Source organism: Camelus ferus, chromosome 5 (genome assembly GCF_009834535.1).
Source record: "Camelus ferus isolate YT-003-E chromosome 5, BCGSAC_Cfer_1.0, whole genome shotgun sequence".
NCBI lineage: Eukaryota > Metazoa > Chordata > Mammalia > Artiodactyla > Camelidae > Camelus > Camelus ferus.
In genome coordinates, this window is record NC_045700.1 from 34,252,594 (window position 1) to 34,324,682 (window position 72,089).

The window sequence follows — 72,089 nt, forward strand, 5'->3', positions numbered from 1 at the left end:
AGGAGGGTTCTGTTTTCTCCACACCCTCTCCAGCATTTATTATTTATAGACTATTTACTGATGACCATCTGACTGATGTGAGATGATACTTCATTGCCATTTTGATTTGCATTAAGTGATAGCGGAACTTTAAATGCATATTACTAAGTAAAATAAGCCAACCTGAAAGGCTACAAAATGTATTATTCCAGCTATATGGACATTCTGGAAAAGGCAAAACTTTGGAGACAGTAAAAAGATAAGTAGTTGCCAGGGGTTGAATGAGGAAAAGGATGAACAGACAGCACAGAGGATTTTTATGGCAATGAAAGTACTCTGTATAATACCACAATGGTGGATGCATGTCATTATACATCTGTCCAAACTCATGGAATACACAACATCAAGAGTGAACTGTAATGGAAACTATGGACTGTAAGTGGTTATGTGCGTCAATGTAGGCTCATCATTGGAACAAATGTACCACTCTGGTGGAGGATGTTGATAATGGGGAGGCTATGCATGGATGGGGGAAGAGACTACACAGGAATTCTTCATAGCTTCCTCTCAATTTTGCTGTGAACCTAAAACTACTAAAAATAAATTTTATTAAAAATGATTTACAAATGTACATGAAATATTTTCCAAAGTACATATATTGGATGCAGAAAAGAAAGGTGAGGCAATAAGAATACAACAGTGAAGACATTAAGCATGATAATACTGCTATTGGGGAAGGCCAAGCTATTGAGGCATGATAGTGTGTAGGCAGAAGCCTACTTACCATATAGCAAATCATTGGGCCTAGTGGCCAATCCTTTTGGTTGTTCTTGTTACTGCTGCAGGCACTACTTTATAGTGTTGCATTTGAAACAACTACTTTGACAAAACTCATTTATGAAAAATGTCAACATAAAGAAAAATAGCAACTGCCATTAATTGCTACCTTAGCATTTAATAAGCATCTACTAGGTGCCAGACACAGAACTAGCATTTTTATCATCCTCATATCCAATTCTCATAACAACTCTAACAACTAGGCATTAAAATCCACAGCTTGCACATGAGGAAACAGAAGTTCACTGAGGATACCGGAGTGCCTAAGTTACATCCCAAGAAATGGTAGGGCTGAAACTCTGCCCTTTATTATGTCAGGCTGTTCTCCTGTAAAGAATTTCTTTTTGTACACGTGGTTCTCTATTCAATGACTTTGTTTTTTTACTAAAAAAAATGAATAATGGGTGAGTACTCACATTTTAATGTAATTAAATTTTTAATACCAAAAACACAAACAGAGCAGTAAAGGCCAAAGAAAATAGTGCAAATGATGCCCAGATTATAGCCATATAAACCAGCAAACCAGGAGCGCATCAAACAAGCCTAGAGGATCCCAATAATTTAAGATTTTGGTTTTATGGCCTTGAATTACTGAAACTATTATTATTATTATTTTAAATTCCAATTTTAATCCCAATTGTGTTTTTTGAGCACTTAAATAGACTTTAACTCTAAGAGCAGTTTCATTTCCACAAAAAAGCTGAGTGGAAGGTAAAAACAGTTCCCACAGCCCACAGTTGCACCAGAGTGGTACATGGTGTACTATTTTAATAAATTATAAGATACCTTCTTCCTCTCCATGGAATTTGTTGAGTATGGGTTCATCATGTTCTTATTCCCTAAAAAGTAGTTAAAACATAAAGAGTCTCATATATTCAACATGTAAGATGAATCCAAATAGCCCATTCCCAGCCATTTCAAAAAATAAAAATCGTACCTGACACTTGCTGAGTGTGTTTTATTGTCTGTGCTCCTCTGTGCACTTGACTTGTTAATTCATTTAATCTTCACAACAACACTGTGAGAGAGGTACTCTTATTACCCTCCATACTACAGATAAGGAAACAAAAATCCAGAGCGGTTAAAATACTCGTCCAAGATCACAGAGCTAAAAAGGGAATAACCAGGATTCAAACTCAGACAGTCTGACTCCAAAGCCTTCACCCCGTATACCTCAGTGGGGATCTATTGTCATTTGGGGTGGCATAATCCTTGATTGGATGGGAGTGTCCCACCCAGTGCAGGACACTGAGCCCTCCTTCCCTTCTCCCATTACATGCCAGTAGCAGCTCCCAAGCACTGTGACGATCAAAAGTGTCCCCCAACCCCCAGCTCCTCCAAGCATCCACTTGGGAGAGGAATCGTCTAGGTTAAAAATACTATAATCCTTATTCTGCAGGCAATACTACAGCTCACTGAGGGTCTGTGCACACATACACACACACACTCACACTCTCCAGTATACATATACATGTTCACATACATATACACAACTAAGATTTTCCCTCTAGGGAAAAAAATGTTAACTGAGTTAAACACTTTCTTACTCATTTTACTGTCTCAACAAACACTACCTGCCCTCCATCCCTTACATCTAGCGCAGGATGAAGAAAAGACAAGGAAAAGAGACTGAAAACACAAAAATTAAAGTTGAGGAACAGAAGTGGAGAAAATCAGAAATCAAATAGAAGACAGAAGAAAAATCGTTCTCTCTAGTACCTACTGAGATAGGAGTTAGCTGCTCCTAAGTCATTGACTAAAATAAAAGCAGTCAGAAAACCAAACCCATTATCTGACTTGACTTCCCTCAAAATGTATTTCTGTATTTAGAGAACCACTGAATTTCAGAATGGAGATGGCCCAGCAGATAACTACAGTGCACACCCCCACCAAATGGAAGAATGCCCCCTACCACTCCTGTGACAGATGGCCACGCAGCCTCTGCCACATGTCATCTCCAAGAGTAGGCAGATCATTATCTACTTTTAGAAGGAATACATGTCTCTTTTGTGTAGTACTAATTGTTAGAAAGTTGTTCTCATTTAGAACAGAAATCTGCTACGCCTCGGCCTCATTTCTACCCTCTGGAACCATATGGAATGAGTTAAATCCTTCTTCCACAAGATCTCTCTCCAAAATTTTGAAGCAGTTATGTTGCCCCAAGTCTCCTCTTACCCAAAATAAACATATGCAAGACATATGATACGCCCCCCTCTAATCAGTATACCTGGTAGCATGACCAGTGTCCTCAGAAGCCCTGTTTCACTTCCTTCTCAATAGTAATCCTTTTCTTGGAGAGCTCAAAATCGGCACATCTGGTGTGTATTTGTTTGGGTGTGCTCTGTGAACTCTGTACATACATATGTGTATAAATATGAATATGTACACACAAGCATCAACCACACATGGAGTCTGTGTGTTTGCATATAAATATATAGACACATATGTATGCACACGTGTAAAACATAACATTGCTCATCTTTTCTCTCAAGTGTTTCTTCTTTGCAGGGTTCCAGTCCAGTCCCAATTCGTGGGGAGAGTTCATTTATTTCCAGGCTTATTTTATCCCTCTGGAAATAAAGTGGGGGACTTTAGGGGTATATTTATGTTCCTTAGTTCAACCACAAGTGGAGGCTTGCAAACTCCTGTCTCCTATGTGCCCAGCCTTGAGTAGTTAGTTAATCCTCAGCTTCCAAAGGTCAGGAAAACACTTAGAATTCCACATCAGAGAAGCTGAGAAACTCTGAAAATATGTGATCATGTAAACAAAAGATCCTGTGATAATTGCGGGCCTGACATTCATCTAAACCTATTTGTCTTTTCCTCTTTTAGTTTCATTTCCAGTTAAGTATTTCTTCCACTGTTTCTTGGTTAGTTTATCACTTATCCATTTCCTATCCTATTTTCAGAGAGTAGAAAAAAATTCTTCTTTGATATGGAGGAAAATGTCCAAAGGGCCCTGAGTTCAAATCTCTTTCATTTCTCACATTGTGATTTGAGCTTCACAGTTCAGTACTTTAGCAAACCTCAAATGCAAGGGTTGTTTCCAGGTTATAACGTAATTGGATCCAAAGTCATTGTCATCCTTTCATCCCACAGAAAGTTATTTTGATCGTGCTTGCTCCTGGGGGCAGGAACCGAGTTGGAGGTGGTGGGAGGGAGATATGAAGCAATTTCTAGCTCTTTTTGAAAGGATTTCATTTCATCCCACTTCTTCACAGCACATGAAAAGTGCCCTCAAGTGCCTTTCATAGTGCCTACTGCTTACCCTTCAACGCTTCTTTTTCTACTCCTTCTCGCCTCTTCCTTCTCTTCTCTTTGTTAAAATGGAGGTCGTGGGGAGAACAGAAGAGTTCCAGTGTGGGACAGATAAGAAGAGGACGAAGAGTCAGGACACGTTCCAAGGGCATCATTGGTGTAGCACCTGGAATTGGCAGAGATAGTCCCAGCTAAGCATGTAGGGTTCCTGGAGGGGCAGGGCAGGGGGATGGACACAAAATTCTTGTTTCACTTCACCTGAAAAATTTGCTGTGACCACCCACCTAAAGAGACTCACCCAGGTCTTTATTCTCTTAATTCAAGACTTGCATATGAGTCACTGAAACATTTAAGTGGGTGATAGAGTGCAGGTAAAGATGAATCCAGTTTCTACCAAAAGAGATGGAGGAGGGATTTTTATATCATTAGTAATAGATTTTCAAAGGATAAAGCCCCTAACTTGCCTGTGGTCATTAAAGAATCTCTCCTTCCAATAAACGAGCAAACAAACAACAAAACCCTAGTACCTACTCTAGTGCTTCCTACTCTAACCTATAGAAACTCTGTTAATGCCTTGAGATCCAACCATTTCACTTCCTATAGGAAGTATCCCATGATGTCCTCCTCCCCACCAAGCTGGTCAGAAATCATCATGCCATTTCTGCTTCCTATCACCCTTTGTCACTCTGCCTCCTGGATGCTTTGGGACTGTCCACATGCCCATTCTGTCCTACTGTCACTCAGTGTGTTTCCCCCCACATTAGAGGCAGTGCTTTAAATGCCAGCAGGACTCTCAAAGCTCTCTGACAGTCCTTGCTCCCGTTCTGAGTTAGCATCCCTTCTTTCTCTTCATAACAACTGATTTTAACCTTGACTGAGTGCCTTGACGCCCTACCCACCACTCTCAACTCTTTACTGTCTGCCTTGTACTTATGTAAAATAATCCGAAACCATTGGGCACAAACTCCCTGAACCTTCCTTCCTTCCCCCTCCACTCATCCTTATCTGCCCTGGAACAGGGATAATTTCACAATGAAACGTGCCCCTAGTTGTTTCTAAAATGAATTAAATAATCCACCTGTGTTCTTAAACCTATTTCCTGTCTCCTCTGGAATCTGAAAAGGCTTTATCCCCTCTTTATCTTTAATCTTACCACCTCTATGCCTTAGTCTTCAAAAACATTCAGGTCTATTCCATCCGCAAATACAAGGCAGTCTCATCAAGCTACTGATTTAGCACTTTTATCTCCCTGTTTGTAAGAAAATCATACAATAAAAGCATTTATTTATAAGAGAGATATAATTTATAAAAACTATTCACCTATTTACAAGAAAATTTTATTACAAAAGTATGTGTTTATGAGAGACATTATAGTGTAGTGTTTGCATTTTTCTCAATGAGGTGATGTCACTCTCAAGGGGACAAGAATTGGTTCTTGAGGGGCAAAAAATTCTAAACCATCACAATGGTTTCTGGCCTTCCAAATCTCAACTCTACTTGACAAAGTAGTATTCCTTAGCATTTAAATTCTCTCTCTTTAGGGAGAGTTGTGATTTAATGTTTCTCTCAGGGAGTGGGATGTGATAATGAGAAAGAGATTGGGAAATACTGGTGTAGAGGATCCAGAACTCCTGTGTTCACATCCTGAACCCACCACTCCTTGACTGGTTGTGTGACCCTCAGCAGGTTACTTAACCTCATTGCACCTCAGTTTTCTTACCTATAAATTGGATTTGATTTTAAGAAAAGTCGATTTTAAGAAAAGACTACCTGAGGTAATACAAGTAATGCCATGACTGTTAGCCCACTCTTTCAGCCCACTGAATCACACATATACAGTACATTAGCTAAGAAATCTGACCCCTGCCTACCCCCTCAAATTCGTCTCTTCCCACTCTCCTGCTCACTCATTCTACTCCAGCTACACTCACATTCTTACCAATTCCCCAAATGTCAGGCTTGCTTCCAATTTCGGTCTTGACTTTTTCTGCTTTTTCCATCTGGAATCTCTTCCCCCAGATCTTCTCCTGGCTTACTCACTTACTTTATTCAGGTTTCTGCTCAGATGTTCCCTGATTTATATTCCCATTTTTCTCTCCCCATTTCCCTTAATTCTCTCACTAACATTCATCACTACCTGAAATTATATGTTTTCGTCTGTTTATTTCGTTATGTGTGAACTACAAAATGATGGAAGCTTTTTCTGGTTTAGTCACTCTTGTATTCTTGGTGCCATTGAACACTGTGAAAAGTAATACTGACCGAGGACTAGGCTCTAAGGATACAGTGGTGAATAAAAAAAACACAGTCTTTGTCTTCATGGAACGTAAAATCTAGTGAGGGTCAGACATTAAGTAAGAAAACATACAAATTAATGTATGAGATAACCAAAATTGTTAAAAGGAAAGCTATATTCTTTCTATTCAGTTTCTTACTCTTTTTACCCTCACAACTCTTTAAATGATTTACTTAATGTCATATACAAAAATTAACACAAAATCAATCAGTTATCTAAATAAAAGAGCTAAAATCATAAAAGTCTTAGAAAACATAGGAATAAATCTTAGCGACCCAGGTTTTACCAAAGAGTGCTTAAATATGACACTGAAAGCATAGGCAACAAAAGAAAAGAATAGACAAATTGTACTTTTTCAAATTTAAAAACTTATGCATCAAAGAACATTATCAAAAAGTAAAAAGAAAAGACAATCTGCAAGATGGAAGAAAATATGTACAAAATCATATATCTAATAAAAGTCTAATGTCCAGAAAAGTCTAATGTTGCAGAAAAGTGTGTTACAGTTCAGTATAGCTCAGTGTTACAACTCGGTGTTACAGCTCAGTTGTGACAGCAACCTGGATCCGGGCAAGAGACCAAGCAGCGCTCGGAGAGTTGGGAGAACTCAGGTTGATTATGCCAGTGGGCCCAAAGTAGTTAACATTCCAAGCTCTGGACCCTGTCTGTAGGTTTACACAAGCTTTTATAGGCTGCCAGTTTACACTTTGCAACATCATATGCAAATAAGGTATAACAAAAGTTGACTAATCAGGAACAAGCTTTGTAGAAATGGACCAATCAGGAGAGATAGGAATAACCAATCAGGAGTGATAGAAATGGACCAATCAGGAGTGATATAAATAACCAATCAGGCGGGAGCTCCATGCAAATGAAGCACCACAAATGGACCAATCAGGAGTTAGCTCAGGGAACCAATAGAATTTTTAGGGATAAGTTCCACTTTCCTAGAAGTAAGCCGTTTCAGAGGCAAAAAGTGAGATAAAGCCACTGGGCCAGGCAACCGGATGGTGCTGGCAGGAGAGTAGTGGCCCTGCCTGGGGGTCCTGCAGGTCTTTTTCATGGAGCTTCCCACCTCATTACAACTCAACAACAGAAAGACAACCTAATTTTTTAAATGGGCAAAGGACTTGATAGACATTTCTTCAAAGAAGATATACAAATGGCTAACAAACATGGGGAAAGATGCTCAACATTATTAATCATTACAGAAATACAAGTCAAAACCACAATGAGACACCACTTCACACCCACAAGAATGGTTAAAATAATAATTTTTAAATGTAAGGTAAGAAGTATTGGCAAATATGTAGAGAAATTGACACCCTCATACATTGGCAGTAGGAACATTAAACTATGTGAAAGAAGCCAGACCCAAAAGGTCACATTTGATATGAAATATCCAGAATAGGTAATTTTGTTCACAGGATAGTGTTTTCTTCTTGAATAATTTGTCTTTTTCTAAAATCAACCCAAAGTAGCATCATTTATCTATACAAAAGGTCATCTGTTGGATAATGTATATGTTGACTGCTATTAAGGTAAAATTTCTTAATTTATTTGTTTTCTACCCATACTTTGTCATTGCTCTGAACATCTTGGGAGCCAAACTAAGAGAGAGAAAAAAGAGGATAAATGTATAGCTGTTGGAGACCACCAGTAGAAATCATTACTGAGTTTCTGAAGACCCATAGTATTGAGTCTGTAGAGTTGCTTATAATCAGGTTCTATCATCCTTACAGATTCTCAGACTAACCAGGGAAAAGACATGGAAGAGGCTGGGAAGAGACCTTTAACAGGAGCTGTTTCATGTGTGACATACCTATGGTCATGTCTATTAGTGGCCAAATCAATACTTGAGACCAGATCTGGCAATCACTCTATTTTTTCCAGAGACTTAGTCAACGTTTCTTTCCTCCCTTGTATACTCTTCATGTCTCATTCTGAATTCTATATGAGGAAGAACTAAAGACTAAACTGGAGTGAATAAGTAGGTTTACTTAGAGTACATAAGCCAAGACTCTCCTTTAATTTTTTAAAACTTTTTTCTCTCCTTTTGCAAGTAACTTCTGTTTTGATTAGTGTGGGGAGACAAGAGAGAGAGAGAGGAAAATCATTGTTCTTAGATCAAATATAGAAGACTCAGGATGTTTTTCAAGCAATGTTTTAAAGCTGTCAAACATAGTAAAGATGTAACAAGTGTTGACTTTTCAAACAGGAGTTTGAGTAAATGCAGCTGCCATTTGGGGTGGGAATGTGGTTGGATAAGACTCAAATCTTGTATAAAAAATCATAGTAAAGTATTTTCAAAGCATTCTAAATTCACACTTAAAACAATATAGAACAATATTATAATACAAACCACTTATCCATGACACTGAAAAAAAAAATCTTACTTTATTTTGGAAGGTGGGTCCTAAATAGCTGTGATATGTTGAAAGTGTTCTACCCATTGTAGTTTTAATCTCACTGTGGGCAGAAACAATGTAACCTACCTCATACTTTGGGCATGTAGGGAGTTCTTACTGAACAATTGTTTATTGATTGAATCCATAATAAAAGGAAATAAGAGCAGCAAGGAAAAAATAAAGTGCTCAGATGTACTTCTTGTCCTATTGCCAAAACCATGCTAGTCATCAGTCTTCTCTTCAATTGTTGGGAAGAACGGGTATGTTGTCTCCTACATGCACCCCACGCTCCAATCACAACAAAGTATCAGCAACAGTACTAACGGCAGTGACTATCATTTACAGAGTGCATTCAAAATGACAAGAACTTTAAATAATTTTCTCTAATCTTCACATTAGTCTGCAAAACAGAAATTATTTCCCTTTTTATTGTTGAGTAAACACATAAAATGAACTGACTTACAAGGTCCTACAGCTAGAGAAGTGGTCCTGTGTGGTATTTAAGCACATAGACTGTAGCATCAAACACTCATTTATTTAAGATCCAGCTTCTTCCATCCCCTCTTCACCTCTCTTTTTGGTTTCAATTACAAAGTAATAGTTATCATTATCATATCTTCTCCACTGAATTGTTGTGAAGATTGAGTGAGATTCAATGGAGCGAGCTTAGCAAAGAGTTTGGGGAATATCGGGTATACACACACACACACACGCAAGCCTGTGTTTCCATAAGGTACTATACTCTTAGAGACTTGGGCTTCTCATAAGGTACTATACTCTCTCTTCACTTCAGTGTTTTCACTAATTTATCTGCCTTTCACCACCCAACTATTTCTTTTCTCAGACCACAGTATGAACAGAGATAATTATGTTCTTATTCATCCCTCAAATCTAGGGATAGCTTCTCTGAAAATCGTCCATGCATCCCAAAACTCTGCTACTTCCCCCATAGAATTCCACGGTGATTCTCTTGTATTACTTATTGTGCGTGTGAATATGCCTAACTGTGTCAACTGATAGGCTGTGAAATCTCAAAGACAAGAACCATGTCCTTTTATTCAATATGCCTCGACACCTAACACGGCTTGACCGATTGGACATCTTCAACAAATATTGGAAGGATGGATAAATCAAGGCAGGGATGTGTTGGGAAAATGGCCAACCGCTACCAGTGCTGCCATCCATGTGGATATTACAAATCAGAGTGAGCAGACACTGAATGAAAGGAGGAATTAGATTCAAGAAACATGTTACCATAGCTGCATTTATCTGGGTTCCCTCCCTTGGGCAAAGTACAAACTTAAAGGCCAAATTCAGAAGGCAATGCATATGTATAGAGGATTCTTTCCTTCTTACCTTCCTAAGACTTTGGGAGCCTAAGTTTATCTCAAATCAGGGATGCTACACCCCTCTGAACACTAGACTAATAAGTGGCGTCACTGTCTGCAGACCACTCAGGTTCCTCAGAGAATAGTGCTTCTCAAATTGTATGACTGATGTTTATAGTAGATGAGGTTAAAATGCAGATTCTGATTCAGTTGTTATAAGAATGTCTAGTTTTTACTAGGTTTTAATTTCACAAAATTTCTGGGCAGTATTCAAAACCCCCAAAAATAACGCTGAGGCACTTTATTCTAGACCAGGGTATCTCAACTTTGGCTGTACATTAGAAAGACCTGGGGAGCTTCTTAAACACAGTACAGACCAACTGTCATCTTCACCCCCTCCTCCCATCAATTAATCAAATTATGGGAATTTCTTCGGAATGATTCTACCATAAAACCTGTGGGGGAATCAAGGTTCTACCAGTCCACCAGTGCCACTCAGAGTCTGGTTCCCGCCCTAGTACAGCCTGCAAACTGTTGTTATGTCTGTGAGGAGATAAGTACCAAAACTTAGAGTGTTTAGAAATATTTACAGCAATATAACAACATAATTAAGTTTATGTCCACTGAATCGAATAATACGAATAGATGCACTCATTTAAAACAAAAAGTTGTAAGACAAAGAAACATTTTGATACCTGCTTCAAAGAAGACTTCTGAATCCATCTCTGGTACTGAGGTTATACTTGGCCCCTTCTTTAAGCTGTAACCTCTCAAAGCAGAAACATTAAGGTCAGTGATTAATTGCTGGGACAAATCACCCTGGGTACAACAGGGTTAATACGCAGGAATGGGATAGGTGGGGTTACAAACCAGGAACACATGCCCTCCGAGTTAGATAGCTTTCTTTCCTTTTAATTGCCCTGAAAACATACACTCTCACATAACACGGAAGGTGAGAGCTGAACGAAGTTTTCTGGGTAATGGCTTGAAATGTTTTCCTTATGAGAAGTGGTGTTGAGTTACAGCGTGCAGACTGAGAACTGGGAGGAGAGAGAGCAGCAGCCCTAGCCCGGCCTCCACCTTTTCTTGGGCTTGTAGGAAGGTGGACATGGGCTCAAGGAGATAGGACGAGTGATATGTTGAACTGTCCGGTGGCTGGAATCCGCTGCTCCTAGAGTGACCTAAGAGCAATGTTGAGCAGGGCTTAGCCAGGGGCCAGCAGGAGCAGGCACGGATGCTCTGCTGTGAAATGCCACGCAGGCAGACTGACAAGCGGTAGGAGCTGAGCTTTCCCCCTGGACTGCTGTTTCCTGCTGTGTTCAGGGGAGGGGGGCGCTTTCTGGCAACTCTGCTGCTGCTGCTGCTGCTGCTACCTCAGCTCCCTCTCCACTCAAGGTAAGCAGGCTCAGAGGGAGGGCAGGCTGCAAAGGAAGCCTTTGTACCATGAACAAGATCCGAAAGTTTTTCCGAGGAAGTGGGCGAGTCCTAGCATTTATATTTGTAGCTTCTGTCATCTGGCTGCTGTTTGACATGGCAGCTCTCCGTCTCTCATTCAGTGAGATCAACACTCGGGTCCTGAAGGAAGACATCGTCCGGAGGGAGAGGACAGGGTTCAGGGTTCAGCCAGACCAAGTGAAGATCCTTTACAGCAGCATAAAAGAGATGAAGCCCCCACTGAAGGGACATGGGAAGGGCGTGTGGGGAAAAGAGAACTTTTTTAGAAAGACTGAGGAGAGTAAGCTCAAGGTTGAGGATGATTTGGACCAAACCCAGAAGGAAAGAAAAATGCAGAATGCCCATGGAAGGGGCAAGATTGCGCCTTTGTGGCGTCCTGCGTATCTGCAGACCCCCTCAGTGACTTCTACTAAGTGGAAGACAGAGGGGCGAGACATCAGACCTCAGAATTCCTCTCGCCATGTGACACCAAAGCAAACGACAGCTCAGGGGGCTCAGAAAACCCCATTCATAGCAGCAAGGGGAACTGTATTGCCCAAAATACCTACATACACAGGACCTGTTGGTATAAACCAGGAGGCCCTGAAGAGTCATCGTCTCAGCAGTGGCCCATTGAAACAAGCACCTGAGAGGAGCCCGAATGTGACCATCAGTCTTAAAATAGACAGATCAAAGCAGCAATCCCAGGCAGTAGCACATGAAAGGACATCCCCTGCCAGCCCACCAGTGCCAAAACCCAGGGAAGCCATAGCCTTAAATAAAACTGAGACTCAGAGCAAAGAACTAAATGCAAATAAACACAAAGGCAGTAAGAACCTTCCCTTTTCCAAGTTCACTGCCAATTCAAGTCGCTTAAAGAAGCAATCTATTAATGGGACACAGTTCGGAGGCTTGCCAAAGCGTGACGGAGCCAAAGTGGCTGATGGGAAGAAACTCAATTTTTCTGAAAGCCATGTTGTGATTATAACCAAGGAGGAGAAGCTAAAGACAGACACCAAAGAGGTCCCCAATTCTAAAACCAAAACTGTATTTCCTGTAGAATTGGGTGAAAGCCAAGGGAATCACATTACCAGGAATAGAAGTGAGGCATTTTTCTCTTCAGTTGCTCTACAGAGAGCAGTAGTGTCTCAAACCAACCAAGGCTTAGCTGGGGGGCTGAAGCCAACAAGAATTAACTTAACTGCCAAGGCCCAGCCTGCACAACTCAACAAAAGTCATATAAAAGCCCTTTCACCGGAAGACCATGGAATGCACCGTGTGTTAAGAATTGATGTGACACTTTCTCCAAGGGACCCCAAAGCTCCAGGTCAGTTTGGACGTCCGGTAGTTGTTCCCCATGGAAAGGAGAAGGAGGTAGAAAGAAGATGGAAAGAAGGAAATTTCAACGTCTATCTCAGCGATTTGATCCCAGTGGACAGAGCCATTGAAGACACAAGACCTGCTGGGTAAGAGCCATTTCTCTTCTCTTTCCTCAGCCCCGAGTATTTGGGGTCTTATATAGACAAGGTTTATTTCTGGATAATTTTGTGTAATTTTTGGTCACCTAGAGAATTAAAGCAACAATAATCGTTAGACACAGTCCAAACAGTCTACCATCTACAGAGAGAGATATTTCAGTAGCAGCTCACCAACTGCACTCTCTTTCTACACTTATTTCTCTGAGATGTTGGCCCTCACCTCTATTAGCTCATGTTCCATTTCCTTTCCTGTATTGAAAACCTATTAAAATGATTAGATGAACTCAATTTCTAATAAGGTATACATGAATGGTACAGCTTAAAATGTAATTCCATTAAAACAGTGACAATGAAGTGAATTCCCAGTTTCAGAACTTATTATTAGCAAGTTTTTTCAGGAACATATTTAAGAAAAGAACACAGAGAAGGAGGCTTCTTGGCCTCTGGAATCATATCTTAAACAGCAGAATTCTGCCTAGTCATCAGTAATGATCACCATAATGGCAAATGATGTGACTCTACTCCCTAGAATTTAATATCCTTTATAGGTAAGGATGGTAGATATTTCAGGAGTTCAGTGATACAGGAATAATAATGTTGGAAAAAAGTCAATCAACCAATAAGAAGCAAACACCTGTAGGACATACAAGCATATAATAGTAACTATTTATATTTCTAGAGTTTCATCATTTATGAAGCACCCGCAGACAAGTCACATGAACTTCACAGGAACCCTACAAAGGAAGCAGCTGATATTATGGGTTCAAATTAACAAATAAGGACACTCAGAAAGTATGTCACTTTCCCAAGGCAGCATGGCTCTAAAGCTGCCCAATGAGCCTTTATGGACCAGTTTTTAAAGAGTTAAATTCTGTAACTACATCACAAGAAGGTAGATCAAGTCACAGACATTTGATCTGATTCAAGTACAGTTGATTCCTGGCTCTGGCCCACACATAAGTGAGGGTATCTTGCAGCCATACATTCACTAGCAATTCACTGCTAATACAACTCCATGTACACCTTGGTATTCAATCCATGAGCCAGACAATGTGTGCCAGGAAGTTGGAATTAGGGAATGTCAAGATTCAGACTTAGCACACGTGGTATGTACACAATGACCTTGTTTGGTTTCTGTAAAAAAAAAAAAACCTTCTTTGTGATCTGGGTGGTCAGTGTTACTAGGAGGAAGTAGATACAGATGTGCCTGTATTCATATCGGTAAGAGGAGCCCCTTGTGATGTTGGCCACTTTCAGCTCTTAGCCACTGGCAAGTGGTTTTCAGCCACGCACTAACTACCTGTGTAGACCAAGCTCTGTGCCATTCACGTTTCTCAACCTGGTGAAACTCACGGCCTTGAGGAGAACAAAAATATACCTACCTAAAATAAAGATGAAGAGACTGACACCCTGGGAAGTTATACTGTCTGTGATCATAAAGCTAGTAATTGTAGAGAAATTATTAAAATCCATGCTCAAAATTATGTCGTGGTGTTTATTTCCCATCTCTTCCTAATTACCACCAAAAAGGATCCACAAAATTATGTTGGACCAACTCCAGTATGAAATCCTGTATATCACATATCATGCATATGATGTATATTTATGATATCCTATATCACTATATATATACTCACTACACATGGCATATCCAAAAATCCAGTATATGGCAAATACCATACATGCCACACTGTGTATGGCATATTACTATACATACCCTGTATAGCATATACCATACAGCCATATACTATATATGCCAACTTTGAACACAAAATGCCAGAGAATGAAGTAGTAAAGTAGCTTTATTTTAACATCCCTTCCATGGCCTGGCAGACTGCTACAGGGCTTGGGGGAAGAATCAGATGCTGCACAGAAGCACAGGCTGCAGTTCCAAACCAGAGAAAGGGCAATTGTGTGAGAGTCAAAAGCAAGTAATAATGATGTTATCGTCCACGTGATTTATTGAAGGCTCAATGGCTCTTAGTGTTTGTTACTTTCTGAAATTTGGTCTGTGAAAAGTAAGAGCTCCTGCCCAGGAGCGTTACAGTCAGGCTCTGTCTTCTGAAGGAGGCTGTCCAACGGTAGGAGAAAGTGACACGTGTGCTTGAGAGGATGAGTCAGACAGCATGTGGCCAGGTCCCCTCCCTCTTATCACACAACCCACCTTGGCTAAATATAGGTGCTCCTGGCAAGCTGCCTACCTGATACTCTACTCTACCGAAGGAGGGGACAGTTTAGCCACCAGGGAGCCTATGTACAGAACCCCTTTGTGCCACTCTTACTGGAGAGAGAATAAATTATTTTTTTTCTTTTACCTAAACACTCTGACTACAAATATGTGCAAATTATGTGTTTATATGGATAAAGGTTGGGAGAAAATACAAATGAAAAATATTTGACTCACCAGGTTGGCATGATTTAAAGTTTTCTTACTTTGATTTTTTTTTTAAGCCTTGCTAAAAAAAAAAGTACATGAGATGCTTGTAAGAACATACACAATGAATTTTTTAAGATAACAAATTTAAAAAGTCAGCATAGAGAGGAATTGTTATAGAATATAATAAGAATACATGTATGAGAGAGACATGTAAGAAAGAAAGAACTCTAAGAACACAGGAGGACTGGCTTTAAGATAAACTACAGTAGCAACCCACTGAAAACTTTACATTTTAAGAGTTCTAGGGAGTATCTCCCTTACTGCTTTTTTCATTTCCCCCAAATCCATCTTAATGGACTGATTAACACAGTAACTGGCATATCACAACTGGCTGCTGAATAATACATTGAACCAAAGCAAGATAAAAACCATAGATTCGCTAGTTATGCTTGTTTAAATTCAGTTCCCCTCAGTAAAGATCCTTAGTAGTTACTAGTTTATATCTTCTTAAGGATGATTTAACTGACATGCTAGGATGAAGCTGACATAAAGAAAGAGGGGAGAGAAGCAGGATTCCCAGGACAACTTCACTTGTACTTGTTCTAAAATCACTCTCTTTTCCAAACCTGCTCTTCTCTCCTTTTCTTTTGAGTTCCAAAGAATCATTTCTAAGATGGTGACATGCAATCATGGCCTTTTCCAAAAGCACAGAAACTCCTTTCTGTCATCAGCATTGTTCTCACTGTCTTTTTCAGTGCCACCCAGATTTCTGCCCCTTGCTGTGTGGCTGTAACTTGCTGCACATGACATGCTCTCCAATGTGGGCACTCAGAAGAAGGAAAGTTAGCCTCACTATCTTTCTCTACACATCATGTTCATTACCGTCCACTGATGTTTTTCTTAACGGGTCCCTTCCCACAGCCTACTACCATCTTCACCTTGCATAGTCCTCACCACTCCCCCTGAACATTTTAACCTGACATTGCTCAAAATCTAACTGTAATTTACCTCCCCCTGCACCATGACTTGACTGTAACCTCTAAATTCCAATGACCCTTAATGCACTCATGGTTACTGAGATGTTCCTTGCTGTGTGCTCTTGACTAACTAGAGCCTTGAGAGTCTGGTTTGCCTTCCCAGTGACATTCTAAGCTTCAGAAGGAAACTCTGTCTTTTACTTTATTTTGTAACCCCTTATCTCTGAGCACAGTGCTGTGCACTCAAAAGATACAAGTTTACATAATATGGTTTTAAAGATAAGTTTCTCAGAAATGATTTTTGAAAATTGATACTATTAAAAAAAATAAATGGTATGTAACTATTCAAATTAGGCTGGCAAGGAGTCTTTTTACGAATTAATAATGACTCCCTAATTTTTCGTTTTGAATGAATGGAATATGCTACTGTCTGGTTTAAGGTAAATACCTCCTATTCTAATACTACAATCTAGTCACTAATTCATGTTTATTTGTTAATTCATATTTTTGTTGCTGCTTGGTTTGTAATTTTAATGTTTGGCTTTCAGTGGATGAAAATTTCCTTATTTTATTTATAAGAATGTTTTATGTCAGTAAGTAAAACACAATTTCATTTTTGCCTAGAATATTTGCTTATAAAGTATGCTTCAATTAAAACACTTTTTGACGGTCATTTTAAATGTCCATATTTAATCCTTTCTTTATAAAAAGCAAATCCTCACAGTTCTTACTCTTAATTATTGTAGTTTGTTTCAACCAGCAATAATCAATACACACAAACAGATTTTGGTAAAACATGGTCCACTCTACTGGAAATGTGGGGCAATTCTACTTAGAGAAATCTGTCCTGTGGCCTGCAGCTAGAGTGAAGATGAAACTCCAAAAATGAGCTTATTTTTAGAGTGTACTTCCTGAATCTGGATTTAGAGAAAAATGAGTCAAGAAGTGTTTGCTGCCAGCAGTTAGTGTTTTGGAGGACAGGAAGAGTTACAGCACACTCCTCTAGTACTGCTGTGTCCGTCATGAGGTCACACGATTGTTTAATTTAATGCTCTGTGTTTCCTACAGTACTCTGGCAAGCCCCTCAATAAAGCAATTAAAATTGGACTGCTTTCTTAGCCCAGAGCTAGGACTGTCAACCAATAATTTGATTCCTTCTTACACAGCTAAAGAGAGTTTTCTTTCCGTACATGTGGAAAGCAAAAGATAGCACGTTGTATTTGCCACAAACCAGACCAAATTACCGGGGGGTGGGGGGGAGCAAAACCTTTCTAGAACCTTAATTTCCACCTCTCTCCTACCCTCACAATCCTAGTGAGGTCAAAAACCACAACTAATGAATTACTGGAGAAAGAGGGGGAGAGGAAAGGAGGAGGAGAAGAAGGAGGAGATAGAAGAGAGAAAATAAACTGACCACATAGCCTTCCAAACTTCAGGCTTCTAAATGTGTATCAGGCTGGCAGAAAAGAGAAACTTTACAGTTAAATGTAGTTCAATCCTTAGTTTAATAGGATTAAAATTTAATTGGTGACAGGAGACTGCTTTTGTGACTAACAGTGATAAGAGAACATTATCTAAAATTGGCTAGAGAAGCTATGAGACTTCCCTGAGAAACCAAACAACGGCAGGGGAAAAAAACCCCACAGGGTGGATTTAAATGGGTTATTTCCTGCTTTCGCCCCTGTGAGTGTTACACAATGCCATGTTGCTTTTGAATTGTGTGTGTATGTGTGTACACATTCATGCACATTTGTGTGTTCGTGTGTGTTAGAGCACAGTGTGCTATTTCATGAAAAAAGTTAATATCTGAGAGCCGGAAATATGAAGCAAAATTTGTTTAAAAGGTGCAGGCTAGACCATAACAAAACAAAGGTTAAATGTAGCCAGAAGTTGATTACAGAGTTTTTGATACTTTTACTTATCAAACTCTCCCCATAACTAGGGGAATGATAAGGAGAAAGAGAATCCCAGGACATAAAACACACTTCTGACACTGAACAGTTAAGCAGTGCCTAATTAATGTAAAACTGAGACCTGTTAAGCAAATTAGTGACTTTGTCTCCTAAATACTGCCAAAGACCTACATTTACATGGTCTAAGTATTTATGGGAAAGAGGAATTGGTAAGTGTAGAAATTTCAAACTGTGTATACTTCATTTTTACACATCTAATTCAGGGCCCAGTTTAACCATCATAAAATTCTTTATTAAATTCTTGCGGTGATATTGCCCTGGGTACTCCTGTCCCAGAAAATAACTTCCTGTTGGAATGTTCTGGGTGAGCCATTCAGAGCACAGCCTCTCAGGAAGGGAACAGTTTTTGCTCAAGGGTCAGAAAATTTGGGAAAAATAGCAATATTTAAAAGCTCTGTTTTGTTGTTTGCTTTCAGAATGAAAGGAGCTTTTTAGAGTCCCCCCCCATGTTTAAAAAAAAAACTATATTATTCTAAACTAAAATATCTTCTAAATTGACTCCACTTCTAAAATGTTGTTACATGGATATGTGTGAGAAGGAGCAATACAGAGACATTCAGTATTTAGAAGCCTTTAAGACTTGCCTTCTCATTTGTTCCTTAAAACCATTCCTCAAGGCAGATACTGTCACCGTCCCAGCATTACCTAGAGAGAAACTGAGACTTACAGAGGAAGCCGAAGTTTCAGATGGTGGCAGGTAATTCAGATGGCAGCAGTTCAGTCCAACCCACGTCTGTTTGCTCAATGCCTCTCACAAGCTGGGCAGCTGGGGCCTTTCATCCTTCACGTACATCATCGCCTTTGATCCTTACAATAGCTGTGCTGGATTGATAAAGTGCTACAGATGAGGGGAAAAAAGCACAGCCAAAGGCAACTTGCCCAAGGACTTACAGCTCATGAATGGCAGGGTTGGGCTCCAACCCTTAGCCTTCTGATTTGTCCTCATGTGGCAATTAATTCTGGCTCTCTCCAGGACCCCGCCAGCTCTGCCCGCATAGCGACCACCGTCACCTCCACCTCTCTTGGGCTTGCCAAGGTTCTCTGAATAAGGGCACTCTCTCCCTTGCTGAGCCTCACTAAAAAGGTGCTTAGTTATGTTTCAGGCAGTGGGATGTGTGTGTGTATAGATTTTATATGTGTGTGTGTGTGTTTATTCTAACCAGTCCTTACAGCAACACTATGAAAGACATACTATCTCTCATAATGATTTACAGAGGAGAAAAGTGAGGCTCTAAAAAAAAACAAATGATAGATCTGCTGTCCCAGCAAGCCAGTAGCAGATCTCGGATTCAAAAGAAAATCTTCTGACTTCTAATTCTAGTGCTTTTTCCAGTGGCTACAGCTCCTCCTTATAATCCTTATAATCATATGCCTTTAGCAGAAATTCAAACATCTCTCTTCTGTATACACAGAAGGTCAGAAGTATGGGAGAGGAATGAGTTTTGCATGTCAGGTCCCTTGTCAGGGAGAAAATTTCTAGGAAATCATTTTCTATCTAGCACTAAGCAAAGGTGATTCTTTAAAACTGCCCAACAACCACAGCTCAGCAGTGGACAAATATCTCCAGGCTCCTACCGATTCTGCAGACTAGCATCTGAGCATGAGTTCCTGCCTTCAAGGCACGTAGAGCAAACTATTCTTCGGAAGCACAGGGAACTACTTGGGCAAGGGAGAGAAAGGCTGAACCTGAAAGAGGGCAGGAGGGTTTGAGCTGTGACCTGAAAGTGTAGGAAATTCAAAACGTAGGAACAGGGGATAAAAAGAGTAATCCATTGAGAAACTGAGAGAACTCAGACATGGGTTAGGGGAGAGCAGTGAGAGTGAAAATGAGACCATGGCATTAAGCAGAATCCAGATCACTTGCTAAGGTTCTTCTAAGAACCAGTGGGAAAACGTCAAAAGATTTAAAGCCAAAAACAACTTAACTTGTCTTTTCTCAGGGGTCTCATGACCCAGAGGAAGCACCTATGGGTAAATGAAGCTAAAATTGCATAGAGAATCACAGAATACTAGATGCAAAAGATCTCTAATCCCATCCCTTACATTACAGAGACATCCGAGGAGGGAAGTGACTTGCCCAAGGTCACAGACTCTGGGAGAAACAGAACTACCCCCAAGGTGCCCTAACGTTCATGCAGAATTATTTCTGCCACGTCACACCCCCTCCTGCTCCTCTCTCTCCCTTCCCAACCTCACCCTGACAGCTGCCTACTCAAAATAGACTATGGTTGAAGTGGCGAATGTTGATGCTAGTGGTTTATGTTTCTAAGCCTGAGTCCAGTAGCTTTGATGGGGATACGGTTGCCTCAGGATTCAAATTCAGCTGGTGAAGGCCTTTGGAGTCAGGGTGGTTAAGTGTGACTGAAATCTTCTAACTTAGTAGTCAGGTGATTCTCACTAAATGTCAGAGTGGTCCACCTTAGAAAGAACAAAACATAAAAGTAAAACTTTTTTTAATAACTATACCCTCTTATCAGTGAGAGGAAAAGAAGCTGCAGTAACTCGAAGGTCTTTCTGATCCTCTGGAAGATACCGGAGCCTGGAGAGGGAAGGTCCCTGAAGGCTCGCACAGAGGCAGCAGTTGAATTGCAAATAGAAGCTGAGAAAACATTCTCCTCGACCTTCTGTTCAAACCTAAGACTGAGACTTGACCCACATAGTCCATTTTGACTGTTTTAGAGTAAAATGAAAAATTCATAGAAATGAGGGAATATTATCATTCCCTCAATCTTCTGATGTAAAACCTTCTTTATTCAACAGGCTGCATTAAAGTCAGGTTAGTGGCGGGGCCTTCAGCACATACAAGCCAAGGAGGCAAAACACATCACTTGCTGAGTCTCTTGATAAGCGATGAGCCCTTGATAGATTTGGATTAAAGGACTGCCTGCGAAAAGGCCAGTGCGTCCAGACAAAGTGTGAGTGTCTGCATTGTGGATAATCACAGGACTTCAGAAGTTTTTTGGTTTTTTTTGTTTTTTTTGTTTTTTTTGTTTTTTTTTACCATGGAGCTTACAAAGTATTTTTATTTCCATTATCTCATCAAATCTTGACAGACATTCAGTGATGAAGACATTGTTATCTACATTGTGAAAGTGAGGAAATTGAGGTCTGGAAAGTTATGTGACTTGCCCATGGTCATGCAGCCGATAAGTGTCAGAAAGATCTCAATTCTTAGTCCCTTGTCATCTTTCTCAAGCCCAGCAGTGTATCAGCTATGTGCAGGACAGAGGAACCCAAACATTAGAGTCCCCGTTTGTTTTCAGTGCTTGGATTGACTATAGTAATCTAAATCTAGATCTCCCCCCAACAGATGGGGTTAATTTTTAAGTGTCGCATGTGGCCTGTAGACCCTAAATACCTCGTGTCACGAATGGGCATACATAATAAACATATGGCCTCTTAACCTCAAAAAAGATTACAAACCCAGAGCTATCTTGCCTTTAAGTTAGACCTTACTTGAGCTACAATGCTTCCTTCTAATGTAGCAGAAAGATTTCCAATGGTCAAATTGGAGGAAAGGAAATTGCTTCAGTTGGGTCAGTGTAGGATCACTTGAAACACTTTTTACAACCTGTGGGCAGTAGATGATAGTCGGTATGTAAGAATGATATAAGAAATAATAAGGCTGAAAGCTTTTCTGGTCTGATGCACTGAGCCTTTGAACAAAACAAGCATGCTGAGTTTTCTAGACACCTGGAAACATGAATAGGCTGTTTAGTAATGCAGGAAACCAGGCACCTGTAAATGTTACAGGCCTGACATCTCAGCCACTCAAACCAAGACACACTCTGAAACTTTGTATTTGAAGCTTCTCACATCTCCTTCTGTGCCCTGACTTCCCCCTCTTTTAATTCTGCCCCTTTTTGCCAGCACCAATATGATCTGGACAACATAATCTTCCACAGGGTCATCTTCAATGTGATTCCTTAAATGCATCAATAACTGGCAGAGGTACTATTTCCTGGGATAGAAATCCTTACGTGGATCGAGTGGAATCCTTTATGATCTACTCGTACAGATTCCTTATGGTGAAATTATGTCCTCATGACAGGTTGAGAGGAATGGAGGAGCAGATATTCAGTGAATGGAGGTGCCTTCCCCCAGACTCTCAAATCTCTGAGAATTCTTTCAACCTCCAATTTCAGACTGGCTAATATTGTCTCTTAGAACTTTCTTCTAAAAGAGACCCCCAAAATCTACTGATTTATAACACTAGAAGATTCATCTGCTTTAGTCTGCTTAGTTAACTCTCCCCAATGTATTTTCATTTGTAACTAGATGTTTCTAAAGTCAACTAAATTTTAATAATAAAGCAACTCTAGGGCTTCATTCACAGCAAGGCTTGTTGGTTCAGATGGCTCAGGCAGAATTTCTGTAGTTGACCCTTCTTTTTTAGAATTGATTTCTTTTTTTTTTTTTCCAGGACCAAATATAATAAAGAGTATGTAAGTGTGAAATGTGCACTTCTCATTCATTTACACTAAGAAATTAGAGATGAGGAAGTTGTAGGAGGTCACTGATGTTTTTTATACTCTTCCTTTCACTCAGGTAATAAACTCCTTTTACTTCTTCTTTCCCAACTTAGAGCCCAAGATGGAACATTTAACCTTAGTACTACATCAGTACCTTCAAAATCCTCTACCACCTTTCTTTCTACCTCATTTTCTCTGATGACCCCTAGACCGGATTAATCCAGTAATCTGCTTTATCTCCTTTCTACCCAGACTGACAGACATTGGTGGAATACACTTGTACTTTGACTAAAATTTAGAGATCTCCAAATTCAGGAAAATGTTCAATGCCCCTCAGAAATCCTTTTATGGGCAGCTGGCCAGTACTCTCTCCCATTGTTTGTCACAAATACTTTCAATTCTTCTCAAGTCCCTACTCTATTACATTAGCAAATAACCTTTCCTCCAATATGAACTACATTTCCTTTCAACTTCTCATCCCAAATGCAAAAGCTTATCTGTATACATGACCACCTTTTTCTTTCTACCTCACAGGAAAATCTCTCTCCTTCCACCATTTAAAATTTTGATTTAAGCTCTACTGTATCTCCATTCATTCATCCACCCATTTAATACATATTTGTCAAATACTGATTAGGTGCAACCGTGCTAGAAGCTTGTGACACTCTAATAAGTAAGCAGATTTGCCCTGCCATCAAGAAATTCTGGATGTAGAAGATAAGGAAATAAAATCAATAAATTAATGCTATTGCAGAAATACAGTTGACCATAATAGAGAATTATAGGAGAGTTAGCTGTTAGACTGTAGTCAGAGAGGGCTTCTCTATAGAGGGAATATTTATTTAAGCTAATATATAAATGAACAGAGTCAGCCAGGTATGTAGGCACGGAGAAGGTAGCAATAGTGCTAGAAGTTCAGGAAATAATAAAAGCTGAAAGAAGTTTAACATCTTTCAAAGAAATAAAAGAAGGCCTAGGTGGCTAAGTGCACTGTGTGGGGGTATAGTAGAATGACCTGTAGGCAGTTGGAAAGATAGGCTGGGACCACACCATTCATCTATGTTTTACTTTTTAATTCATTGTACTCTATCCCCACCCATTCCCCCCCTGGGAAACTTTACTCTCATGATTTCTGGTCTTTGATGCTCTGGTCTTTGAGATGCTGAGAATTGGACTCTTACATTAGAGAATTTGTCTGCTTTGTGAAAATAATACCAGAGTTTAAAATTTGTCTAATACAAAATTGTTCTTTAATTGTTGGAACTGTTGGTATTTATGCAACCAAATACTACAGTATTTAATGCTTGGAAACCCCTTCTTTCATATTATTTCCTCCCTTTTTTCTAATTTTTTTTTCTATAACTGAGTTCAATATTATAATTCATAATTTGGTATCACTGATTAACACTCTCATGGTCTTCAATGTGCAAATTCCTAAACTTCAAAGAAGCCTATAGTTTAAAAAATTATTCCCTTACTTTAATAATTCTGTTAATTCAAAGTAAACCTACCTTTGGTTGAAGGGTGGAGAAGGAACTCATATTTTCAAAAAATTAATAGATATGTCATCTCTCTCCTTCCAAAAAGAGCCGATTTCTTACTTCAACTTAATAAGCTTTTGTGGCAGACTGAAAGAAATGCTCCCCCCGCCCCAATATATTCCCTCCTAACCCCTAGAAACTGAATATTACCTTACATGGGAAAAGATATGATTAAGTTAAGGATCTTGAGAGGAGGAGTTTATCCTGAATTATCTAGATGAGCCCTCGATGTAATGACATGTGTCCTTATAAATGAGAGCCAGACAGAATTCTCCCACAGAGACACAGAGAAGAAGGTGCTGTGAAGACAGAGGCAGAAACTGGAGTGATGCAATCACAAGTCAAGGACACCAGCAGAAGCTAGAAGAAGCAAGGAACAGAATCTCCCCGAGAGCATCTGAAGGGAGTACGGTCCTACTGACACTTGATTTCAGCTTCTGGCCTCCACAGCTGTGAAATAATATGTTTCTGTTGTTCTAAGTCATGAAGTTAGTGACAATTTTTTATGACAGTCACAGGAAACGAATACAGATTCTGGTATCAAGAAGTGGAGTGTTGCTGTAATAAATACCTAGAAATGTGGAAGTATTATCCAAGTACTATCCAGAGAGATGGATAATGGGGAGAAGTTGGAAGAATTTTGAGAAGCATAACAGGCAAAGCCTAGACTGCCTTGAAGAAACTGTCATAGAAATATGGGTGTTAAAGATGCCATTGAAGAGGGCTTAGAAGGAAGTGAGGAACATAGTAAAGAAAGCTTCTATCAGTTTTGTGGATACATATATTGTCTTGAACAGAATGTTGGTAGGAATATGAGCATTCTAAGTGCTTCTTGTGAGGGTCCAGAAGGAAATGAAGAACTGGAAGACAGGTGATCTATGTGATATAGTGGCAGAAAGTGTGGCTAAATTGTGTCCTACAGTTGTGTGGAAAGTAGAATTTGCAAGCAATGAACTTGGATATTTAGTTGAAGAGAATTCCAAGCAAAGTGTTGAAGGTATGGCCTGATGTCTTCTTTCTGTTCATAGTCAAATGTGAGAGATAAATCAAGAAAACAAATGTTAAGGAAAACTTTTGGTAACTTGTTATAGCAGCCACAGGAAATTAATACAGCCCTTAACTGGGGTCGGGGGTGGATATCTCATGTTATATAGATGTTCCAAAGCATGGATCGTTGGTGTAGAACCAGATTAGTTTAGGCTGCATGCTAATGATTTAATTTAATTATGTACATAATAGTATTTTACCAACTGTAAAGTGCCATGCAAATGTGTTTTTTTCCCTATGGTTTTTACTCTTATCTATTTCTTATTTATGTACTAAACACAGCATAGTTATGTTGTCTGGCAGAAGTGCCTGCCTCCACAAAATGTCACATCTACTTTCAGCTGCTTTTATTCTTGTGGACTGAAGACTTCCTGACTAGTTATTTCTGGAGCCAGACTGGACCAGAGTTTGAGTCCCAATTCTGCCATTTAGTAACAGTATAATCATGGACTAGTCTTCCCATTATTTCAATTATTCTTCTATAAAAAGGGGAAGAGATGCTGGTAGTTCGAGATTTAAAATGAAATAATGCAGAGGACTGATAATATTTATTTATGATCATCATAATTTAATTATTACACTACCAACAGTAGCTGTATTAGAAAGATGGCAAATACTCTTTATGAGGTTCCACTGGGTACCATCCTGTGAAGAGTTACACAGGCCAGAGATGGAGGAATGCCAGCAGTGAGACCGGATGCACTTCAGGGCATGGAAAAAAAAACCAAGACCAATTACAACTCACCTGAATACCAGCTCTTGCTGTATCCTTGTTCTCATTTCCATGCCAGCAAAATGGTTTCCACTGTGACTACTCTGTAGCACAGAGGGTCTCAGCAAGGAACCCTTAAATAGAGAAGCTTGAGGATTTAATTTTCATATAATCCATAAATACATTCACATACGGTGGGAAAGAACATTTTCTTTGGCACTTGGCAGAAGGTCAATTGGGAAAGCAGTCATAAACTACTTGGTAACATTAAATGATTTAATGTTATAATTAAGTAACATTAAATAAGAGAATAACCTAATCTGAAGAGCAACAGCTACCAATTGGTAAATTCCTGTGCCCAAAAACTGTGCTGGACATTTTATGTGCATTATCACTAGGCTGTAAACCTCTGCTCAATAAGAACCATTACTTCATTTTACAGATGAGGAAACTGAGGCATAGAGAGACAAAGTAAGATATTAAGAGACAAAGAGCTGAGACATATTCACGGTGGGCTTCAAAATGTCTAAACCACCTGCAAAGCCCACGACCTTTCCACTGTGGCGTGATGCCTCCATAGGAAGTTTGCATATCTTGCATCACTAGTTCTCTAGCAACAGCTGTTATTGGGTATTCTTCCTCTGTTCTTTAATTTTGTTTATACCTCTCACCACAAAAATCACATGAGAAAATCATCATAGTTGGATATAGATAGATAATTGATGGATAGATAGATAGAGTATGTGAATATATGTGCATATACACACAATCACACTCTGTGACTTTTAAAACCATCTTGTGGATCTTGTTGGCAAATCCCTTGTGCTCTGCTTATGTTCTGGCCAGGTGTGCAGAGCAGCTAGTTCACAATAACCTCCCAACTACCAGCGTCATCATGTGCTTTGTGGATGAAGTGTGGTCCACTCTCCTGAGGTCGGTTCATAGTGTCCTCAACCGCTCTCCCCCGCACCTCATCAAGGAAGTTCTACTGGTGGATGACTTCAGCACCAAAGGTAAGAAAACCACTCCTAGAAGATCAAAATTTGATATGAGGCAATAGCAGTTTGGATGGATGGCAAAGTTACAGAGTAATTTGATAAAGCATAAACATTTTACAAATGCCAAATCATTTTTTCATGTTGTACCTTAGAGGCTAAGGCCAAACATTTATGGGTCACAGAAAGTCAGCTTTACCATCAAGGGCCTTTTCAGTTAGCCACCTCACACTTCCCTTCAGCTATGACTTCTCTGCCATGTAGGAGTGATTTTCTAACAACAGCTCTTTGGAGATGGGTGCTTTGAAGTTCCAAAGACCAGAAGATATTCCCTATGATTGCACAAATATCCTTTTATGGAATCTAACAAGCAAAGACCTCACAATTACTGGGATTGGTTTCCTATTGGTAATAAACAGAGTTAGACTCTATAGAAACCAATGAAATGGAAGGCCTATGGCTTCTTGCTTAAGAGCAAAGCATATTATTTGCTCAGTAAGTGTTGAGAAGATAAATTGCCAATGGGACCAGAGAGATGAGGTTCTAACAGATTTCAAAGGCAGAATCCACCACTGTTTTTACTTGTGCTTTTGTTTATTACAGTAAAAATCTCTCTCTTTGGATTGTCAAATAATTTGTATACATAAGAGGTCCCATGACTCTCAGAAGTCCTGTGACCACCACATTACAAATTCCCAAATTGCAACCCACTTAAGAAAATGTTTAAAAAAAAATAGCAGAGACCACAACTTTAATAGAGCAGCTTAGCCTCGATCACGGCCACAAGGACTGGAGCCAGTCTCCGTGGCCTCAGAGTGCCTACCAGAATCACACTGAGCTCCAGGAGCAGAGAGGCACCTAAGGAAAACTGGTTGAAAACTTTAAGAAGTGGCCTTCAAAGCATAAACAGAAACAGTATCTGGTTAGCAAGCAGATAATAGTCCCTTTAGGAATGACGTATTCAGATTTTGTGGAACCTGAAGCTTCTATGGGGGCCTCTTTAAGAAAAAGAACACAGGATTAGTAGGGAAGTGAGCAGCAGAAGTATTCCTAAAAGCCATGTCTACCTGGGATATCTGTCAATGGCTTAATTACACATACAAATGACTGAAAGCTATGTAAATACACCCCACAAAACCCCTCAAAAAGAGCAAGAGAGGGGAGGTGTGATGGAGGAGGATGTCATAGCAGGAAGTGACAGTGGTCTTTGCCAATTGCTGTTGCAATATCTTTTTTTTTTTTTTTTTTGCAAATTTTTCACTTTTCATACAATGCTTAGCCTCTTCCCTGGGTATTAGAAGGGGCCTTTGCAAGGGGGGAAGGTTGTGCAGAAACCTTAACTTCATTTATTTAAAGCTAAGTTTATACCTGTCCTGACAAATAAACAGTGAGCCCTCCTCTGGGTAATTTGGCTACACTGAAAAGATGGATTCGGGTTTGTGGAAAACAGACTATTGAACTCAGACAAAAATCCAGCCAAGAAAATGATATCATAGCTCAAAGAATAAAATTTAGTGACTATTGTAAATGTCATAGTTTTAGTTTCTGGAATTTGATGTTGAAGAGATACTTCTGTTATTATTTATTAATTAAAGATCTCATTAATTAAGTTGTTTCCTTGTCTATCCTTACCCTGATATAGACTACTTAAAAGGTAATTTGGATAAATACATGTCTCAGTTTCCAAAAGTTCGGATTCTTCGCCTCAAAGAGAGACATGGCTTAATAAGAGCCAGGTTGGCAGGAGCACGGAATGCCACAGGTAAGAAGCTGCTAATCTTTTGTTTTGGTTACATTTTTATTTTAGTTTAATTTTTTCCCCAAATATACGGCAAATTTGAAATAATAGTACAGTGAACACTTACAGAGCCATCATTTCATTCCACCAATCTTTAGCTTTTTGCAGTATGTGCTTCATCACACACATGCACAGACACAAGTTTACATATGTACACATTTTAATCTGAGCTTTTGAAAAGGAATTGACAGACATCATGACACCATATCTCTATCTTGAATGAAGACATTCTCTTATATCAGCACAACTTTTATCATCTAAATATTATCTATTAAATGGGCCAGGTTGCAGCTCTGTGTAAAAAGCATGTCCAGCGGAGGGGGTGGGAAGGCTTGAGTCCTTGACTGTAACTCTCGTCAGACTGCAGTGCACTGGCTGTGAACCAATCCTGCTGTGGGGAGGGCAGCCTTCCCCCATGAGGCCTGCCAGGTAAAGCTTTTGTAATTGCCTATAGTTGGGCCTGAAAGACTGCACATAGGATTTTGGCCAGGGCCGATTCCTCTGGTTATTGTTAATCAAACACACACACACACACACACACACACACACACACACACACACACACACTCTCCACTCGTATAAAATCATTTGGAACAATGCAGATGTTACTGAGATTTTCATTCCAAAGGGAGTAAATAGAAAAAGAAAACAGAATTCATAATAAGTATTTCTGGCCTCCAAGTTTCTGTTCTCTTTTTTTCTCCTGTAACTCTTTTTTTAAAATATGGTAGGATGAGCATATAAAATGAACCATTTTTCAAGTATACAGTTCAGAACTGTGAAGTATATTCATCCTACTGAGCAACCAATCTTCAGCACTCTTTTCATTGTGTACACTAAAACTCTGTACCCATTAAACAATTCCTCATTCCCCAACTCCGTAAACCTTTTAACACTACCTCCTAGTCTTGCTAGTTCCCGCACTTTAATTTCTTTTCACCCCTATTATGTGGAGCAATTTTTCATCATCATTCCTAAGGCCAAACTTGGAATCTCAGACTCTTCCTTGTCTTCTGCAAAACAAAGTCCCAGTCCTCCACCCCCAGAGTTAATGTGACCCACCTTCCTTAGAAGGAACATAAGCAACTACCTTTAATACTCAATATTCCCTTCAGAGACTTGGCTCCCCATTTTCAGTGGCTTATCCATTTTTTCTAAACATAAATGATTTTTGCCCCATGGGATTGCTAGAAACAAAACTTCTTTCATTTCATTGTGGAATGAAATTAGAGAGACAAGGAAGGAGTTCAGCAAGAATAAAATACCACTGCCTTTACTACCGCATTTCTGGAGCAATCCTAGGGACCTTTCAGTATGAAATACACAGATTCAGTATATTGCATTTTCAAATAATTGTTTTTTCTCTGGCTCTCTAGGTGATGTGTTGACATTCTTAGATTCTCATGTGGAATGTAATGTTGGTTGGCTGGAACCTCTTCTGGAAAGAGTTTATTTAAGTAGAAAGAAAGTAGCCTGTCCAGTAATTGAAGTCATCAATGATAAGGATATGAGGTAATACCGTCATATTCCACAAGACACTTCTAAGTGAGTCTTTAACCAACAGCAGCAAAAGTACTGGTCATACTCCTAATATGTACATTTTTGCAAATCTAAGTAATACAGTTTTCTGTTTAAACAAATGGAAATACATAATATATATTCTGGGATCGAGGCAAGTCAATGCAGTAATTCATCTGGTTATCACAAATTCTCAACTCTTAATGCCAATAATACTAATATTCATTGTCCTGGTCTCTCCTTTTTCTATTCAGCTGAACCCCAAAGTATTTATTTTCCTTAAGATTAGTTCTTCTTTTTGCGGGATATATATTTTTCCCTCAAAAATGGCCACAATGTTATTAAAAGAAAAGTATAAAATAAAAGCAAGCAATCCAATCAATTAATCACTGATGCAAATTATACTCATAAATTTTCTTGAAAGGTTACTAAAAAGTCTGTGGTGATCTAAAATCATCTGTGTAAGCACTTGTTTCATTCACTTATATGAGACAGGATGTCGGGTTGATCATGTGTATGATCTCAGGTAGCAATTTTGTTTTTTTTCCTGGATTAGTTACATGACAGTGGACAACTTTCAAAGAGGCATCTTTGTGTGGCCCATGAACTTTGGTTGGAGAACCATTCCTCCGGACGTTGTTGCAAAAAACAAAATTAAAGAAACTGATATAATAAGGTAAGTGTATGAAACGTAAGATTAGGAAGGGGTCATGTATCTTTTTATAAAGGCATAGGAAGCACTTCCACAAAACCAGTATATCTTGTCAATCTATCAAACATCAAGAATTACAGGTCTAGCCAATAGATGCACAAAAGCAAACAACGCTTTCCTGAGAAATTAGTTTCCCACAACCAAAACTCGCCTTTTAAATAGGCAATTGCACCCTATTCAGCCCTAAACCAGAGAAATTCACTATTCCTGTTCTTGAGGATTTGCAAACTGAGAAACATAAGCTACTTAAATGTGCTGCATAAATGCTGTATAAACACACATACTATTAAAGTCAACATGAGTAAAAATTAAGAGTAAATAACAGTAATAGAAGTATCATTCTAATAATAGCTACCATTAGGATTTTCTTTTCTAGTCTAATCCCACCCTTTCTATGGGAGGATGCCAATTTCTGTGAATGGATTGAGAAATAGACACAGAAGCTGGATGTGAATTTAAATTGAGACTTTATTACTAGAGAAACTGGATTGAAGAACACATCTTAGACCTGAAGCCAAAATGGGGGCTTCCTAACACTTCCCTCAACATCTAGACCTGCAGGATGAATACTCAGCCAGCCTTGGGCAGAGCAGTGGGAGCCCTAAAGTTTTCCCCACTGGACAGAGAGCTTGAGCAGATGTAAACCAGCAAGTCCAAAGAGAAAGCCTGAGCCCAGACTGCGCATTGCAGCATCCTTTCTCTGAACTTCCCCCTCAATAAACACGCTTCATACCCTGCCAGATGAGATGCTTTCAGAGGTGATATTCCTAGTGAGTGAAGTAAGAGTGCAGTCCTTTATTAAGCATTGTGCATTTCACCCTCTCTATAACCCTAGGAGAGAGACTGTAATATTCCCATTATAGAGATGAGGAAATTGAGACTTCAGAGAGTTAAGTAATTTTCCCAGGGATGTACAGCTTGTGAAAGGAGATATTGGGATTCAAACCCAGATCTGCCTGAATTTAACACTTTTTCTCTGATCCCACACCTGAAGAATCTCTTTGCCTTGTTCAGAGCACCATTATATTCAGTATAACGTTAGGAAGATAATGCACTTGATAGTCTGGAAAGGACATTTGGGATACAGATAGAATATGCAGGAAAATCATGGGAGAAGGGAAGTAGGTGCAGGGCAGGAATTACTTTACTCTTGAGATTGCTGCACAGCCTAAACGCAAGGTAGGCTCTCCACCCAGACCGCCTTCAGCTGACTCAGTAGTGGCCACCATGGGAAGTGATTGCTGCCGCTTCTAACTGCTGACTCAAATGTACTTTCTGTTCCCCATGATCAGTAACAGCAGTGAAGGCTCTGGAGTCAGACTCTCTGGGACTGAATCTCAACTCTACTACTTACTAGTGGTAATAACTTAACCTCTTTGTCTCTGTTTCCTCATTTGTACATTAAGACTAAAAGACATTGGATTGTTTTGAGAATTAAATCAGATAATGCTATATAAAAAGTGCTTTAAAAAGTATTTGCCATGTAACAAGCTGTCAGGAAAGTCTGCGTACAGTTGAGGCAGTATAGTGGAGGGGAAATCATAAGAGTCAAGCCAGACTGACTAAATATGAACCCCAGATGCATATCCCACCAGTCTGTGAACTTGGGAGAGTTTCTTACCTTTTCTTTGTTATTTCTTAGCAGTATACACTCAAGGGATTTTTGTGAGGCCTGAGTTAATACATATATAATACAAAAGTGCCTGCCTGGTCTTCCCTAAAGAGCACTAAATAACTGTTTTGAAAATAACATCTTTGGAGAGTTTTGTGTCAGAGAGTAAATGATGAATAAGAATCCTAGTTCCAGGCCCCATCTTTGCTGACCCTAATCAAGTTCTGCCACCTGAACCAGGGATTCATCACTGAAGTGCCACTTATGACTTCATTCCAAGACCTCCCCCTCCTTGGTAGCTATTCTGAAATGTCTCCTAGCTGCACCCCAACTATACAGGGGACCCATTCTAACAGCTGAGCTCCTATGACATTCCAGATTAAAAAAAATTTTTTCTTTTTGTAGATGTCCTGTCATGGCAGGTGGATTATTTTCTATTGATAAAAATTACTTTTTTGAACTTGGAACATATGACCCTGGGCTCGATGTTTGGGGTGGAGAAAATATGGAGCTCTCCTTCAAGGTATTACCAAATGTTTCTCAAATTCTCTTTACAATTAAGAGTTTATCATTTTTAAAGGGTTTCATTTTACTATTATAGTCAGATATGTGACTGCCTCTAGGAGGAAATTTCACAGAAATATTAGGGCCTCTGGATTAATGTCTTCATATCCCAGATTGAATTTGAAAGAATCAATAGCTCCTGTGAAATTTATTAGAGTTCCCTAATATTTTACAGCACAGTTTCTGCATCTGAATGTGGGGGAAATAATCGTCTGCCATTCGGTGTAAATGCTGTGGGATTCATACTTGATACTAAATAACTCTCCTGAAATGTTTTCTAATATATTGGAAGTAATGAAATTATTTAGTAATGGGCCATCTTGGAGAGTACAAGTGACAGTGTGGTTAGAGCAGGCCACCAATGGGCCACAGCAACTTTGCACATCTCAGACAACTCTGAGTATTTATATAATCACTGACTAATACCTAAGAAAGCTGTGGCAGCAGCCACAGTGGAGAGCATCCAAAGCACCTGCTTTCCTATGGAGTGGGGTGCATATAGTAACAGGGGTATTACTTTGAGCTCTTGATCAAGAAGAATGGTCATCAAGTTGTATCCCACAAGTCACACTGATCACCCCCTGATGGAAGGGGAAGTTGAAAAAAATGGAAATATATACTCCTGCCCTTGATTCAACTAAAGCAGGAATTCATGCTACATATTTTATACATTGGGATTCTGTGAGGATTTCTTTAGGGGGAAAAAAAAAGATTTACACTTCAGGATGGAAAGGAAAAAATATTTTAATAATCCTAAAATGATCCACAGCATTGTAGATAAACCTGTTAAGTATAATTTTCTGTTGAAAAACATTTTAGAAGTGAAGAATACTACTTTCAACAGGACAGAAAAATTTGCCAGGTGGTTTTTTTGTCATTGTTCATTACCCATGATTTCTTGACAATCATTTGATAATTGATCCTTATCATCAAACTGTTTCAGGTGTGGATGTGTGGGGGTGAGATTGAGATCATTCCCTGTTCCCGAGTGGGCCACATATTCCGAAATGACAATCCATATTCCTTCCCCAAAGACCGGATGAAGACAGTGGAGCGGAACCTGGTGCGGGTGGCCGAGGTCTGGCTGGATGAGTACAAGGACCTGTTCTACGGTCATGGGGATCACCTCATAGACCAAGGGCTAGATGTCGGCAACCTCACCCAACAACAGGAACTTAGGAAGAAACTAAAATGCAAAAGTTTCAAATGGTACTTGGAGAATGTTTTTCCTGACTTGAAGGCTCCCATTGTGAGGGCAAATGGTGTGGTAAGTTCGAGCAGCAATTTAAAATCTGATGCCACAAAAATAAAATTTAAAACCTCTTCTGAAAATCTGTGGGGAAGAGTGAATTATTACATTACAAATAAACACCAGGTATGAGTGCAGAGGAGAGGAAGTGTGGTTGGGGATTACGCACATTAGGTAAACTTGAGGAAGGCTTCCAAGCTGCCATGTTCATTGATTAATTCAGCAAACACCTCCTGAGTATCAATAAACCAGGCAGTATTTTAGAACTAGATCAGACGGTGATGAATAAAGCAGACTTGATCCCTTCTCTGTGGAGCTTAAAGTTGAGTAGGTAAGAAAGATAACAAACAAATAAGCAAGAAAAGTGTAAATAAAAATTATAGCTTTCATTTAGAGAACTGGCCACAAGTGATGAATCCTTCTAAGTTAGAGTAGTCAACTCCACGGGGACACTGAAATCAAGGCCTGAAAGATGAAGTGTCGGCCAAGCTCTGAAGAAAAGAGCCCTAGGTAGAAGATGCCCCTTGTGCAAAATATCTAAGACAGATGAGGCTTGAGGCATTGAAGAACTGGAAAGATGAATGTTGTTATCAGGGTGTGAAGGAGGGAAGAATGGCACCAGATTAAGGTCAAGAGTGAAGGAGGAGTCAGGTCACACAGGTCCTTGTGGGTAGAGAAAGGATTTTCTCCCCTACCCCCCATTATCTTCTGTGTATAATGGAAAGTTACTGAGTAGGATTAAGCAATGGGATGACAGGATTTAATTAGAACTTTATAGATTTCAAAGAGGGGTAGAAAATAACAGAAATTGGCAGAGAAAATTCCAGGGTACAAGATAATTTACCAAAAGGAAAGAAGCCAAGGTTGATACGTTGGATAGACTATGAAGCTAAGAAAAAAATCAAGAAAGAAGAGAAACTGAAAAAAAAAAAAAAAAAGCCATTTCAAAGCCATTCTTAATTTGAAGAGGATGGCAAGGTATGAGGACATTTACCAGAGACTGGGTTTAAAGATGGTTAGTAAAGCCCAGTCATGCAAAATTTTAATCTCTTGTATTGTTTTATTTCTTACTTAATTTATATTTACAAACATTCCCAGTCCTGTCTAATTTTCTCTCAGAGTTTCCTTTTTCTTCATGCAAAAGGTTCTTAAGCCTTGACCATCAGTAAGCTGCTCATTTAGGCCAAGTTTTCTCAGTTCTCCCTAAAAAGTAAATTGTACAAACCAACCTTTTCTGCCTAGCAAATCTCCTGATGACAAGGACACTTAGTAAGGTCATTCTCCTCAATGTTATAGGGAGATCCTGGAAGAGTATAAAAGAGAGGAAACTAGTCTGAGAATTTGTGATGTTTTTATAAAATTAACTGACAAAAAAAGTGTATGTAACCTGTTTGTATATAACACAATTGCCATATTTGTAGGTCAAAATGGAATAGTGGCTACTTCAGGTGGTTCAACCCATTTTTTCTTGGATAACTCATCAGGAAGAATACCTTGGGTTTAAATACTGTTCAAATAATACGCCTGCAAAATAAATTTATATTTTAAAAATTTGATTTCCCGGGCAGGATAAAATAAAAAGAAATTCTCACTGTAGTAATTTTTTCCTGTCCTAACAATCTCAGCAAGAGCATTGCTGAACTTTAACCACCAGAGGGAACTAAAAAACTACCTTTTGCCTCCTCTGTGAGGCTAGCCTGTATAATAGTTTCCATGAAATTTTTGAACAGCTCTCCTAATGAAACAGCCTTCTGCTGAACCCTGAGCTATAATACATCAAAGTGCAGAAAATGTTTTTTTAAATGATTTTAAACTAATTCTTTCTTTCTATTTTCCTCACTATTTGTTCCCTTCCTTGAACAAATTTTAATAAAGATATCTGCTCCCTTCTGAAGCAGCCAGTAGGGAGCATTATTATCAATTAAAAAAAAAGAAGAAGAAGAGGACCTTTCTCCAGGCAATTCAGAGTAGGGTTAACTAGACCATTACTTTGGATAGATAATTGTGCAATGTTCCAAGAAATTAAAATCCACAACTTTTTGTTACTTGCTCCATATTTTCTCTTCTTTCAACCTACATATTTAGGAAAGTTTGACTTTTTAAAAATAAGAATGAATCTTTTCTCACGAAACCAAAAATATTTGAAAGTAAGAAAGTGAAAGAACCTCACCAATAATTTATATTTATATTGGATTAAATTCTTAGCAAACAGCCTCTAGCCCAGTGTTCACCAATTCTTAGATAAACTGTGGGGAACTCCCACCTCCTAAGTTGGAAAATGAAATAACTCAAAATGGATAATTTAAAATTTATATACTTCCTGATTTAAAAAAAGATTGAAATGGTTTATAATAAAAGCGTGGATTCAATTTGTTTAAAAAATAAAAAGTGAAAAACCAATTCTAAAAACCATTCTTAATGAGATAATAACAATTCCTTAGCACTTCATAGACCATTTCTATATGAAGGAAAGCAGTTTCTCCCATAATTTCCAAAAGGAGGGAAGGGAAACAGATCTTCAGATGAAGCGGGGGACGGGGAGGCAAAGGATAGAAAAGTTTTCTCTCCTTCTAATGCCTTTCAGTGCTTGGAAGAAGGGATTGTGAGAAATAGCCACAAAGAAATCAGTTAATCAAGGGGTTCCCTACCACTGTTCTAAGCCCAGTTATTATTTATGCTGTCAAAAATCGTATCCCATGATCAAATGCATTTGGCAAACTCTCTTTCTATATTCCCTCTCAGGGCACCAAGCTAAAGAGTAACCTGCACTCAGGACCAAAAGTTCTGAGAAGTTCTGGATTAGGGCAATCTGTTTGGCAGGACTGAAGCTGAAGTTTTTAAAACTCATTTGAAAATAAGATATTTTCTGAATAATTCAGAAGTACAGGAGTTTCTATTTATTTCTTTTAAGATCCAGAGAACATTTGGGACCCCATTTCCTTTCTTTAAACTCCAGGATTTTTCTACCTTCGTGTAAGTCTATGTAACTCTCTTCTCCAAAGTTTGTGGTGGTTGATTCCTTCTGTGCCTTCTGACTGCTCCAACATATTGATTATCTTCTCCCAAATCTGTCATTTTACATTGCTGGGAGAATCTAGCTCCCCCTTTGCCTCTCTATGCTGATGGGTAAGTGGTTTTTCCCAGTACATCATTCCACAGAGGGTCTAACTTTTTAGCTTTCCATCTGAATGTGGAAGATCTCAGTTCCAACCCTCTGGCTTATCTGTGCTCAATATTGGTCCCCTGCTTATCAGTATCTGCAATTCTCCCTCTTGTTTTTAGTTTTTTTCTGCACTTTCTGGGCCCTGAAGATGTCCCTTACTTTCTTGCAGGAAAAGTTATCCATGCAAAAGTGAGGACCAACCCACTGAGCACTGTGTTTGTTATGAAGTGTGACAACTCTGTGAGCTACACAGCACTCCAGAGTTAGAGCTCTGTGGTAGGCACCATGGAACCTGGAAGTTGTGTCTCTGGCAACCAAGACCTCCCCATTTCCCAGCACAGGGAGCTTTCCTGAGTGTAGACAGCTCTACACAGCTCTTCTAGAGATTTGAGAAGTCTAAATTGTACTCTTAACCCACCATCTCATTAGCTCTACCCAAAATGTCAAAGAGAGGAAGGGAATCAACATTTTTCCACATTGAATGGTGACTTATAGAAAGCCGTCTCCATGTTAGACCTTGTAAATCCATTAAAAACCTGGGGGTCTGCCAGAAAGTGCCTTTAAACTTGGCTCTGTATTAGCTTTAGTGACTTCCCTGTAATGAATTGTAGCTTGCCTGAGTCATTAGGAAGATTCTGACCAAGAGTCAGCTGGAATCCGCTGTTTTTGAAGGACTCAATTTATCCATGATTCAGTGCCTCAGCAATCAAATAGCTTGGAGGGGTCAGCCAGAGAACAGAGCCCAGAACTGCTGGTTTGATTAAATTGCAAGGATGTGTACTGACTTTTAATATATGCATCAGACAAACTTGAGACAAGAAAATAACTACATTTCATGCCACCTTTGCTCATTTCCTATTCAGCATTCCAGGCAAGGGTTAATTAAAAGCTTCTGTTTGTTGGCTCTGTGGCTGAATCACAGGCCTAAATTGACAGACTGAAGCTGTACTTTAGCAAGATTACATTATGTCTGTGTTACAGATAGCAACCAATAAAATCATACAGTGCAAAGTAATGCTAAGCTATTAACTTATCTTTTAACCTGATTATAGTTTCATATTCTGTGTTTACTGGATGTCCTGTTCTACTTTAAAATATTTTTTTCTTAATGCATATTTTATATTTTGTTTCCTAGCTTATTAATGTGGCCTTGAGTAAATGCATGTCCATTGAAAACACCACAGCCATTCTGGAAGACTGTGATGGGAGTAGCAAGGTATGCTGAGCGGGGTTTTCTCTTTCATAGTAGGTGCAGTTGATAGTTGGTGCAGGTGGAGTTGACAGATGCAGGGTATGACATGCTCCTCACTCACTTGAGAAATTCTCCTTTGCCCATAGTAACAATAATTAATTTCCAAATTTCTGTGTAATCATAAAGTTGGTGATAACAGGATCTACCTCTAAATGTAAAGACAGTGATTGAGGGCATAAAGGTGGATACTGTAGTCAGCCCACCAGGGAGCCAGTTCTGGTTCCATCACTTGTGAAAATGTGTTAACTACAAATTCCTTAACCCTTAGGTAAATGACAGTGATAATAGTGCCTACCCCAAAGCTGGTGTGAGGACTGAATTAGATAATGCACATGAAGCCTATAGAACAATATATAGAAGAAAATAAAGGGAATACATATTTTAAAATAATTACTCTAAGGGACCAATTTTATTATCTGATTCCTATCCCCCCAGCCCCAGCCCCAGCCCCATTCCCCTACGCCTTAAAAGAATAATACAAATCACAGAATTCCTGATATACGGTAGAAAACTCTCCAGCAGAACTTTGACAAACTCACAGCACTTGGTTCAGTAGAAGGGGCAGGGCCAGGGAGAACAGAGCAGGGAGGGACTCTACAGGGCTGGAGAGGAGCTCTGAGTGAAGGCACCTCCCTCTCCATAATCTGTTTTCTACCCACTCTCATTCTGTGGGGACAGTTATCAGTTTGGGTACTAAATAGGACTCACAGGAACATCGATTCAGGCATTGAACTCAGTCCCCTAAGACAGCAGATAATTCTTTGATAGAGAAATTATTTTATGATGATAATCTAGGCTTGCCAAGACTTACTTCTCTGCTTGACTTAGAGATACTGCTTGTATTTTCAAGCAAATTCCATCTCTACCTCTTAATTCAAAGTTGCTACTAGAAAAAAAGTATTTTTGTCATCTCTGTTGATATAATTCAGCTATGGATTGTAAACTTGAAGCTAAGGGAATTCTTTCTTAACTAGGAAAGGAGAGACAGAAAAGAGAAAAGTGTCAAAACACAATTGAAAGAAATAATTTTCACTTATTAACAATTCAAAGAGGAAATAAAGTCATAAATCGTAAAAACAAAACCACAAGCAGCCCAAATTCTACAAAAGTAAAATATTAAATAATGCAGTCCTTCAGGACTGATCATTGTGGTGACTTTTTGTTCCTGATTAACCAGTATTTTATCTGAAAAATAACCTGGTCTCCATAACTACTGACTCTCCTGAGGGTATGCCAGGGGGCAAATGCCTTCCACAAACACCCATTTCCCTTTATGTCTTGTTACTCACTTTAGCTTCTGCTTCTTGTGGTTGATTTGAGTAATAAAAGGTAAAGGAACATGGACGAAGTTAACTTATTTTTGGCAGAATTAATGAGGCTTAATATTAAGCCAGTGACTACAGCATTCATCCAAAAATCTCAAAAGGACGAAGACCCTAGGATTGAAACACCAAACCCTATCCTTCACCTCTCCTAAAACATTACCTTAGTTACTAACTTTTCAACCAGTTGACATGTCCCTTTTCAAGGTAATTGTTAACTCTCTTAGTAGGCATAAAACTCCTTGTATTATGACATACATCCATGCTTCTCAAATTTAATGTGCACTCACATCATCTGGGGAATTTGTTGCAATGCGGATTCTGATTCAGGAGGTCTACAGTGGGCACTGAGATTCAGCATTTCCAACTAGCTCCACGTGTTGCTAATGTTGGTCCAGGGACTACCCTTTGAATGGGGAGTTCTAATATAGTAACATACTTGATAATCTAAGTTAAATCTCAATTATATTACAAATGATTCATTAGATAAACGTATTTAGATAGATTTTACCAGCAATTTTTTCTAATATGTTTACGTTGGCGCAAAACCACAAATTTCCCACAGACCCAGAGAATTAGAGTAAATTGACCAGGCAGATAGAACTAGATTGTAAAAAGCTGGAGAAAAATATTTATAAAAACTTAAAACATGGTTCCATTACCTAAATCAGTATTTATTTTAGACATTGGTGGCTCCTTAAAACTAGACTTCTCAAAGAGCAGTTCCTGGGAACTGGGGGATGCTAACACAGCACAACCTGGTGATTCCTTGTACTATCAGCAAAGAAAGATTTTAACCTTTCCTATAACAGAATAAAGCATCTAGGAGTCTAGTTGTCTAGATAGTCTTTAAAAAAAGAGGCACAATAATTTCCATCAAAGTGTTTAAGACTGTGACTTGAAACTCTCTGTAGCCTTAATGACTGGAGGCCTTACTCATGTGGTGGTTTGAATGTTCCAATACTTCATGCACTAGGGTTGTCTGGGATTCAGAACACCTTAAATGGCATCCATTTGCAGATATGTACTAATTGTACCAAATAATTTTGATTATCGCAACTAACACTTATTGAGGCCATACTGTCTGCACAACACTAGACAGACATTACCCCAAGTTTTTGAGAATGACACTAATGCTATCCAACTTAAAAATGAGATTAGACAGGGTAAATAATATGCCCATACTATCAGCATTGAAAGCTGTAATACCAGACTTTGAATTCAAAACATTTGACCAGAGTGCCTGTATTCTTCAGCATTACTAACAAAAATGTTTGACAAAGCTGCTATTTGTGTTTTCTGCCTGAAGTGGCCTTCTCCTTAATTCATTTCTCCCACAGCTTCAACAATTTAATTATACCTGGTTAAGACTTATTAAACATGGAGAATGGTGCTTAGCTCCTGTCCCTGAGAACGGAGCCCTGAGGCTGCACCCTTGTGATAACAGAAACAAAGGGCTAAAATGGCTGCATAAATCAACATCAGTCTTTCGTCCAGAACTGGTAAGCAAAATATTTGCACCTCTTCCTTTCAACTTTCAACTAAATGGGACATAAAACACTCATTGTCAGCTTCCTCAATCAGAAGCTTTAAATGTGTTTGGGACAATAGAGGCAGTGTAAAAGTTCATGCAGAGAGATAAACAGATACTTTTATAAATTGTTGAATCTTTTAAAATTCCTTTTACAAAATGTATTTCAGATCAGTTATTTTATTTTATTTTTTAAAGTTTTATTTTATTTTTTATTGAAATGTTGTTTTCAATGTTAGTTTTAGGTGTACAGCAAAGCAATTCAGTTATACATATACATACATGTCTATTTTCCTTTTCATACTCTTTTCCATTATGTGCTATTATAAGAAATTGAATATAGTTCCCTGCACTACATCTATTTTATACATAATAATGTGTAGCTGTTAATTCCAAACTCCTAACTTATCCCTCCCCCGCCCTTTCCCATTTGGTAACCATAGTTTATCTTCTATGTTTGTGAGTCTGTTTTTGGTTTGTAAATGGAATTTGTATCATTTTTATTTATTTTAAATAGAAGTCATCCAGTTCTTTCAGTTCTATTGCTATTATCATCTTTGTTTCTAAAAGTCATTTGCTTCAGTCAATTAACAATGCCTAAAGTAAGACTCACAGGCTAGAATCAATTCTCATTGGTTACCAGGAAATTTTATAGGGAGAGTATATGGGGAAGGCAAGAAACAGTGTGTTTCCCAAGAGTCCCGCACTTTAGTAGGAGTCCTGCCTTCCTTCTATGCAGAGACACTTTCTTATGCCCTCTGGTTCCCAGAGGCCTAGGCTCTAAACAGGTGCTGGAGCCAGCTCCATGAAACTTGCGGGAGCTGACTGTGTGCAGCTCTTGCCAACTTCACATTCACTGATGCCATGTTGGCAACTCGAAACCAGCCATGAAAGAAGTATTTACACCCATGCTACAAATCAGGGGACGTGTTTCCAGAGGTTCAATTGTTAATATTTACCAGAACACCCATGCTCCATCCTATTCACTCTCAAAGTCTTCTGATTTTCCCAATTATATTTTAACAGGATACAAAGCCATAAGCTTTGGTGTAGGATCTAGAGTAGCAGGAATAATCTCAGGCCGGCCTTCTCTAATTTTCTACTGTCTCACTAGCAGGTAGCCGCCAAATGTATCAAATGCACTGAGTATATGGAGACCAGCATTTTGCTCAGGGATGGCCCCAAAGCAAGCACACGTTTTTCCTTGGAGTACCTCTATTTTTTTTTGATATCACAGCCAGTGACTGTTCTCTGTATGACATTTTTCTTTCTGCTCAGGGTCAGAATTAGGACCTGAGCAAACAATTTCCAAACTCCTTCCCTATAGATCTTCCCTGTTATATTTCAGTTCCTTCTGGACATTTTTTTTTCCTCTTTAGTGATAGTGATCATTATTGAGTTATTCAGAAAAATTAGGAATTACTAGTATGTAAGCTGCTCATTTCATTTTGCATAGTGTTGGGAAAATCCATAAACATCTATTGAATAAATTACGTCCTAACTTTCTGCTTTCTGAACTCTGTGCCAAAGGGGAGAGAGAGAGAGAGAGAGACTGAGTTTGAAAATGAGAAAAAGAATACATTCCTTATCTTGAGAAGTGAATCTGTTACCAGAAAAGATTTCAGGCTGGTGAGAAAATATTTAGAAACATGCAGTCCTTAAATCACATAGGGTTTACTTATAAACTGGATTTGCTCCATTGAGAATTTATGCCTTTATAAGCTGATTTTTATATAGGACCAATTTTGGCCCCTCTAGTGGTAAGTGTAAAGACAGTAATTTAATTAAGATGGCAAAAATTAGAAAGTTGTTGTCCTACCTTGTTTGTGCCTATGACTTTGTACTTTGTAACATGTCACATAGTCACCTTCTGCCTTGGGTCCCCTTTTCATGCTGCTAGATGTCATGGAGATGAATATCTTGACAAGTATCGTTCTTCTTTTTTCAGTATTTTGGTAGTTTTCATACTAAACCTCCGAAGTTCCCTAAGACATGCAAGTCTTAAAAAACAAGAGAAATGGAGATTAAGACTATGAATAACAGGAGCATATCTCTTCTTTTAGAAAGCATCAGGAGTTGAGAGATTCATGGAAACAGGAAGGTGAATAATGAGTTTGACCCTGGATACCAAAGAGCCATTAAAATTATCCATTTCTAAACCTGCATTTAAAAGGTGTTCTCTGGGTCAGCCCCTCCCCTACCATGCCCTGGACTGTGACCACCTAAAAGGAAAATTCTTAAAAGTGGCATCTAGGATTTGGGGATATGGAATGTTCTTCTAGCTCTGATTTCCACATCACATGTCTTTTGTTGAGGATAAGTTATTTAGTTATGCCTTTACAACCCACCAGCAGAACACTGTAGATAATCCAGAATGATCTTCTCAACATGTCTCTTCTACCAAACCTTGAGCATACTCAGGCATCATATTTCCAATGTCCTACAAGGGTGACAATATGTTTTGTAACAGCATCTTTATAATAAATTATCATGAAGTCATCCTGTTTGATAAATTTTTAAAGCATGTCAAAACAACATATATATGATTAAGATAATCTTTGTCACAGTCATGGATAATTGAGAGGATTTATAGGTTAAGAAAAATTATAAAATCATGAGCAAGTTCTTAGTAAACTATCAACCATTTCTAGGAAATTCAATAAACATTAAGCAATAATAGAACTCTCTGAAATACCTTTGATTTTTTTTCTATTTATATCTGGACTTTCTGGACATCCTGGACATCAAACACCTGTACTATCAGAGATTATGGTAGGGAGCTCATAAAAAAAATACATCCTGTCTAGCATTTTGTATTCCAAATTTGCATTCTAAGGCATGCACTTAAATTATCTAACTCACTTTTTGTGATGGTGTGTGTTTTTTCTTTATCACCATCAGTGAGAGAGCCAGCCATCAAATATAATAAATTCCATCTGGAATTACTTCCTTTAAGTAATACAGTTATCAGCCATATTATCAGAAAATTCATCTTTTGCTTTCTTAGAAATTAAAAGTTTTGTAGTTTGAAGAGTATAAGAACTGAGTTTGAAACAGAGACAAATTTAATAATTCCTAAATCCCATGTTTGTGTTACTAATTTAGTTCAGGAGAATTACTAAGGAATCAAAAATAAATTTTTTTTGGTTTTCATTTCCTTACATCACAATTGTCACATTTAGTCTGTAGCTCATTCTCAGATCCCCTTTCTCTCCAGGTGAATCACATTGTTTTTGGAAACCATCATCAGTTGCTATGCTTGGAGGGAAATTTTTCTCAGAAGACCCTGAAAGTTACTGCTTGTGACCCAGTGAAGCCATATCAAAAGTGGAAATTTGAAAAATATTATGAAGACTGAAGAAGAACTGATGTTTTTATCTATAAACCCACTAGACACTGTGAAAAATGATGGTGAACTTGGTGACCGTATTTCTCCATGGTAGTTTAAAATTTTCAAAATTAGTAACATTTGAAAGAAAGATTTTAAAAAATAACAATATTTGAGATACCAAAAGTTAACTCAGGGAAACAGTCCAACATTGGACTGGAGTCCTTCTTTAGCACTAGGTAGCCTTTTGAATTGCCTGGTTTCCACTCTGTGCTGGAACTCAGCCTGCAAGTTTCCCCATGCCATCTAACAGGTGACCAGAAATGAAGATGAAAGTACTTGAAGAAGCACTCATGATGGCTGAGTTTGATAATAACCAGCTCTTTTGGTCCACAAGTAGGTATAATCAATTAGAACCTGGTCCTTTATTTGCTATTTTTTCATAAAAAAAAAAAAAAAAAGAATATCACTTGAGTTCCTAGGCTAACAGTCCTCCAAACACACAGCTATCACCTTGGTGAAATCTCTCCTGACTACATGCATGTTTACCTAACAGTCTGAAATAGCCTTGATACACTACTCCTTGATGGCAGGGTTTTGATCTAGATGACTGCGTAATGTTTTTCCCAGTCTGAGTCAGTGGAAAAATTTTTTAAGTGAGGAAGTCAAATGCTTATTCAATTCTAGATATGGATGTTGTTTCCATTTGTTTTGTGCTTTTAAACTGCACTTTAAAAAATGGCCACACTAGTAACTTCTAGACTTACCGGGATATTAAAAAAGAAAGAAAAAATGCAAAGAAATAGAGGCTGGATCACAGCACACCATAGTAACCAAATACATTTAATTATTGAACGTACTCTAACATAGAACCGCATAAAAGGAGTTGAAATGAATGAAGCAGAAATAGAGCACTGAAAAATACTGAAGTTCTTTTATATGAAAATACTACTTTAGATTCAGCAGCATTTGCAGGCATGAAGTGTGCTAAAAATGGGCTCTAAAAGATCTCAAGGTAGAAATACAGTGAAGGTACATAAAGAAAGGGGAAGAGAATGAGATAACAACATTTAGGAAGAGAGTTAAGAAAAATTGTCCTAGCCTTGGCAAAAACAAGAAAAGGATCTGGCATCTCTATGGGGAGAGAAAAGAATAAAGACCCAGATGTGGACCTAATGATAACACTGATGAATTCTGGGAAATTTCCAATATTTCTTTAATCAAAGTTGAGTCCCTAATCTTAGGTATGCCAATACTTAGGCATACCAGACAGTATCTTAGAAATCCTAATAGCCTTACATTCATTCATTTTGTTAAGAAAATTGATCCCCAGAAGACATATTACCTGTCTAAAAATCTCAGGCCAGTTAGTGAGAGAATCAGGACTGGAATTTGAATCTCTAGAGCCAGGGCCACAAGTTTGAACAAATCAGTTCCACAACATTCTTCAGAAAGAGACACGTAAATCTATTGGTTGGGGTTGGATCTCTGGAGGATAATCATGCTATATGCTTGTTAATATAGTTTTAAAAATCTGTGTGGTTGAGCTGATGGTAAAACTGGGCATCTTTAGTTCTGACTTCCTATTTAAAATTTAATTTTAACCTCCAATTAATTACACAAAAGCAGAGAAATTGCTAAGAATTGGAAGGGGAAATAGTTTTGCATATTTGCATTATATTTGAGATGTTTTATTTAAATAACTGACATTGCAGATGAGATAAGAGCATGACTAGAAAATGAGATAATTCTTTTCAAAACAGAGCCATGTAGGAGATAAAACACAAGTCAGTTGCCAGAGGACTAACTGAATTGCTAACCAAACTAATTATGCTGGATGCCTCATGGAGTTCTTCGTGTAGCTGAAAAATGTTAAAAGGTTTTCTGCCAGTCTAAAGAATCTCTTTTTACTCAAAAATAGTTTCTACCAAAAATGTCAACTCTATCCAGAAAAAAATGAATTTTTGGATATACTTACCTTTGGGTACACCAGCTAAAGAAATTGGAATTTTTTTTTCCTCAAAAGAATCTTTTGTGGTCTGTTCAGTGTTCTTTAATCTGGGCTTTACCTTGATATACTTATTATGTGAGGTTATATTTGAATCCATATTGTGAACATAACAAAGAACTGTTTTCATATATCACATATTTATTCTTGGGTAGAATTTTTAAAACAGCTTTTACAATGTCTTTACTCATTTACTCTAAGAAGCAAGGAACTAATCAGTAGTTAGGAATCTTAAGAACCTAACTTTAAGAGTGTTGACTAATTGTGAAATCTACTATTAACATTTTTTAAAGCATTGGCCTCTGATTTTTATTTTCAGAAAACTGTAATAAATAAATATAAATAATAAATAAAATACTTCTAGGTCTTCTGGTACTTCTAATGATAGACCCTTGGATGGGACACATTAGGGTCCTAATCAGCCCTGAGTTCAACAGGGAGCTCTGTTCTTGGGGACATCAGAGTTCTCCCTGGATTACCTTACGATATTGCATTTTCTTAGAAAAATGTCTATGCATGTTGTTACCTTGAACACAAGCATAGTTGATAATATTTTACAGAACTTCTTTGATCAAAAACTAATTTACCAAACCACCTGAGTGCTTCTGAGCCTTCCAGCTTGCACAATCCCTTTCTCTTTTTTGACAGATACTCAGAGCTTTCACCATGTTCTCTTGAAGGATGACACAGCTGTTGGTACAACTGTGTTTTACTACCAGCATCAAATTTTCTCAATTCGGCTTGCTGACATTCAAATAGTTGTCATTCACAAGGGCAAAAACCACCAGCACGTGCCATGATCATGATGAATTGTTAGTTTTGCACACTAATTTGGAAATACTCTTAGTTATTAAAACTAGAATCACCTTAGGGATTATAGAGAGGCAAAGATACCAGTTATAGTGTATAGGAATTCAATTTCCCCAGCCAACCTTGAATTCGTGAATGGCTTAGAATGATTTTCAAGGGGCTCTCCTGCAAAAGAATGGGACTGAGGTGCACCAGACTGTACCATCTTTATTTGTTGTAATATCTTTAACTTCCACATTCAAACACAGGAAAGAAATTATGTCTCAGATAAAAAGCCTCAAGATCCTAGATAAAAAAAAAAGGAAGTTACAAGGCGTAAAAGGAAAAGAGATGAGAACTTTTGAGTACCTACTATGTGCTAGGCACTTTTTACGCCACACCTCACTATTGTGCACAACTCAGTGAGGTGGGTCTCTTTTTCCTCATTATGCAGACGAGAAGGATGGCTGAGAGGGATGTCTAAAGTCATGCTACCAGTAAGAGTTAAAACCCAGATTCCATTTTATCAGGCAGAAAAGAAAAGAAAGGAAAAGAAAGGAAAGGAAAGGAAAGGAAAGGAAAGGAAAGGAAAGGAAAGGAAAGGAAAGGAAAGGAAAGGAAAGGAAAGGAAAGGAAAGGAAAGGAAAAGAAAAGAAAAGAAAAGAAAAGAAAAGAAAAGAAAAGAAAAGAAAAGAAAAGAAAAGAAAAGAAAAAAGAAAAACCAAGAGAGAGCCACTTTCACTACATCATGCTGCTATGATTCTTCAATTCTTCTTTTTTTTTCTCTAAGTAGGGCAGTCAACTCAGGTGGGCTTAGTTAAAATCCCTTGGTTATGGACTCAAACCTCTTTGGTCTCTCTCTTGGATGTTTTATAGACAGGAAATAGAAGCTGCATCCCTCTCTGTTAAATAACTGAAGTGTAGGCTTAAAAATAGCTATCTTCACACACTTCACAGTGGTCTATCCACTTGACTTCATGCAGGACATACTCTTTTCCATTTCCTAGAACAAGTTTGAGAGGGAGAAGTGAACACAGAGACTGCTTCTCTGTGAATAAAATTACCAACTCTTTGTCCCTCCAACCATTAATCAAAGCTGATAGATTGCTCAATTCGAACAGCGATGGGAAGTGAAAAATTTCAGTCCTTTAATTTAAAACACAAACCAAGACACGTAACTTTCACTTCACTGTGTACATTGTCACCATAGTGCTTTCACAATAACTTTTCCATAAAGTCACTCAACAATTGTTATGAGTCAAGATGCCTTGAAATGAGAAAAGGAATGCTAACCAGTTAATGTACACAAACACTTATCTGTGGCAAATAGCCATTCCATGGACAGGTTTGAATAAGCCACATAAAGTATTATCTACTCCTGATGAGGTTTAATGGATGGTATTTCAGGTGCTGGTGGTGTCTGTATCTAAAAGAAAGGAGAAAAAAAATACCATTACACTAAGCAGGTTAGGTTTTCAACCTAATGGGTTAACTAATAGTTACCACTGCAAATTAGGATCTCTTTGCAAGTTTATGGGAATTTTTGCTTTGCAAAAACATAAAATTCTTATTTTCCAGCAAATAGAGCTTCTTCTAACATGTTGAGTTCCTAATGACAATAGCTGCCATCAAATAAGTAACAAATAATTTCTTTGAAAACAAAGTTTTTCTATTTTGCTATTAATAGATTTTTCTTAGTTAAAGGATATTGGTCATAAATATCTATATAAAGTCTTTATACTAGATATTTAAACTAAAATTTTTGATAGCATAGACTACTTGACCATTCAAAATATATATGTATGCATGTATCTACACATATATACATATACAGGTGTGGATGTGTTTCTATATTTTATGCTTTGAATTGGGAGAAAGTAAAACCAAGAGTTTTTACTAATAAAGAAAATTATGACATTAAGACATGTTTTTTGATATTTTTAACCCTCTTTTAAGTGCATAGCTTCATCTGCATCTGGCCTTCTGAACGAAATAACCTATATGGAATTTCACTCTGTGTATTTTTCTCCAGACTTGAAAGAAGTAAACAAACTCTAAATTATAAATGATCAGGATGCTTGTTAGGTTTAGGTTTATTCACATGCCTTAATTCTTCTCCTTCAAACAACTGCGCAAATGTTACTAGTTTTATACGTATTAGCTATAAGAGGTAGGCATAAAAACAAGAGAAGGCAAAATTTAAATTAGTGAATTTTGCTATTGATTACCTGAAAACATTTTTTTAAGTTGGAAAACCAGATTAAAACTATGGAGTAGTAAGGAATTTGGAGTAAATCTGAACATTTTTAAGTGCCCAATTTTTCTGCCGCTGACCAACTGAATTTATTACAAAGGGATCAAATATGTAATTTAAAGTTCCTAGGAAAAATTCAAATTACTTGCCAAATTCATTTCCAAAAGTTTTCCAAGCTGGCAGTTTATTACAAACTTCACTTGATTTTGTACTTTCCCATGTATCTGTATAATTTCCACTGCTCATTATTACCTGTGTCATTGTCTTTATGTTGATTGTATAGCCTACTCACCTTGTGTTCTTCATGAGCTGTTATACACATTTTGGTATTCATATTTATTATGCTATTGTTTAATATTTTAATATTGGCAAATGTTATAACTTCTGACATTATTTTTTATAGCCCTCTTGTTTTTATAGAGCAATGAAAGTTCAGGCTTTAAAAGAAGTAGTGGCTTTCTCATATGGTCAAATGTATTTCTTTTTTATGATATGCTGGGTGTTTTATTTCTTTCCATAATTCTATATTATTACTTATTTTAAATGTTTTTTTCTATCATTTTGAAAAACTTAAATATCCATTCTACATTTGAAAATGTGCCAAAAGTGCGACCCCATGTAAGTATGTAGAATCAATTACTGTAAAAATGTCAGCATAGTTTACTGCAAATGTATTACCTTAATGGCTACAAATACATATACACATTTTCAAGTTGTTGCAATTAAGATCCATCTGAAACAATGGCTCAGTTCCTGTAAAAATAATAGAAATGTTTCATGAACATTACATATCTAGCCACCAGAATTTTTTTGCAATTTCATATATAATCATTTAAGACCTTTTTGAAATAAATAATGCAAATGAATTAAAATAAATTTTCTCTTGATTTCTGAAGCACTATTTATTGATAGTCTTAATAGCTGCTGATATGCAAGGGTCTTTCTAAAATTTAAAAGGCAGCCGAAGAAAATAAAGTTTAGACTCCAAAATCAAGGACACAAATGTTTGAGAGCAAGTCAGACACAGCAGCTCTTTATTTAAATTGTTAAAAAAGAAAAAAAAAACAGGTAGATAGAGTCTGATATATTCTATGTCTTCAAAGTTAGCAGTATATTGAAGGTAAGTTTTATATTGACAGAGAAATAGATCTGTTGTTACTTCCTGTTTACTCAGCATCTAAGGAAAATAAAAAGTCATGTAAGAAACATCAGCGTTCTCCTAATAAATCAATTCTCCCTCCTACCAGGTACCAGAGTCCTTCTTCCAGCCCTAAGCTTTGAATCATAAAAGCAGGAAACCTTCATGTGTAGTTACCAGTTTGTGTTCCTAACTGGTCCCATATGCTTTTCAAATAAGCTGAATATTTCCCATGCAATCTGAATCAGACTCACGTCTTTTCTAGGTTACAAAGAACCAAACAGCCACCCATCACCATCATGTTTCTTATGATCACTTAACTCTGTGGCCTTATTGCAAGATGGCAGCATCGGGCAATGGGCATAAATGCCACAGAATAGAGCTCTTTTGCAAGTACATTGCCTCATCCGTAAGCATTAAACACTCAATCATTGAACATACCCTGAAATAGTCTTTGGTGACAGAATCTTGTTCATAGTTGGTTAATCATCTGGTAAGAGCACAAAGGTAAAAAGGCCAAGATTACTACGGGTTGGAGCTCCAGAACAGCTAGTTGCTTGCCAGTGTCAAATGGCCACAGACCACCCACCTATCTCACATTCCACAGGAATTCACCACCTCTGCTGAAATAATTCAAAATACAGGCTCTGTTGATGGTAGATCACCATGGTCCTGTTCCATGACAGATAACACAATACTGTGCTTTAGAGTTAGGTAAAAACCTGTAGGTAGAGGTCATCAGTAATCCAAAAAGAAAGTAGGTTGTCCAGGTGGAAAGATTTTGAGGATCTAAATAGACAGGTAATTGTCCTAGTGCATCAATTTTCTACCTAAGTTTATCAATAAAGACCTGATTTCCCCAGCTTTACTCTGAAAACTTGCATTGTAAAGAATGAAACCTATAGCTTCGATCAAGTAAGTGTGACAGACTTTTACATGGTCAGGTTGCAAAGTATCTGTTTGAAAGAACAAAAGGAAAAAGAATTCAAAATTGAGCCTCATAAACACTAAATAATAGTAATTGATACTGTGGAAACACATTATATGACAAGAATTAAAGAACTTGCCTTTAGAATGTGTTGGATTTGTTACACGTAAATAAGCAATAATCTAAGAAGGGCTAACCCAGGGTTTTTCACAAAATGAAAAATAAATAAACAAAGGGTTGAATAGTACAATGAAGACTGTATTACATTCAGACAATAAGGAATTGTCTTTTCATTTTCAGGGCCAAAAAATGTCTTTATCTGCGGTGACAGAAAGCTTAGGGTAATATATATAGAAGCATGAAATGAAAAATTATGGATCTAAGAATATAAATATAGATTCTCCCTTTTCATAAATATTCAATACATTATTTGACACATTGGTTTGAGTGAAGCTTCACAAGCACAATTTTAAGCATCTTGATTTGGGCTGAGGTCCAGTAAATTATATATTCCCCAAAACCATCAGAGCTTTCTCACTAAAAATACATGCTCACACTCTACTTTGAAAATATTCTAAGATAATTATTTCCATTTTCATAGTAACTAGTACAGTTATGACTAGAGTTGTCTCAGGTTTCTAAGGAAAGAAAATTATTCTGAGATACTGTTAATAAGAGAAAGTGTAGTAATAGAGAGGGGTATTTTCTTAAAATTGTGTTAAAGCTGTCATTTTCATGTTTAATGATTTTTAACTGTGCTAGACAAGATTTTATTTATATTCACAGAAATAAACTATCTGCTATAACTCTGTAGTCTATTGCCCACCAATCTTTTTAGCCCCTCCCTGTAGCAACTTCACAATGGATTTAATTCATCTTGAGAACATAAAGGCAACATTTAGTAAATAGAATTTTCCTGACAATTGCTCAGTCCTTCTAGTGAGAATATTCAGTGAATGGTAACACCTAGGAAGGAGGCCTGTACAGAATTTCACTCTGTAGATGCCAAGAAAAACAACTTAAAATCTTTTCTGAAGATAATAGGAGAGGCAAAATATTTTGGAAAGTTTATTGCCAGAGTCTATAAAACCATGTTTAAAAGAAAGAGAGATTTAATACCAGGCTTTCTATCACCCTCAGTGTACAGAAGAAAGACACTAAAAGAAACACATTTCATTTCAAATAGTCCTCTTTCATTTGACAACTACAATTCCTAGCATTACTACTTTTAAAGCCAAACTTTTAAATGCCAGCTTCCCCTGCAGTGCTGGCCATTTAGTGCTTATCACATAGGTCTATATTAGTGAAGTTTTAAAAAGCAAATGTCCAAGAGTGAAGCTTTTTGATTTGAGGTTATCAGACTGGATTTTTGTCTATGGTTATTTTCACATTATTCTACAGTGAAATAGAGATTAAGCTTCCACTTCTTTAAAGGGGATGACTCAAAGAAGGCGTACTAAGATGCATCTCGGGAAAATAAAATTAGCTTTTGCTTTAGTGGGTGTGAGAAGCTCTCAGTTCCAGTTAGTTTATAAATGCATCATAGACTCGAATTCATCAATTCTTTGCTTGGTGTTCCCCTTTCTGATTTTCCGATAGGATATTGTGTTGTATCTTGAATAAGCATTTCTGGAGATGTCACTCTTCTTCTCGAAGGTTGGCTGCTCATCTGGTGTGACAGGTTGGGAACTGGGGCTGCTCAGGGGGGAGTCCTCACTTGCATCAACTTCCTCTTTTAATTGAGAACCCACTTCACCTTTTTTCTTAAATTCTATTACTCGAACTTCATCTTCATCATCTTTGCAATTATCATCATCATTAATTTCTTCATCCCAAACTTCTTGCTCTTCATCATGCTTAGAATATAACACATCAACTTGGCTAGGTTTCCGGAATCCTAACCATTCAATTTCAGTTGCCTGATGAGTTTTGGTCTTCAGATCCTCATCTTCTCTCTCTTCTAGAGGTTGTTCAGCAATTCTTCCTTTCTGTCTACTTATTTCTTGGTTACTACTCCTCAAAGGAATCTTCTCCCACTGATGCCCTGTAGCAAAATTAAGTGGTAGTTGAGATGTACAGAGATTCCAAAACACTCAGATATTCTCCAAATTATATTTCTGGACAATCATTTTCCAACATGTGATTTATGGGATATTGTTCTGTGGGTTACTAATATGTTTTACACAATAAAACAGGTTACACCATCAAATTAATTTGGAAAACACTGCATTAAACACAGTTAAGTAAGCATCTTCAGAATCTATCCAAGCCTTTTAAATGCTAATGAATATTAGCATCCAAATAAGTCAGCAACCCAGCTTCACTTGACTCTGGAACTTTTTTGTTGCGAATTACTGTCTCTAGTGAGACTGGTATTCCCTGAGACACACTTAAAAAATCCTGTCTAGGCTATCATGACTGGATTTGTAAATATATGAAAAAATATTTGGACCTATCTTCTACACACACACACACACTCCCCCCACCTCCATGTACCCCTCAAGGAAAATTAGAAAAATATCTCACAGTGACAAAAGGCTTTCTTCCAATAGTAAAAACAACGACTGCCAATGACTGGTCACACTCATAGTAGCAAATTCAGTATTTGCCACCACACTTGTCAGAGTTGTCCTAAAGTACCAGCTCAGAGGAGGGGCAGGGAACAACAGATGGTCAAGAGTCATATGCTGGGCTAACAGAGGCACAGAGCCCACCAAAGGACATACAATATAGTCTAAGGTCTGATTTCCAAACAGCCAAGATTTAAAAATCATGTTGAGGTCCTATCAACATAGTGCTAGTTTAGCCTATTGTTTTAAGCATGTCCTTAATTAACTCAAATTTTTGGTACCATATAGGGACTCTTAAAAGGCTTAATTCATTGCAAACTTTACACTTTTCAAACAGGTCATATCAGCATATCCTCAATAATATTTATTGAGCATGCTAAAATGAATTAGTAATAAGACAGCAGAGGCTATTCTCTGGGCTTTCATTCCTAAAGGACTTCTGTGGGAAGCTTCAGACTGAAGTTGCTTGACTCAGGGTTGTGTTCACTATTCCCTTTCAACACCTTAAGAGTCTTTAAATAAAGTGAGAGGCACCGTTCCTCTTTGCCCTTCTTCATAATTTCCTATTTGCACTGAAAGGAGTTCACAAGTCCATTTCCATCAAAGATTTTTCATTCTCTTCTTATTTTTCCCCCAACTATTGGAATCAGATAGTAAACTTACACAAAGAGACAGATGTGAAGATGGATTATTACCCCTCACTAGTTGTTCACCACTCCTATCAGGTCACTGGCATCCAGTCAATATTCCTTACATTATAACTAAAAGTACACATTAGAATGTTTGCTATAATCTTAAGCTTTGTGTTGTTTTCTTTTTTTCCCCACAAGAACCAAAGAAACTGATCTTTTTGCTCATATTCATGACTCAGGCATGGAGCTGTCATGCATGAAATAACTTCTTGAATTTAAATTATAGATTTTTTTTCTCAATATTTTTAGCATCTTCCTGTTTTTCAGTCTAGGAGTATTCTCTTTGGAGACTTTATAGCTGTTTGCCACTGTGGGAATAAAAGGCACCAAAATGTGTTCTTCTCCCCTATAGGAGAAACGTATGTTCTACCAAACACAAAAGGATTCCTGCAGGGAAAAATTCACCCTGAGACTATCGACTTTAAAAATCCAGACTGCTTTTATTCTTTATTTAATAAAAATAAAAGATCCTAGAAAACTATTGTCTCCTGGTCAGAAATCTGAAAGGGGCTCTAGATGAAAGATCGAGATTCTGCCTCAGAGAGTTTGCTTACTCACTGGAAGCAGAAGGGTTAGGGCAAAGAGGTTACTTAGCCCATTTCATGGGGCTTACGTCTCATAAATAACCTGTGAAAGTGTAAGAGCATGACAATGACTGTTGCTTAATACATTCTTCCTTGAGTGACTACACAGTAGACCACTGTGTGTAGTCAGCAGGCAGTCTGAGAGGTGTCCAGGCAGAGTGAAAAAACCCAGGAAACTGCCAATCACATCCATGTCCACCTTGACATCTGCTATTTTATGTGATGTTCTAATATTTCAACTGATAATCTCTTCAATGTTTTGTTTAAGTTACCAACTAAGCTAAATTGCTTAGGTCTACCAAGCTGACTTCAATTTCGAGATAAGATGTTTATGGCTGCTAGAGAGGAAATGAATGATAAATTAATAGATTTTTATCCTGTACTCATTTGGAAATTGTTTAAATGTAGATGTCTCCTTAGAAGAGAAGTCTAAGAGATTTTGTGTCTCTTAGACTCTTGAGTTTCTTTGAAAATAATACAGTCCCTTAAAAATCAATGTCCCTTCTATTCTCTCATTTTCTGAAAGAATAAATTAAAATTAACTTCATCATCTGGAAGATTTTTTTTTGACAAGAATTAGGTAACCATTTTGTGCTTACATCAGAGGTTTAGAATTTTCCTATAAAGCAAATAAATTTATAAGATCTATTTTAAACTGTATGTCAATGGCAAACTTTTAGGATAAACCCATTTTTGAAGCATTTACATTTTGCAAGGTGCCTAACATAGACTTGAAGACACTAAATCAAAAAGAAATGTTAATGTAGTGAAATAACTTATTAAGACGCAGGTATCATATCGTCTAGTCAAAGCATGCCAATCAGTTACACGGATCCACGCCATCTCAGTCTTGAAGGGTCTGTAATGCTTTTAAGGTGGAATCCACAGATAAGTCCAGACTCCCTTATCTGCCTATAGCAGCTTTGAGCTTTTGAAGGTGTTGCCTGGATTGCTTTTTCAATACCATACTCATGCAACATCCCATGCAAAAACTGTTTTCCATGTCCAGTCAAACAGTTTCTGTGTACAAAATGGAAGTTCCTCTTACCTCCTCTGAATGTCATTTCATCAACAATTGTTTCTTGGAGAGAAAGATCTGTGATAGCCTTATGAACAATATAGAGATTCTCTTCTGGTTTTTCTGGGGAAAAAAATCCACAAGATTAATATTTTAACATTTAATTAGTTTAATATAAATAAATTACCAATTTAGACTCTAATTAGGTAGATGTCTTTGATTTTTTAATTGTGATGATTAAAAATAACTATTTCACTCTTTGAACTCATTTCTTCATTGGTTACTTTTATTTATAATGATAACCTCCCATTTTTTAATGTCTACACAAGGTATATTACCATGAATTCAGAAATTTTCTGCTATATTTAGAAGAAAAAGTTGAATTTCTGAATTCCCTTTAATCAAACAATAATGTTCATATAATAATAAATGACAGTAGTTAACATTTAACCAATACAGTAATTTTTGCAACAATTCTACAGATGTTGGTACTATTATTCTGCCTTCTTCTAGTGGGAAAACTAAGGCTTCAGGAGACTGAGAAAGTTCCCTAGAGTCACAGAGCTATCAAATAAATAAGCCTGGATTTTACCCACGGCAGAAGTTAAGTCCTTATGCTATGCAGGCCTGTAGAATAAGGCATCACATTAGGGCATGGATGAGGGTGGGAGGGTGTGCAGCTTATTCCTGTCATAACAGTTTATCCCAAGACTCCTGAGTGAGTTTACAAATCAAATCAAGCAAATTAGAGAGAAGGAAAATGCTTTACCTTTTAGAATCTTCTCATCCATAGATGAGTTGAGCAGTATGGTCCCTTGTAATTTTTCACTTTTCTCCCGATTTCCTCCGGTGGGTATATCTTCAAGACTAGGTTCCACCCTGCTGTATGATGGGGCACTATCCACATCAGCGGCTTCCTCAGTGATTTTAGTGATTTTTTGTTGACCATTTTCAGGTGGTGTATCTCCATTATACTCAACCGGACTGAATGTCACTGGAACATCTGTCATGATGTACAGTTTAGTCTCACTTGGAGAGAGCTTTGGGGAAGACCCTTAATAAGTTCTCTTGCCTTTAAATCCTACAGTTCAAACTCTTACTCTAAGAGTACAGATTATTTACTTTAGTACATAATAACTAGCTTCTTTTCCTAAAGGTGTCCAGATGGAGCTTAGAACAAAAGTAATAGAATTTGTCAGATTTGCCACCAACCCATGCGCAAGAATCCAGCCAATCACCACCTTCTTTGCTGTTTAGCAGTCCCACTTGCACAATTAATGGCAGCCTTTTGATCTACATAAACAAACAATCTGAGGCAATCAGGCTTTTGTGCTGCCATGTAGAGGGGGACTTTCAGCATGTCAGTCCCCCTCTGGGAACAGAGATTTTTGTCCCCTCTCATAATGGCCCTTTGTCATTTTCCTTGTAACAGGAGCCACGATTGTTCCACAGCTTTAATCCAGAGAGAATGACCACCTTGAGGCATATTAGTTCTGTGTAACCAGCTTAACATTTCCAAACAGATTTTGTTCAAGTAAAACCTCAGCTACTTTGTAAAGGACAATGGCATCGTTTCTTATTTATTAAAGAATAAAAACAGCTTACCAAAAACCTGTAAACAAGACAACTTTATTGTGAGTGGTTCTGGCAGCAGATCCCATGGTATGTTTTCAGGAGCCCAGAGAAGCAAAGCTAAGAACAAACAAAAATTCTGCCATCTTACTAATACCAAAAATTTTACATTTCAGAGTAATTCATTTGGTCTATACCTTCTTATTCTCTAGTTTATTTAAACGTCTGTTGAAGCCCACCCCATCTTGTACAATTCTAACATAATTGCTTCCATTCCCTTCCCCCAGCCAGAATTACTCTCAACATTTCCTATTGATGTTGCAAGATGTGGTAAAATAATATAGCACCAACCCTGCCTGTCCTTAGGGAAAGAGATGATTATGTAAAACATCTGCCACCTACCAATCCTTCCTTCTTAAAGTAAGACATTCATTCTTTTTCTTTTTTGAATCTCATCTAGTACAAAATGATTCTGCAGCCTTTGTCCATGCTGCTCTCTTGGCTTGGAATGCCCTTCTCTTCTTCAAGGCCAAACCCCTGGCCTAACCAGCTCCTCTGAGTTCTCAGCTGTTAGGCTGAAATGCCATTTCCTTAAAGACGCTTTCCCTGACCCACAGGATTAGGATGGGTCTCCTCTTACACATGATCTTTGTCCTTCAGAGTGCTCTTCACAGTTGTGATTAAATAAGTAATTGCACAATTATCTGTCTAATGTCTCTTTCACTAACTAGGATAGAAGGTTCATCTGGGCAGGGACCATGATTAACTTGCATGTGTCCCCAGCATACAGTATCTGTCCTGAAATAAGTAGGTACTCAATAAAGAAAAAAAAAAAAAAAACTTTTGAACAAATGAATAAAAGTTACTCTCCAAAGACCACATTTCAGATCTTTTCTAAAGGGAAGAAGATTAGAAATCAGAGAGTAATTGCAAATTTATCACCTTTAAAACTGTGTCTATGGCTGAGTCCATTAGGGTCTACATCAGAGACGACAAATACAAGGCACTCTGGTCTCATACTCTTTTCCCAGGGACTTGGAGGCCATCTCTACAATCCTAGAATTCTTTCCCTTGTCGTTATTGGCTTTTCTCTACTGAACACACTGATTTTTTGTTTGTTTCTGTATGGGAGGAAAATTAATTTTCCTTCTATTCTTCTAAGTTCTTGTCTAAGATCCTTGTAATAAAAGACAGATTAACAAGAGAAAATGGAACAGAAGTTTGTTAACGTGTTTTTAAAAGATACACTGAGACATAGTAAAGATTTTAAAAGGTTTTCTGAGCAAAAATCTATTTGACTCTGGCAATGCCGAACGAGAAATGGTTAAGAGCACTCCATGGGAAAGGACATCAGGGAGAGACTTTTATAGAGAAAAGGCAGAAACAAAGTAAAGAAATTATTGATTGACTACAGCTTAAAACCTAGTTGTCTGTTTGTGATTGGTTGTCCTTAGCTGTTAGTCTAATGGCCTTCTTGTTGAATTAATTTAGCAAAGTATGCCTCATATATACATGGGAGACATCCAGGGAAACCAAGTAGCTCCCAAGTAGCTACCTTAAATACCATCTCCACCTAAAGACAAAAGAGAGAAAGGTGTGTGCTGGGGGAGGAGTGGGGAGGCTAGTTAGAGTTTTCCAGGAAAAGGCATAGTAAACAAGGGTAAGATTTGTTACGCTAATTTAAATGGATGCCTTCTCCACTGACAAGATTCTATTATGATTTAAAGTCACCCTTCTCTTCCTGAAGAGAAGTACTAGCTAAACTAGCTAGAGAAGTAGCTAAAGGCATCCTTTTCTTTCTGAAGTACAGAGAGGGAAGCACCCTTACATAGGGAGATAGCCTTTATAAATGCCAATTTCCCTTGCAAAACATAACCTTCTGTTTCCTGTGCTTCTCTAGTGCTTGTTAGTTCTCAAAAATAATCAGCTCAAAATAATCCTTATGCCCAAAAGACATATTTTGGTATGGCATATTATGCTACTCTTCATTTGTTTGTTTTTAATTTTTTTTTACAAACTCTTATATAGCATTTATATATGTCAGGCACTGTTTAAATGCTTCACAGATGGTAACACATTTGATCTTCAAAATAGCCCTGAAAGGTAGGTGCCATTATAAGCCTTATTTTACAGAATAGAAAAATGAAGCACAGAGAGATTAAGAAACTTGCTCAAGGTCACACAGCTAGTGAACCTACTACTGAGAGTTTACAGCTTAGATGAAGCCAAGAGCCATCTCTGGTCTGGATGCTGATGTTTCCTTGGTCCAGAGAACCCACTGGGCTACAGCCTGATGAATTAACCATGTAGGCATCATTAGTAGTTATAGCCAGGAAGGAGCAACAGAGGGCCTGAGGTGGCATCCCAGTCTTCCCAAAACAGACACCCCAGCTGCTGAGGACATGGTTGGGAGGGTCAGGGAGTTTCCTCCCACCAGGAATAACAGGGCTATTCACTTAATTCAAAGACTGGGGTCTGGAGCTTCAGGGCCAGGTTGGTCCACTGCCACCAGCAGAGTTAGAACAGCCCAGGATCTAGGGCAAACAGAAAATACTGGAGGAATGCAGATGGGAGAAATGCAGAGACTAAGACCAAAGCCAGGAACACATGGGGACAAACTAGATTGTGAGATCCTTAAGGGAAGGAAGTAGTACTAAATTCAACTGAATGGCCAGCAATAAACAGAGAAATATAGGAGCACTCACATTAGCTTTAAAGGCCTGTCTCCAACCACTGTCAATTCCCTCGACTGCCAAGCACTTCAATTCAGGGACACAGCAGAGTTTAGTTTCTCTCTCCTACTCTTAGATTTCTATGACCCTAAAGCAACTTGCAGTTTATACCTACAGCTTAGTTTTCACAGGAATTAAAATCTGGTGGGGGGATTATCTTTTTTCTAATGCTTTGCTTGACATTTCTTTTCTGGCATTAGAATTATTTCAGATTTATAAAGATAGAAAAATGACCCAGAGTTCTATCAGCCTTGGCTAATCCGTGTGTTCACTTCTGTTATACTGTCCTACAGAATAACAGAGGTAGGTAAAACGGTTTGTCATGTGCACTAGTTTTCCTAAAAGTAGATGGCAACACAAGAAACTTTTAGCTTCAAGATGGGTCTATCTAACTACCAAATAAAACACAGGGCATCTTATCCATTAAGAGGTATGTTGTCACACATTGTTTGTAACAACCTATGATTTTTTAAATGTGTTAGAATTTGCACTAATGATCCTTAATTCAAATACTAGTGCATAATCTTCACTGCATGAAACAGGACTTTTTTTTTTTAAGAGAATTTACTGGAGTATTTTTCCCCCTAGTTATGATTCTTAACAGTAAAGGATATCATATAAATGTAACCATTATCAAATCTATAATAAAAACATGATAATGAAATAATCTTCACAAGGGAATGTAAAAAGTATCAAAATAACATTATGTAAAAACCCATATTTCACTTGTCAAATGCCAAATGATTGATGTTAAGGCTGTATTAGGTCCAGAAACAGGATTTGGGGAAAAGTCATAAAATCCTGACCTTTAATAATACGTGAAAAGCCAAGCCACAAGTTAATGTTATAGCTCAGAGATGGTTAGTGAGCACTGAAACAAAACAAGAAATAAATTGAAGAGATTGGCTTTTTTTTTTTTCATCTTGGCAGATTAGAGCCAACTCTTATACAAACAGAGATTTGAATAGTTGGGAAGAGGTAGTGTATCAATCATGGTTGAAACAGAAAGAACCATTAAGGGATGGATAGATTGATCCACCTTCCTACCTATCTGTCTATCTATTCATCCATCCATCCATCTGAAGGGATTTAACCTTATACAATTGTAGGTACTGCTGAAGCTGCCTCCATAAGTCTCGTGTCAAGTCTGGTGCTGGAGCTTGAAGTCTTCAGGGCAGGAAGGTGGGAAGGGAAGATGGATGTGAGGGGCAAGAACAAACTGGAGACACAAGGACAAGCTGGAACTGTGTCAGTTCTCACTGCTTCTGACCTTAGTGGTGTGTGTGAGTGTCCTCCAGGAGAAGCTGGTCCCCTGACCATGGTCCTGGATCAGGGAAGCTGAAGGAAGATCCAAAGGAAGGTGGAGACCCAGGGCTGCCCCAGGCAATGGGTGGATGGGTCACAGAGGGTGTGGTGAGCTACAAAGAGCAGCTGCTGCAATGTTGCCCTACAAATCCCAGACAAGAATGCCTCTTTTGGCCTACTGTTCTTTTTCTAGAATCACACAGGAAAGGGAATTCTGGGAAAGAGAGTTGAGACTGGTCAGGTTGACACATAACCATGTCACCACTATGGACTTTCAACATGTCTCTGAACCAGTGTGGTACCACATGCAATATTTCAACTCAAAGTCCTACCAGTAACTCTCAGAATCTTCTAGAGGGGATATAGCAATGTCTCAAGGGAGTGCGAAACCCTGAAGGACCCTGAGGAGCCAGAATAACCTGATTTGGTTCACTTAAGGGACTAACATTCCAAATTGAAGGGACAGCCCAGCAATGAACTGTTACAGAAATATAAAATATCGTAACATAAAAAAATCAATCAGTAATCATATATTTCACTTCAAAAAAAAAAAAAGTGAAAGATTTATACGATCCAAAGAGAAACCAGAATATATATACCTCACTTCAAAAAACAGTAACTGCCTACCACCTAGTATGAATTAGATTAAGTTGATATTTTGTGTCATCTTTGTACCTTGTGTTTATATTTAAGCCCACTGTGAAGCAACAGCTGTCATTTTGGCAATATAAGGTCTTGAAGTAAAGGATGATTTCTTCCAGGTAGCCAATAGTGAAGTCTATGGATAACATTTGAGTTTTAAGAATTTAATGTAACAGAATTTGAAAATTGAACTGTATCTTATTAGAAACATGCTTTCCAAAAAAAAGAAAGAAAGAAAGAAAGAAACATGCTTTTCAACCTCAGAGGTAGGTCAGATTGGGAGGGGACTGTCAGCTGTCTCTCTAAGGACAAAGCCCTTCTTATACCCCAGGAAAGGTTTAACTCTTTGTAGCTCTAGAATCTGGGACCTGGCCTCCCAGTGAGTCCCTGTTTACCATTTTTTTAGAAAGCACTGGAAGAAACAGGTTGGGATTTTTGGTGAGGATTAGAGGAGAATATAGCCCTGAACAAAGAAGCCGCAAGGTAAATCCCTGGGGCCAAGATATGCAGGGTTAGGGTGGGAAGGGAGAGCACTAAGCAAGAATTAAGAGGCCCTTAAATAAAGGGCAAGGGAGCATTATCATCGGTGACCCCTACAGTGGGTAACAGGATGAACTCAGGCACCAAATGACCTGACATGAAATCCTAGCTCTGCTGTTTTGTGACCCCTGGGCCAGTGTAGGAACCAGGCATGTTTGGGTCGCAGATTACAGAAGCTCAATTCAAAGAACCTTAAACTCTGTGAATTTAACAGATCATTTCACTAGAAAGTCCAGAATTGGCTTTGCACTTGTTTGGATCCAAGGATTTAAACAATGTCACAGGCAACCTTTCTCTCTCGATTCCAAGGAAGGTAACTGTTAGGAGGTACTTGGGTGAACATTTGTCTAGGTCCAGTAAGATCTCCAGCTGAGTGTAGTAGGCTGGATGATGGCACCTCCCAAAGATGTCCAACTCCTAACTCCCCTGCTCTGGGAACTGCTACCTTACAGGGTAAAAGGGACTTTGCAGACATGGTTAAATTAGGGAGATAAGGAGATTATTCAGGATTATCAAATTGAATCAGCATAATAATCACATGGCCCTGATGAAAGAGAGGCAAGAAAGTGAAAGGTAGTGGTAGGAGACGTGACATGAAAGTAAGAGGTTGAACTGCTACACGGAATGAGCTAAGAGATGTGGACAGGCTCTAAAAACTGAAGAGGACAAGGGAATGGATTCTCCCCTGAAGCCTCTGAATGGACTATAACACTGCCAACATCATGATTTTAGACTTCCAACATCCTGAACTGAAAGAAGATAAATTTGTGCTGTTCTAAGCTATTAAATTTATGATCATTTGTTACAGCACTCATAAGAAACTAGTACATTGAGTATCTTGTTTTTCTGCCTTCATTTTCATTGACTAGCTGGGGGCAGAAAATTCAGCCTTTCCAACTATTTGTGAGGTATATATTTTTGAATCTCAGCTATCTTGGATTACTTCATACTGACTAAAAATACCTCTCATACTCTCATAATAAGATTGTATTTTCTTCTCTCTCACTTTTCCATCAGTACAGGTTTGACTGAAATTTGTAGCAGTTTGCTAAAAACTATACAAAAATGACAAACTCTCTAGTATCTTGATATTTTTCTATCAAGTCACCTAAAATTTAATCTTTAGTAGAAAATAGTCTGAATCAAGATTCGAGGGGACAGTTTATAGCAACAATGGTCAGCTTCACAATCAGGAATCGGTGAATTCTCACTGCTTCTCATCGCTCCTCTTAGTGATCCAATCCCACATTTTAAGGTCTATAATCTACATATCACTCTTGCTGTCCATTTCTTTGATTATACAATATTTCTTTGGTTGAAAATGAAAGATTCAATTCAAAACAAATTCTACAGAAATGAGAATGATTCTGGCTTCTGGAAAGTTCCTCCCTCTCTCTCTTCTCCCTTTCTTTCTTGGTCATTGTTCTACTTTCCTCTATACTGGCTTTTTTCTCAGGTGAGTACTCCTAGGTTGGAGCAAATATTCCTCTGGCAACCCTAAGCTTACATTATCAAGATAATTATTAATATGAAAGAGGGAAGTGTTTCTTTCCCATTAATTCCAGGCCAACTCTCTGGGATGGCCCTCATTGGGCTACTTTGGGGTAGGGGTTAATTTCTGAGCCAGCTGTGACTAGAGGGACAGAATCCTCTAATTGGCCTGGTCTGGGACAAGTGTCCACTCCTGAACAGAAAAATGGGCACAGACAATGAGAAGAGCCATAGGACAAACAAACAGAAACCGACAGTAGCAGATGCCTACCCTTTGAAGAGATTCAGATGCCCCATCAGTAAATGGTAGATTCTAATATGATACTCCTCCTAGAATTACTGTAAAAACTAAATGAGTTACTCCAAGGATATTGTTTAGCACAGTGTGGCATAATAGGTATTCATTCATATTTGTTTTTTATTGTTATTTAGTTAACTAAGTAATTACTATTACTATTTCTACTAACCATGTAGCTTTGGAAAAGTCATTTAACCTACCTGAGCCCTTTCCTTCATATTAATAGTTATAATGACACATCCCTTGATGCATGACAAGAAGAAGCAAGTTAATGTGTAGAAGGTACCTAGCATAGGGCTCATTCATGAGAGAGACCCATGAAGAGTAGATGTTATTTTTACTGTTATCTGAGAAAGAAGGAACAGGACCACACTTATCTCATCTACATATGCATGGATTTTTTACAAGCCAAACTCTGAAATCTGACTTCTGAGTAGGTAGAGTTACATCACTGAAAGGCTCTTTTTTCACAGTAGGAGACAATGTAGGGGCTGCTCCTGAGACTGACACACACACATGGAGGTTAGATCTAATGTGGCTTTGGTCCTGTCCCTTCCTGTAGTCCCTGGGAAAACTTCAGTCATCGCCACTCTTTAGAATGGCTTGTTGTAGAGTATCCTTGCAAACAATGGTGGCATCTGTTTCATCCAATAACACACATGTGGGTGAGTACCATGGCTTCATCCTTCCTACCTTGAATTGGGATTAGTGTGTGAGCACCAGCCTATGGCTTCTACAAACAACCAATGCATTGACTTGGTGGAAACTGATCCTACAAATGTATGAAATATCAGGGAGATTATGAAGACCTTGACCCCTAGAACTCTCTCACACATCAATCCTTGCAGAAGAAAATGAATTATGTTTGAGACTGCTGCAGAGCAATCGCACAGGTAAGGAAGGGGAAGCCACATGAAATAAAATTATTTCACTCTGTTGGCCATAATTTTAAGAGTATACTATCCTAGATGCATGAAGGAGTGTCCCCAGTGGACTGGGCTCTCAAGAGCTTTTAGCCAGGCAATTATACTCCTGTCTTACTTACAGTGAGATTTTTCTTGATGCACTTTAATGGAAAGAATGGATTATTTATTCACAGACTCTCTATACACATTAGTTAGAAGTGGAATTTGTGCAAGTGTTTAAAAACCACAGAAAGAGAATTTCTAACTGCATGTGCATACATTCTCTTTGGTAGTGGGAAAGCATTTTATAACTCCCCTAGGGAAGCAGAGCTGCATGAATGCCATATCACTGTCAGCAGCATCTCTCCTGAACTATTTTGAATGTCACTAGGAGTTTAAGGCAACATGTTGTTTTTCAGAGGAGGAAGGCAACAAAATAATTAAATACACTTTTCCTTAAGGAAAAAAAAAAGGAAAAAAAACCAAGTTGTTTCTGCTTTTGTAAGAAGGTGGTAGTGATGTGACTATGAACAAATATAATCTCTCCTAAAATGCCTCAGGTAATTTAGCTCAGAAAACTTTATCTCAAGGTTAGCAGGAGAAATTTACACACTCTCAATGAGTGAAATACATCTGCAAATAGATTAGAATTTCTTGTAAAGCCTTTGTTTTGAATCCAAATGAGGAACATTGGACAGCTGCGCAGATTCTCTTGACCTTTAGGTGGGGAGAGCAGTGATTTGAAAGCTCCATTTATTGATTAGCTTATTTACCCCAAAGCAACTTGAAGCCAAACAGGAAATGTACTTCGAGAACCATTCGACTCAGAGGAACGTAGGAGAAGAACAGCACACTTACTCAGTGGGGTCTACACAACAAAGTAAATTCAGGCTCTCTGAAGTGTTCACATGGTCCGCTGTAATAGTCTCCCACCTCCAAATGATATTATTCTAAATCCCAAGTACATTATCTGGTTCATAGTAGATATTCAATAAAAAATAAATTGTTAAAATATTCTTTCTTTTCCATGATCACACACACACTCAAACTCAGTTTCTGCCTATTGGTCCCTTGCTTGTCATATTAAATACCAGCTCTTTATAACATAACATAGCTACTTTCTGGGTTAATCACCCAAAACTGCCCAGTTCTTTTTTCTACCATTGCCACAGAGAAGTATTCGGTGTTACCAAACAAGACTCCCATTTCCATGTCTTGGCTTATTCTTTCCCCTGTGTCTGCAATGCCTGCCTCCTCACATCCCCTAGCATCCTCCTCACTCTCTCTACAAAAGCCACAGCCATATTTCAAGGCACATCTCAAACACTGCACCCTCTACAAGGCACTTTCTGACACTTTTGCCCAGAGGCTCTACCTGTACTTTTCTTAGAGCCCCCTTAACAATTCAGCCTTATGTTGTTTTACTGCACTTCATTATTTTGCCTTGTATTATTATTTGTGCGACTGTCTTACCCCACTACCAGAAAAGCTTACGTTTGTAACTAAAAGACTTCAATTTAAACCTCAGTTCTTCCACTGAAAATCTATATGGTTTTTGGCAAATTACTTAATATTCAGAATTTCAGAACATCTGGAGAATGCCTACCTTTCAGAGTTTTTGAGAAGATTAAATCACTTCACAAAATATACGTGGATCACCTAGCACAGTACCTGACACACACTGAGAGCCAAATAATAGTAACGATGCTATTTGTGAATGTATTGTCAGATCCTTGCAGCCTGTGTGTGATTCATTTTTGCACTTCTGTAGGGGCAAGCATACCACCTGGATCATGATCCATACATATGCTTTGCATTGCCCATAGCAGTTACTGACATTAAAATGTGACAGTAAAATTTATTTGAATGTGTCTCTGACCCCTTGTTTGTCCTTCATTTATGAATCTGTTTTTATTTATTTCCAATTAAGTTTCAGGGATTCAGGATCTAAGAGTTGAATTTTCTATGGTGTAGGGTTATGGTGTGGATTTAGAAGACGCCACCTACTGGCAAATAGGCAGAGTTTACGTTAGAAAATGAAATAAACACAGCTCTATGGCTCAACCGAAGACTGTTCTGAGTGTTCTGGTCTTTGCCCTCCTGACTGCTCACTGCACAGACCCTCTCAGTAAAGTACATATTGGCTAATACAGTCTTCATGTAGGAAGTTTTCTAAGTCAGCTTGGACTCATTTGGAGGTAAGTATTCTGGGTTAGATTTCCCAGAGCAGAAAGCCTCAACAGAGGAGGAATGTGTGCTCAAACAAATAGTGACTTGTTTGACACTTTTAGGGACCCTAAATTCTGACCAGGTAACCCTCATCCCATCCCTCAATGTTCCCCCTCTCCAGTAGGTCTTGGGAAAATCATTTAACCCATGAAAATGACAATTCCTGATCTGAAAAACTAAGGTCATGATAACCTGCTGTTAGAGGCTTCTTGTGAGGTTTTAATGATATCCTATCCAGAGATCTCAGTGGCTGCTGTCTAACATATGCTGTAAAAATCGACCTGTTGCTATGATTAAGCAAAAGATGCTATGCTTGCATCACTCAGTCATCTTCAAAATTCAGTTTGCCTCAGAATATTATAAGCACTCCATTTAAAATCCAGGTTTCTTAGCACAACCACTCAAAACCTATGGGACACAGCAAAGGCAGTGCTAAGAGGGAAGTTTATAGCGATAACAGGCCTTCCTCAAAAAAGAAGAACAATCTCAAATAAACAATTTAACCCACCACCTGAGTGAATTAGAAAAAGAAGAACAAAAAGCCCCAAAAAGCAGCAGAAGGAAGGAAATAATAAAGATCAGAGAGGAATTAAATACAATAGAGATTAACAAGACCATAGAAAAAATCAACCAAACCAAAAGCTGGTTTTTTGAAAAAGTAAATAAAATCAACAAACCTCTGGCCAAACTCACAAAGAAGAAAAAAGAGAGAGCACAAATTAGCAAAATAAGAAAGGAAAATGGAGAAATTACAACAAACAAAATAGAAATACAGAATATCATACGAGAATATTATGAAAAACTATATGGAACCAAACTGGATAACCTAGAGGAGATGGACAAGTTTCTGGAAACCTACTGTCCACCAAAACCGAATCAAGAAGAATCTGAACATTTGAACAATCCGATCACTAGAAAGGAAATAGAAATAGCAATTAAAAACCTCCCTAAAAATAAAAGTCCAGGACCGGACGGCTTCACCGGGGAATTCTACCAAACATACAAAGAAGAACTCATACCAGTCCTTCTCAAACTCTTCCAGACGATTGAAAAGGAGGGATTACTCCCAAACTCATTCTATGAAGCCACCATCACCCTAATACCAAAACCAGGCAAAGACACTACAAAAAAAAGAGAATTATAGGCCAATATCACTGATGAACATAGACGCCAAAATCCTCACCAAAATTTTAGCAAATAGAATCCAACAACACATAAAAAAGATTATACATCATGACCAAGTGGGGTTCATCCCAGGGACACAAGGCTGGTTCAACATATGCAAATCAATCAGTGAAATACATCACATCAACAAGAGAAGGACAAAAACCACATGATCATCTCAATAGATGCAGAAAAAGCATTTGATAAAATTCAACACCATTTATGATAAAAACTCTCGCCAAAGTGGGTATAGAGGGAACATATCTCAACATAACAAAAGCTATATATGACAAACCTACAGCCAGCATAGTACTCAACGGTGAAAAACTCAAAAGCTTCCCACTAAAATCTGGGACAAGACAAGGATGCCCACTATCACCACTCCTATTCAACATAGTCCTGGAAGTCCTAGCCACAGCAGTCAGGCAAGAGAAAGAAATAAAAGGGATCCAAATTGGAAAAGAAGAGGTAAAAGTGTCATTATATGCTGATGACATGTTACTATATATAGAAAACCCTAAAAGGTCCACACAAAAGCTACTAGAGCTGATTGAAGAATTCAGCAAGGTAGCAGGTTACAAAATTAACGTTCAAAAATAAGTTGCATTTCTTTACACTAACAATGAATCAATAGAAAAAGAAAGTAAAGATACAATCCCCTTTAAAACAGCACCCAAAGTAATAAAATATCTGGGAATAAATCTAACCAAGGAGGTGAAAGAATTATACACAGAAAACTATAAACCATTGATGAAGGAAATTAAAGAAGACTTTAAAAAATGGAAAGATATTCCATGCTCTTGGATTGGAAGAATCAATATTGTTAAAATGGTCACACTGCCCAAGGCAATCTACAGATTTAATGCAATCCCTATCCAATTACCCAGGACATATTTCACAGAACTAGAAAAAATCATAATAAAATTCATATGGAACCATCAAAGACCTAGAATTGCCAAAGCATTACTGCAGAGAAAGAAAGAGGCTGGAGGAATAACTCTCCCAGACTTCAGACAATACTATAGAGCTACAGTCATCAAGACAGCATGGTATTGGTACCAAAACAGACATATAGACCAATGGAACAGAACAGAGAGCCCAGAAATGAACCTACAAACTTTTGGTCAACTCATCTTCGACCAAGGAGGCAAGAATATACATTGGAATAAAGACAGTCTCTTCAGCAAATGGTGTTGGGAAAACTGGACAGCAGCATGTAAAACAATGAAGCTAGAACACTCCCTTACACCATATACAAAAATCAACTCAAAATGGATTAAAGACTTAAACATAAGACAAGATACAATAAACCTCCTAGAGGAAAACATAGGCAAAACATTATCTGACATACGTTTCAAAAATTTTCTCCTAGAAGAAATAAAAGCAAGAATAAACAAATGGGACCTAATGAAACTTACAAGCTTCTGCACAGCAAAGGAAACCAGAAGTAAAACAAGAAGAAAACCTATGGAATGGGAGAAAATTTTTGCAAGTGAAACCGACAAAGGCTTGATCTCCAGAATATATAAGCAGCTCATACGACTCAATAAGAAAAAAATAAACAACCCAATCCAAAAATGGGCAGAAGACCTAAACAAGCAATTCTCCGAGGAAGACATATAAATGATCAAAAAGCACATGAAAAAATGCTCAATATCACTAATTATCAGAGAAATGCAAATCAAAACTACAATGAGGTATCACCTCACACCAGTCAGAATGGTCGTCATTCAAAAAATCCACAAATGACAAATGCTGGAGAGGCTGTGGAGAAAGGGGAACCCTCCTACACTGCTGGTGGGAATGCAGTTTGGTGCAGCCACTATGGAAAACTGTGGAGATTCCTCAAAAGACTAGGAATAGACTTACCATATGACCCAGGAGTCCCACTCCTGGGTTTGTATCCAGAAGGAAATCTACTTCAGGATGACACCTGCACCCCAGTGTTCATAGCAGCACTATTTACAATAGCCAAAACATGGAAACAGCCTAAATGTCCATCAACAGGTGACTGGATAAAGAAGAGGTGGTATATTTATACAATGGAATACTACTCAGCCATAAAAACC

General features: G+C 38.2%; 2 protein-coding genes and 1 long non-coding RNA gene across 3 annotated transcripts; 1 reads left to right on the top strand and 2 right to left on the bottom strand.

The window, feature by feature from the left end:
* Nucleotides 1–10,858: 10,858 nt before the first annotated feature.
* Nucleotides 10,859–51,084, top strand: GALNT5 (polypeptide N-acetylgalactosaminyltransferase 5). Its single transcript, XM_006191466.2, has 10 exons — nt 10,859–13,006; nt 26,964–27,130; nt 28,755–28,874; nt 30,287–30,422; nt 30,985–31,104; nt 33,158–33,275; nt 34,260–34,583; nt 38,864–38,944; nt 41,643–41,804; nt 45,051–51,084. The coding sequence occupies exons 1-10, from the start codon at nt 11,550–11,552 to the stop codon at nt 45,189–45,191; spliced, it is 2,826 nt and encodes a 941-aa protein (XP_006191528.2). The 5' UTR covers nt 10,859–11,549; the 3' UTR covers nt 45,192–51,084.
* On the bottom strand, nt 27,061–44,432 carry LOC116663631. Its single transcript, XR_004319870.1, has 3 exons — nt 44,182–44,432; nt 43,653–43,833; nt 27,061–27,145 (listed from the first exon to the last, which is right to left on the bottom strand). It is a non-coding gene; the product is annotated as an uncharacterized LOC116663631 (long non-coding RNA).
* A 2,249-nt stretch (nt 51,085–53,333) lies between the features above and the next one.
* ERMN (ermin) lies at nt 53,334–58,389 on the bottom strand. The gene is made up of 3 exons (XM_006191465.3): nt 57,912–58,389; nt 57,173–57,265; nt 53,334–54,322 (listed from the first exon to the last, which is right to left on the bottom strand). The coding sequence occupies exons 1-3, from the start codon at nt 58,150–58,152 to the stop codon at nt 53,808–53,810; spliced, it is 849 nt and encodes a 282-aa protein (XP_006191527.2). The 5' UTR covers nt 58,153–58,389; the 3' UTR covers nt 53,334–53,807.
* Between the last annotated feature and the right edge of the window lie 13,700 nt (nt 58,390–72,089).

Bases quoted from the DNA above. Each gene is read 5' to 3' on its own strand.
- GALNT5 (XM_006191466.2), top strand. From the start codon at position 11,550: ATGAACAAGATCCGAAAGTTTTTCCGAGGAAGTGGGCGAGTCCTAGCA. The intron at 28,875-30,286 runs GTAAGAAGCTGC...CTGGCTCTCTAG, and splicing joins AGGAGCACGGAATGCCACAG to GTGATGTGTTGACATTCTTA. The intron at 34,584-38,863 runs GTAAGTTCGAGC...TTTGTTTCCTAG, and splicing joins TTGTGAGGGCAAATGGTGTG to CTTATTAATGTGGCCTTGAG.
- ERMN (XM_006191465.3), bottom strand. From the start codon at position 58,152: ATGACAGATGTTCCAGTGACATTCAGTCCGGTTGAGTATAATGGAGAT. The intron at 57,266-57,911 runs GTAAAGCATTTT...TTTTTTCCCCAG, and splicing joins GGATGAGAAGATTCTAAAAG to AAAAACCAGAAGAGAATCTC. The intron at 54,323-57,172 runs GTAAGAGGAACT...ATTTTGCTACAG, and splicing joins TGAAATGACATTCAGAGGAG to GGCATCAGTGGGAGAAGATT.